This window comes from Otolemur garnettii, unplaced genomic scaffold (genome assembly GCF_000181295.1).
Source record: "Otolemur garnettii isolate 467f Iridium unplaced genomic scaffold, OtoGar3 scaffold00079, whole genome shotgun sequence".
Taxonomy (NCBI): domain Eukaryota; kingdom Metazoa; phylum Chordata; class Mammalia; order Primates; family Galagidae; genus Otolemur; species Otolemur garnettii.
In genome coordinates, this window is record NW_003852474.1 from 5,655,421 (window position 1) to 5,710,039 (window position 54,619).

Below are 54,619 nucleotides of genomic sequence, written 5' to 3' on the forward strand. Positions count from 1 at the left end.
TAATATTCCAGATACATGTATTTTTCTTTATCCACATTTTCTTTACCCATTCATCTGCTGATGGGCACCTAGGCTGGCACTTATAGTCCATGTCTTGGCTATTGAGGATAATGCTTCAGTGAACATGGGGGTGCAGCTGTCTCTTCAACACACTGAATTCAACTCCCTTGAGATGTACGCCCATGAGTGGAATTCCTGTGTCCCATTGCAGTTCTAATTTTAATTTTTCTAATGAAAGAAATACCCCTACGTTCCCCTAAGTGACCTTTTGTTTATCCCACAAATTGATTGCCTTAGACGCCATGTGAAACTTATGGCACTTTAGTATATGCCATGTCTTTGTCAAGGACTTCCACACATTTCCCGGATTTTTAAAAAACCATTTCATTTCCTTTGTCCTTGTCAAGCATCAGATAGCACTTTCCTTATTCTAGCATGTTCTGTAAACCCAATTTAAATTACCTCATGATTTTAGACTCTTATCATGCCCCTTCCTGACTTCTCTAAGTAAAAAAATCACCAGTTTTGATAAATTCTCCTTGCCTAGAAGCCCCTGAGTCTGGCCCTGCTTCTGATGTGCCCCAGGTCCCAGCCTGGTGACTTCCAAATGCAGCCAGAAGCCAAGCAGGCAGTTAGCAAGTCTAGACAGGAAACCTGGAGCCCCAAACCAACTTGCAGGATAAATGAATACTTGTCCAAGATATAAAACATGGGAGTGTACAGGGAAATCTCAGCCCTTACAAATGACTCTCAAGTCTTCCAGATAACAAAATGGCAAACTGATAAGCTTTCAAAAGCTCTGACAAAGTAATGAGTAGTAGTCAGGAAACCATAGCTGTCTTTCTCAAGAAGTATGTGTGATTATAGTTTTCTTTTAAAATGATTTCCAGAAAAGTCATCCATACTATTTTTATAAGATAAATACCAGGGCTGTAATCTATCCATTACAGCCCTGAAAAGAAACCCAGGAATCACTGTGGCTGTTTCCTGGTAGTGCCCCCCACACCGGACTGCCCCCCATTTTTATCAAAGGGCTGCACAGCAGGCTGCTGTCAGAAACAAACCCCCATCCTGTGTTTACACGACCTCGGCCAGAATTGGAACACTGCATGAACTTGGGGTTACCGCAGCTAAAAAGGAACATAATTAGGCTGAAGGAAGTTCTCAGCAGCACAGTGGTTGGGGTGGACACGTGTACCTCCTGTGGGATAAACATTAGATCAGAAGACAGAGAGGCAAGGCCACCGGCCATGGGTGTGCCCCTGGGCAGCTCCTTGCCTTCTCAGCCTCTGTTTTCTTCAGGGTCAGCAGGCTCCTCCTGGTGCCTGCTCTGCCGTGAGGCTCAGAAGATGAAGCCTTGTATTTTTGTTCAGACGAAGAGTTCTCAGGGGAGACACTCTGAAATGAGGAGGATTCTTCAGCCAGAAAACATCAAGGTGAGGAAGATATTAACCCACTGATGCTAGAGGTAGAATTTTTTTAGTTTTTTGAATGACTTTTGACAAGCTCCCACCATGCCAGTATCTGCAGCAATGACTAAATCTGTGCACCACATGATAATGTGTACCCTCAGGAGCAGACACCTGTGAAAAATCACACCTCAGTAGTGACCTTGAGCAGTAAGGTATAAATAATGCAAGGTTCCAATAACGGAATGTGAGGCGTAAGTCTGTTATTATCTTCGTAAAGTCCAGAGACATGTGGAGAATGAGTCCACCCTCCCCAGGACTCTCCAGAAGACACTATGCCCTCTTTCCCTGCAGACAGCCAGGCAGGGCAGCATGAGGAAGTTGCGTTAGCCAGGAGGAAGAGGATGGCAGCCTGGCCAAGGGCAGCCACTGACAGGGTCTCTAAGGGCTCTCCCTTTCCCTCCTGCAGCATTGACCTACCCATGAGCTCATGGGAGATAGAGGGGAGTATAACACAGCCAACCCCTGCATACACAGTACACACTAGTGAGTAAAAAGGAAGAAATAGGTCAGACAGTTAAAACTTCAAAATGAAGATAAAGTCTTAAAAATCCGAATTAGATTGTTCTAATAACCCAACATTATTGAAAAGTTATGAAAATAGACCAAAGAATTGTTAGGAAATCATAAGTCAGCTGTGGTTACTGGAAAAATAGGACCATGTCAAACCTTTGCCTCCAGAGAGGTAAGATATCTCACTAAGTTGGTTACACAATTAGTGACAGAAAATAAATATGTGACTACCTAATGATATAGCAGAGGTCACAGGGTGCCTGCAAAGGGAAGAAGCCATGCCCTCATCTGAACTGTCAGTCTCTTGATTCTTTGTGACAGGAGATGCCACCAATGTCTGCTGAAGCCTTGACAGGAACTCTGCAAACCTTCCCCTCACCTTCTCAGCACCTAACTGGGTCTCCTTGGACAGTGGACACTCCCCTAAGTCTTTGTCCTACTTTCTGCTTTATTTTCTCTCAGAAAACACACCTGTGTTTATTGCTTTACTTACCAACCCCATAGAAAGCCCCTCACAAGAGCTATTAGTTTCTACTGCTTTCAACACTGGTGTTTACAGATGGACTCTTAAGACTTGAGTCTACAACTTAAAATTCAGTGATAAGAATGGAGTATGTTTTTACCTAGTAGGAAAACTTCTTCTTCAGATGCTTGATTCAAAATTGTTTACACATTAACAGAGCAAAAGAAAGAAATTTCCAGACTTCTCAGTGGTTACTAAATGTGTCTATGTCAGAACTTAGTTCAAACCACTGGATTTCAACCTAATATTTTGGCCTAAATTTAAAGATGCTACATGGTCTGCTAAGAAGGGTAATACTGCAGTGATGAGAAGAACTAGAAGAAATAGAAAGTGGTGCCATGTTCCAGTTATCTACTGCTGAGTAACTACCCCAGGACTTGGAGGCCTAAAAGAACAAGTATGTTGTCTTACCTTTCAACTTTGTAGATCATAAATTTGGGCAAGGCTCAGCTAAGCGATTCATCTGTTCCATGTGGCACCAATAGAGGTGGCACTCAGCTGGGAGATGGTCTGGTCTGGAGGATCTCTTATACATCTGGCCTCTTCACAGGGACAGTTGGAATGTGGGGCTCAATGGAGAACTTCACCTGGAGCACTGACCTGGGGCCTCTCCAGCATGGCAGACTCAGAGCAGCTGGATACTGACAATGGTGCTCAGAACTCCAACAGTGAAGGTTCCATGCAAGAGACCAGGTTGGAGGCTGCAGGAATTCCTATGAGAAAACCTTGGAAGTCCCAGAAAGTCACTTCTGCCTTGGCTGTCAAGCAAGACACTAAGTCCAGCCCATATTTAGGGGAAAGGAATTTAGACTCCACTTTTGACAGAAGAATAGCAAAGAATTTGTGAGCATCTTTAATCTACCTCAGACCTTTCAAAACTGTATGACTGGATTAAATTCTCACAGGGCTAGTTTCCCTCATAGATCACATGATGTTATCTCTTGACTGCCCTCAGGGAAGTGACACCTCTTATTCAGGTTACTATAGCAGAATCAGAGATTAAGCATCACTTTTAGGGCTGGAAGGATTAATGACTGTTAGAAAAATATCATGTCAACATTGATATTAAAATCCATCAAAATTCATTACAGTTTTGACAATGTATATTTTAAATATATGATGAAGAGGACAGTGGAGTATGCTGATAAGAGTACGAGCTTTGCAGTTGCAACCCACCTCAGTTCAAATCCTCCCTGCTCTGTCATTTATTGGCCATGTAAATTTGGGCAAGGGATTGAAATTTTTTGATCTTCAGCTTTAAAATGAATATAACACCCATAGCAGGTGTCTCAGGGGCTCCTCATTCTGTTCCTTTAAGCAAAAAGTAGTGGGAGAACTGTGTCCTTTTCAGGAAGCTCTGGAGGAGGAGAGTTTACCGGCCTCAGCAGGTGACCTCCATTCAGATGTCTCCTTAATTCCTGACCCAGTCTCTGGACTCCCTTGCTTGTGCTCCCTGGAATTAACTCCCCAATAAGCTACCTGCATCAAGTCTTCATCTCAGAATCTACATTTGGAGGAAGCAAAACTAAGGGAATTCTTACCTTATAGGACTGGTACATAATCAACTCTCATTTGTTCTCTGCCATTTTCAGGCATGCTGCCTTTCCCCACACGTGGGCAACCCTTTCTAGCCCCGCCCAATGCTCAGTCTGTTCCTCCAGACCAGATGCCTCCTCCCTCCCTCCACGTGTGGAAACCGCACAAACCCTTACATGTCCTTTTCTGACCTCTGTGGGTGTGTGGAATCCTCTGATTATATCGACTGAGCACCAGGGCTTTCTCCCCCCTTACACTTTCCACAATTTTATATTTTTTATCTGGGTCATTACCTTATCTTTGTCTATCTTCTACATGAGATCTAAGTTCCCACAGGGCAGAAGACAGGTCTATTTTTCCTGGCTATGGAAAGAGAAATTAGTATTTGCTGAATAAGTGCATAAATGAAAAAATGAACAAGATGTAATGCATGCACTGGCCTCTTCCTCCTTCCTGTCCGCCTCCCACCAACTATCACATGTTTCTACTCTGAAAATCTTTTCTTCCCTTCTGTGTTATCACAGCGTGTTGTGGTAACTCACATTTACCATGTTTTTCTCTGTAGCGAAGTTCAGGTGTTTCTGTTTATTTGATTGTTTTTCTCTCTTCCTTCCTTCCTTCCTTCCTTTCATCTGCCCTCCCACCCTCCCTCCCTCTCAGTCTCTCCTTCTCTCTTTCATTCTTTCCTTCCTTCCTTCCTTTTTTTCTTTCTTTCTTTCCTTCTTTCTTGTCTTTCATAAGAATCCCAGCATAAAGGCATAAGCCACATACTCACCAGGAACTCAGGCACATCTGTGTTGACCCAGCCTGGACATTGTCTGACAGAGCTCCCTGGGGTTGTTGCACTACATGTAGACTGACATCTGGCCTTACCCCAGATCTACCCTTCCTGCTATTCCTCAACTTTCAAAATAATGTTTCCATTGAGGAAAGAAGTTGCTCCAAGAGAAGGAAAGGAAGGCCTGGGGACACCTGTCATGAGGCAAGGGACACTGCTTACCCAGCTGCCTTCCAGTCCAGCCCACAGAAACACTTTGCAAGGTTCCTAGGAAACAGGGGCTTTAATAGATGGACAGAGAAAGCCCTCTGAGAAGGCTGCACTGATACAAGGTAGAAACTGAGTGCATAACACTGTTAATGGGGCTTCCCGGAATGCCCTTCGGACTGTGGAAGCACATGTGGTAATTCTGGTCAGTGAGACATAAGCAGAAGCCTGCAGGAAGCTCTGGGAAGGGCTTCCAGATACAGGGAAAGACGTGGCTGATGTTTTCCTTTCCCCTTAGCCTGCCTGAAGCGTAGGCACTATGTATATCACTCTAACGGTCACCTGTGATCATGAGGAAAAGGCACAAACTGAAAGAGGCACTCCACTAACCCTGAACCCTGAGGCTGCTAAACCTCAGCACCTATGGTAACGTGAGAAAAATAAACTCCAATTGCTGTTTAAATGACTCTCCATTGGTTTCTCTGCTGCTTGCAGCCAAATGCATCCCTAATTGATCCAGATCTAGAGATAAAGAAGACTTGTAATTGCGTTTGTGTGGACTGGTGCATTGGTGGCACCACAAGCTGACCCAGCCAGGGAAAGCATGTACACCTGTGAATGTGTCATGCCCGCTCTTGTTCCAAGAGCTCCTGAGGAACCAGGAAACACTGCACAATCCTTTGCTGTGTTTCTCTCAAGCACAGCATCTCACTCGTGGTAGGTAGTTAATAGATCTTTTTTAAAAAGTCACCTGCTTTTAAGTAGAAAGAGATAAAAAAAATCTGCTTTGAACTATTAGAGAAAAATTGTGACTCCAGAACTACTGGTGTCATTGTTCTCAGTATCAACATGGTGGGGGCAGTGTCAAGGAGCTCAGGTTCCCCCCAACGCACCCCTACTCTGCCACCGAATGCTCTGAACTTAGGGGATTATGAGCCAGAGAAAGAAAGAGACACAAAAGGCAACCTCTTCATAAATTTTCTTTCTTCAAAGATTGTCATTTTGAGTGTGTTACAGGAAATTTTTATTTTAAAAAGTTAAACGAAGAAGAGGGAGGGGAAAAAACTAAAACTAAAAGCATGGGCCGGGCCATGAGAGTCTTATCAGAATCCCTTATTTCCAGGAGATGCCTGAAATCTACCCAACCCACTGGCTTTGAAGATAAGACTTCTACATCCCCCAAGGCTGGATACTGCTGAGTAAAAGCTGGCTCAGGTTCAAGTGTTTACCAAAAAATATATACTCAGCACTTGACATGATTTTGAAATAATTTAATCACAGGCTTGTATTTAGTCAGAGTTCAGCAAGTACCCTGAGCTCCCACGATGATATTCTTTAAGACTTTTATACAGGAAGCTCTGGACCTGGAGAACAGAAAACATTGAACACCATGCCAGCAATCACTTGGAAAGGTTATCCTCCCTGCTCACACAGGCTCTCAGGTGTCCCCTACTTCACTGGCAATCTGTTATGTCCAAAACTAAAGGGAGATTTGGAGGGCTCTTTCCAATGAGATAAAGGGGCTCAAGGCTGGAGGTGTAATCAACAGAGTCTGGTAGCATTTAATCTTAAAGAGAAAAAGAAAACTCTGATTTCTGAGCAGGAAGGAGTGATTCTTGAAACAGGACTCAAATCTTCTCTTTTGATTAGAGCAGCAGTTCTCAACTTGTGGGTTGCGACCCACAGGAACTATATTAAAGGGTTGCAGCATAGGAAGGTTGAGAACCACTGGATTAGAGGGGAAAACCTCCCTGTGAGCCCAGAGCATCCTTCCCACCATGGATACCATGCACCACCATATTCCATTCATCTACTCTTTGATATGTCTTTGACACTGGGAAATCTGTAGACCTGTGCTTTCCCAAAGAACACTGATAAGAGTCCACTCTCCATAGCCTATATCGATAAAACACTGTGGGACTTGGTGGGGAGCTTCCTAGGTGGACGTGGAAGTAGGGGACAGGGACTTTGCCTTGCTGGGTTTTGTTCACCAAGAATCCATTGAGTGTGTATACTAAGCATATGTCACCAGGGACAAAGTCAAAAGCATAATAAAGTTCCTACTCTCAAAAAACTCACAATCCATTAGGAAAAACAGGCAAGGTCATGGCAATTTCAGCCCTCAGAAGAATAAGTGTAGGAGTTAAGAATATAGCAAATAGAGCTAGATAATAAGAGTTCAAATCCTGCTTTTACCCCTTCCTATCTTGGTACCTGAGGTACTTAAGTCTTCCAAGCCTCCGTTTTTCCATATATAAATTAGAAGTATTATTAGCAGCTGTCTCATAGATTTGAGCAAAAGAATGAATAATATCTGAAAAATTACTTAGAAAGAGCCTGGCCTAATGGCTCAATAAATGACAAGTGTTCCAATGGGGGTGATCATCTGGTGCTCTGGAACCCTATGAGAGAGGTCTCTCCACCAGTTTAGAGGCTCAGAAAATGCTTCCCAGGAAAGACTTCAGCAGGAAGGAGGACTCAGCCAATTGAACAGGATGGGAAGGAGTTTCCCAGACTCAGGAAACTGTACATACCTTGACACAGAGAAAATGGAGACTCAAGAAGAAATGCATGTGGTCCCTAAGACTCATACTAGCTGAGGACTGAGAGGGAGGGATGCCTGGAGATCCTGCCAGAGAACTGAGCACTCATCCCCTCATTTGTAAATATCTGCTGAGAACCTACCATGTGCCAAGCACACTCTTCTCAAAGCTGTAAATTCAGCAATGAGCACACCAGCTACAACCACTGCCACCATGAAACTTCAGTAGACAGGATGAGCAAAGTAAATAAGCAGAGCGCAAAGGCCTCTATGTCTTCATTAAGGAGTTTGGACTCTGACTTGCAGGCAATAGGCAGCCATAAAACATTGGAAGCAGAGGAAGCAGCAATAAAATGTCACACAGTCAGGTTGGGCTTGAGAAACAGCACTTGGCTGCTTGTGGGAGGCTGGAGACAGGGGACCTGTGAGGACACTGTCATGTACTGGGCTAAGGAAATTGTGGAGCTGGACTAAATATAAACTCAAGCTGAAACTGCAGCCTCATCAAACAATCAGACTGGCACATATGAGAGCTGCATTTGGGTGCAGCCCTGAGAAATGCCCCTATCTTACACTTCATTCTTTGGTTTCTGGATTTTTCCACTCTGGCACCCTCCCTCCCCCCCTCAGGGATTAACTCCCTATAGAGTGTTCAAACTCCCAGGCAAGAATCTGATTAGTTCAGCTGGTCCCTTTCATCCTGGGAGTAGGGAAGGGGGTGGGGGAGTGGTGCTGTGGTCCTGGCAACTTCCCTTTGATGGGAAGTAAGTGAGGGGCAGAAGTTCGTAACCTTTCTACAGTTCCATGGCACCCATTCAGAGCCCATTCACAGCTATGAGCTTTCTACCTCAGAGCCTTCACTTTCTGCTCCATGATATCTTACTGGATGCTTTGAAGAGACAAAGATCAGTTAGACCTTGAACCTGCCCTCAAGTTCCTCATAGTCTGGTAGGATAGAAAAGAGGAAAATGTGATTAACCTCATAGAAAATAGAAAGCACTAGATGGTATAATAAAGGCCCAGATGAACTACTTGGAGAATTCAGGACTGGGAGAGATTATTCCAGTGCTTGGGAAAGGCATTTTAGCAGAGGAAGCCTTCAAACAGAGCCCTAAATTGGGAATAGTGTTTGAAGAGGAGGAAATAGCACAGGAGAAACAAGTTGCAGGAAGGCCAGTGGTGAGTGGGCAAGCTCCTCCTCTCACCCCTACCCTTTAGTCCATTTACACATGCAAGCATGCGTGCAGCCAGCATTAGCTGAATACCTACTGTGTACTAGGCTGTAAGGACCTCCTCTTTTCTGAACATCTTTTGAACAACTACAAGACTACTGTATTATAGTATAAATATCCTGTGGCAATCATAGGATGAGGCCACATCACAGAGAAAATGAAGATTTAGGCAGCAGCCTTCACAAGACCCTGGACCTAGGCCAGGTGCAGTGGTTCACACCTGTAACCCTAGGAACTGGGAAGCCAAGGTGGGTGAATCAGCTGAGCTCAGGAGTTCAAAATCACCCTGAGCAAGAGCAAGACCCCATCTCTAGTAAAAACAGGAAAAAAGTAGCCAGGCATTGTGACAGGTTATCTGTAGTCTCAGCTACTTGGGAGTCTGAGATAAGAGGATTTGCTTGAGCTCTGAGGTTGCTGTGAGCTGTGATGCCACAGCACTCTCCCCAGGATGACAGAGTGAGACTGTCTCAGAAAGAAAAAAAAAGACTCTGGACCTGCCCTCTGGGGCCTGGCGCCCATGGAGGTAGCCCAGTGGTACTCAACTATGACCACAGCCCAACTACCCCCTAAAGAACTGAACACAACAGTAACAATACAAGTTGTAGTACAATTGATAGAAATTACCAGAATTGTTTGTTTTGTGGGAGGTAACACTTGGTTCTTGCTCCTCCTTCATGAGGACACTCCAAACCCTCACTCTCAAGGGAGGAGGCATCAGGACCTTACCTTGAGTTTCACAAAGGAGCTGAGTTTGCAGGGGTTGGTCCCGGGCTCCTGTTCTTTCTCTTAGGGGCCAGGTCATGAACAGGAAGCAAGCAGCCGCAGGCTTCCCCGAATTCTCCAGGGCCAGTGCCCACATAGAGAAGCCTATACAGCCCCACATTGCCCAGACCTGGATGTGGGAGCCTGCCTGACTCTGGCATTCACAGCCAGGAAACTGTCTTCCGCACGCCCATGACACATCCTCCAACGTCCAACTGCAGGAATACAGGTAACACTCCAGCTACACACTCTGGTTACATTTCTGCCTACTCTTGCCCTTTCTCTGAATTGTTCAGAACTCAGCTGGGGAAGATGGGAGTGGTAAGGAGTGGAATCTGTGGGGCAAATATACCTGGAGTATGCAAACATCTGATGTGGCCTATGGCGTGGCTTCAAGCCAAGGTGGCTCTGGTGACCCTTTCCTTGGTGGCTTGTGGCAGCCTACACAGGGCCATTACACACCAGTTGTAGGCAGCTTGCAGTCTCTATCATGGTCTCCCCCATGGAACCTTCCTTCAGCAGCACCCACAGCTCATGGTTGGTTTGTCTGTTGATAAGCATATGGTTTAGCTCAAGACTCTTTGAAGTAGTATAGAGCTTAAACAGGGAGCCAGGCCAAGGGATGACAAAGGCAAAGACATGAGCTTTTGAAAACAGACTGATCCAGCCTGACCTTGAACTTCGTTAGCCATGGGTGGGCATGGAATAGTTCCAGGCAAAGCTGGATAAAACAGGATTAAGACTTTTTAACACAATAATGCTGCAGTCAAAGCACAAGGCCACTGAGTTCCTGCACTTCCCAGGGCACCAGAAGTTCTAAGTTCTATTTCTGTACTGTCTGTCCAGAGCCTGAATCAACAGAGCCAGGGCACCTACCCCAGATTCTATTTCCTCTCAGACCAAGGACAGCCACATGTGGAGGGGGGTGCATCTGAAATTGATGTGGCTTTTTGGCAAACTAAGAACCTTACCGTGTTCTTAGAGTGCCAAGAACTGCTGGGTGAGTTTCAATGTGATGCAGTTCTGATTAAGTGGGGCTGCAGGAGTCATTTATTGAAGGGCTGGAAACTGTATGTAAGTGGGGCAATAATAAAGGAAGGCATAGCAGAGAGGAGGCACAAAACGGGAGAGCCATCAGGACAACGCACAGTGTCCACCCCGGTGAGCTGTGGGACCAGTCACATAGAGTGGGATTATGCATTCCAGGGAGCGAGAGGGTGGGCAGGGATCTGCTGGCAGCCCACTGATTTTACAGATCCCACATGGAAAACCCACATGACCTGAAAATCTAGAGGAGTGTGCTAGGATGAGCAAATGAAAGAATGAACAGAAGAAGGAACAAAAGAATGAAGCTCTGGTACAGAAGGCAAAGGGCTCTGAGTACCAGCCCACAGGTGCCAAAAACAAAAGAGACCAGGCCAGGGGCTCAGCTCACACCACTCAGTAGGGTGCCCCGCAGACCCCTGGTGGAGACCCCAGCGGCCCAGCTCCCTAGACAGCAATTTTCAACCTATAGGTCGTGACCTATAGGAACTGTATTAAAGGGCCATGGCATTAGGAAGGTTGAGAACCACTGCCCTATGAGATGGCAGGCTGCCATGGCAGCTGAGACCAGCCTGTTCCACTGTTACACATTCACGCAAGATATATCCCCTCACTTTAGGTGGGAGGACCCTGCACAGTGTCTGGAACATCCAAAAGCCTAGGAAATAGCATATACTACAGAGCTCATGGTCCCAGAGCCGTCCTCACTGGGACCCAGAGGCGCAAGCAGTATGGTCACCTACTGAGGGTGATTTTGCAACTGGGGCAAGGGAAGTGGGGCAAGGGAAGAGCTTTTCCCTTGCAAAACGTTCAGAGGCCTAGAAAGTTGCATAGCAGGAGCCCATGGTTCCTGTGCACTGCTCACAAAGAAGCTGTCACCAGACAGAGGCTGAATCGTGGGCTCGGGATAGAAAGCGTGGTAAGTTCAGAATATTCCAGAACAGGAAGAAAGGCTTCCCAACAGAGCCTGCAGATCAGGTAGCTGCCCCAGAAGATTTACACTCTATTCAAGAAAGCACAGGGACCCAAATGCTGGGACAAGGTGACCAGGTGTGATTAAGGTCCTGCTGTCACTAACTCCTCCTGGAATAGTTGGCCAAAGAGAGTTTACATCCTCAGGCCACAGATTCTTGACTAACCACAGGGAATAGTGGTGAGAATCACATGGGACCTCGGATATTGGGCCACCCTGGGCCTCTAATCAGCTGATGACACCAGTGCTGCAGGACTGATGGCCACACGCAGAAGCCAGCAGCTCCATCACCACCATCTCCCCTTGTCCCCTCTGATACCCCCAGGGCTTTGCTATGGCCACTGTTAACACTCACTGCAGCTTCTAGAAGCAACATTTGCCTGGGAAATCTGTTCCAGGGACCAGGAAATGGCTTGCTTTAACTTTCAATGCTGGTAGTCGGGTCTGTGCTAACCTTATCTAACACCCAGGATGCTTTAAAAGGGGGCAGGTCAATGTCCAGTGCCCAGGAAGCCACACCCTTCTCTGCAGAAGGTGGGAAACAGCCCTCACAGTAGTCATCTCTCTGGACAGAGCACCCTCCCTACTGGGGCTGAGCAAGAAGGAACTGGAGGGAGAAACTCAGCCTGTAATTCCAGAATTGTTGAGGTTTGGTATGCCTCCTTTTTGGATATTACTGAGGCTACGTATATGTGGCTATATTTCTATGAGACACTAACATTTTACTGCTAATGCTTACAAAATTGTATGATGGTTGCTTTACTGTGCTTCATAAAGGATATTGGGTATTCTTGCAACAAAAAATTAAATAAAACTGGGAGCATATTTATTTTGTTGGCTCTTTACTTTTGGCCATTTAACTTTGTGCAGAACTTCTGATGAGCTATGGCAGACGGGGCTGGATGGGCCTGTATTAGCCACGTGTTTCTGATGTTCTGACAGCTGGAGGGGCTGTCCCTCCCAGGTTTGGCCAATTCCTAGAGATAGTAATGGACTTGCCCACACCTTACTTTCCAAATGCAAACCACCCCATCCAGAGCCCACGACCCAACCACCTGTACTCACACCCTCTACCACCTCGGGTGAGGGGCAGGTCACCATCAACCATCACCTGTCCCTACACCCCCGAGCCCACGGAAATTATTCAAACTAGCAGATCCTAAACCTGCCTACCCTGCCTCTCCCTCCTCTCACAGAAACCACCACAAAGTCTCTGGCCTACATCTTGCTTTCATGACCCCTACCTCTGACCTACCTGGAGCTTCCTCAAGTGCCCCCTGACTCCTGGAGTGTGGGGTGCCCTCTCCTGTTGGCATCTGTGGGTATAATTGCATCTTTTCAATGGCTGTTGTCTCCTCATCTATTGGCCTCACCACACTTGAATAATTAAACCTGCGTCTTATTGAAAACACATACAGTGAGATTAAGATGGAGTCTGTCAGGCTAGGCCAGAAGGGACACAGCTGGTCTGGTCAGTTCAGGTCCTGCCTGACCTTCACCCCCTGTCTCTTATTCTCACTGTTTTATAAATTTAGCTCCCACCCCAATGATACCTACCTTGAGTAGTTTAGGTAGATTGATTTAGAAGATTAACTTTTAAATTAGAATATTGTTTATGAGTCATGGGTTCTGCCGATTATCGTTTAAGATAAGGGTTAACATGGTCTTCACTTTGAACTTAAATGTATAAAACTGTAATGTTGGAAATGGAAGAACAGAATAGTCCTGGAGAGGTTACTCTTACCTTTCTCCAGAATCTTGGCCTTCTGACAAATAAAGTTCAGTGGACCTATCCCCGTCTCTGCATATCAGCTAACAGTGACAGCCAGACATCCTTATCCAGCAACATTTCTATTGGGAAATAATAAAATACAACAAGGGAGTTGTCAGCCTTGGACACAGAATGGTTTTGAAACAAATTTGATTCACAGATTGTTCCTCATCACCTCTGAGCTTTCTGAGGACCAGATCCACATTGCCCACCCACCACCCCCAGTGGGCCGAGAAAGGTCCAGAGAGCTCACCTGATCCACCAGGATCCCATGACAGGCTCCTCACCTCCATCCCCTGCACAGCAGCGCCCCAACTAGCCATAGACTGGTTGGGATGTTGTACAGGCTAAAAGAATAAAAACTGGGAAATACTGTACAGGACAGAGACGCTAAGGTCCCATTTCCGATTCCTCTTTCCTTTTGGAGGGGCCCTTATTAGAGTCGCTGTGGCCCCTTCACAGAATCCAGGGGTGTGTTCTGGTGGGCGTGGGGGAGGAACTGGACACACGCAGCTCAGCTCTTCTTCCCTCTTCATGGAAGCCAAGCTGCCTCCAGGAAAGCAAATATTTGCTCTGCTCCTGGCTTTAACCTTGACACAAACCAGCCCCCACTTGGAGCCAGCTGTTCTCCAGCTGTGTCAAGTCCTGGGGTTTGATATCAGGAAGCTCAATGTTACTGCACGTCTAAGCCACACTCCTTGGATGTAATACTTAAACTAGGGAGCCTCGGTGTCTCTCTAAAACGTGAGTTGCAGTACTTGCCTGAGAAAAATTTTTTGCGGATTCACTTGAGCAAAACCTGTAAAACTTTGCACATTGCAGGCACTTAAATGTAGGCTCTCCCTACCTTCATCTAAAGATTTCACACCGTAGCCACCCCCACCCCCAGCGGGCTGAATAGCTCCCTCCCCAGGGGGGCCTGGTAACTGCAAGCTGGGCCAGTTCTAAAGAACCAGTGGGCAGCTTTCTTGGAATTTCTCTGCAGGAGGTTTTGTTTTGCTCTGCTATGTCTGAAGAAGAATGAGGAAGTGGGTTTTGCATTTGTGACAGAGAAGGAGATGACACACTAGTGCCTGAGCCCTGGAGGAGAGGGGTTATGCCTTCCAGCCCTACTTTGGGGGGAGCTTCTGGGGAGTGCACTGCATGGAGGCTCCCAGCACTGAAACTACCAGAGGTTGCAGCCCAGGCTGGCAGCTGGATGGCTTGTCCACTGGATGGCCCTGGGCAGTGCCCTCTGTGGAGCAGTAGTGCTTTCCTAGAGCCCAGTGGCAGGAATGAGTAGCCCTGAAGGGTGGTGTGAACCACAGAAGCCAACGGGTGAAGACCAGAAGAACAGGAAAACAACCACAAAAGCATGAGGCACGTTTGTGTGTCCAAGTGAGCTACTGGCAGGTGATGGCCAAAACCGAGGAGAGTTTGAGAATGGAGGCAGGAGCAGGGAAACAGCTGAGTCCTGCTGATGGTACCCACTTGTTCACAACAAGCTGGGAAAACCAAAACACACACACTTGACTCATCCAGCAGTCACCTAATTACTGCGTGGGCTCTGCTAGGTGCAGGATGTACCAGCTGGCAGGATGCCCCTGCCCTGAACAGCTGACTGTACGTGTGCAGTCCCCCTCCCTAGCTTTAGAAGACCCCCTCACTGTTCCCGTACGCATTCAAAATGCTTGTAATGTCCATCAGATTTATTTTTTAGTGTGTAAATTATTTTCAGTGCCTGTTATTGCTGTCTGCTGTTATCCTCAGTAAGTTCTTGGGGAAGTGGCATTTTTTTAATGTAAGGCTTGTGTTTTTCCCATGGGCAGGGCATAGAAATGTGAGGTTTCCAAAGACTGTTTATGTTCCCCAAATTTTGTAGGGTTGGGGAAAAAAGATTCAACTTCAAAACATTAAAACAGTAAAATCAACATGAGATAGATAAGATCAACCAAATTAAGAAAAGAGGAAAACTTGTTTCATTGGTTGGTTTGTCTACATGTGTAATTTGGATTCAAGTGCACGAAATTACGTTAGTCACAATCCTTTTGGGTTCAAGACACATATTCTTCATGGTCCTTGAATAGCCTGTTTTTTAACCCATTTGTTGGCTAACAAATTAGTAATAATCCTCCACCCAACATGACATCTAAAACTGAATAAAACTTCTGTCTTCCTAACTCATTTATTTTAACCATAGATGTGTGTGTGCATAAATGTTCACACGAAAGAGAGAGAACATGTTTGGTTTCAGTTGTTTCTTACTTTATATATAAGGGCATCATGCTATAAAATGTTCCTGGCACTTATTTACTCAGTAATGTATTTCTAAGATTATCCATATTGTTGCATGTTATTTATTTATTGTAGTAGTTCCTTTTAACACATATAAGATCCCTGGTGCTATTTTACCACAGTTTATGTACCCATTCCCTCTTCTAGCGAGTAATTATTTTATACACGACTCACGTATCTCACTCTTTATTGCAGAAATTTTCCATCATACACAAAAGCAGAGAGAGTAGCGTAAGGAAACCCAGTTCAGCCATCAGCAGCCTCAGCAACGCTCAGCATATGGCTGATCTCATTTCATCTTTTCTCCCACCTAGCACTGGATAATTTTGAAGCAAATCTCAGATCTCACCCCCAAATCATTTCGTGTGTCTCTTAGAAAGATAAATGACTCTTTAAAAAAATGCGCCAATCCCAATATCATGCTTATTCCTTAATGTGAACAGAAAACCATCATTCAGAATTCCCCGGTCATTGTCTAATACTTTTCCTAACGGCATGACCCACAAGGTGAAGTCTAAAAAGCCATTGGCAGATAGTTCCCTTCTGGCTGCACTCAGCTTTTTTTCCTGGGTCATTGCTGAAGCTGCCAGAATCTGAAGGTAGGAAACTCAGAGACTGGAGAAGCCCCAAGAAGATAGACACACGGCTTCCAGGCCTGAAGACCTGGAAAAGGCAAAAGCGCCCAAAGCCGCGGTGTGCAGCCTCCTCGCCTAATCCGTCCACCTCAAAGCTCCTTTCCTCTCCTTCCAAGGGTAAAATCTCAACTAGGAGCTCAAAGGCCTCTGCCTGGCCTTTTAGCTCTTTTCCCTCCTTGGAAGCTTAGATTATAGGAAAGGAAGAGCAGAAGAGATGATAATAGGAAAATATAAAAGTGAGCTTCAGAAACTGCCCCAACCTCCTTGGTGTAAGCCAGGGGTCAGCAAACCTTTTGTATAAAGGACCAAATAGTTAATATTTTAGGCTTCACTGCCTCAACCTCTCAATTCTTTCTTCAAAGAGCAAAAGCAGCCAAGGACAATCCAAAAACAAACAGCTGCAGCTGTATAGTAACAAACTTTGTCTGCTCAAAGTGAGACAGAGCACAGACTGGACTGACTTCATCGGCTGAGTGTGTCGACATTTAGCCTAAACACAATCATTTTTATTTCTGTTTATTCCTGCTATGGTTTTGATTGCTAAATAGTTATTGGAGCTGAAATAAAAAAATATGCAATATAAACTACAGAAAATAGTTAAAGGTTACTGTTATTATCCCCAATTTTCAGATGAGAAAATGGATATACTATGAGATTAAAGGACTTGCACAAGATCATGGAGGCATTGCATGGAAGTGCTTGAACTTGAACCCCAAAAATCTGTCTTCAGAGTTTTTATTTTTAACTTTTCTCCTTGCCTAGATGCAAGCAGATTTAAATACTATTATAACCACAAACAATTGTACAAAAATATATAATTTTCCCTTAACATTGCAAATATACAAGTCTGACAAACTTGATCAGTGTATATAATTGGCAATTGACACATAAGTTTAACTAAATTATTTTATGTGTCTAATTATGATACGAGGTGATAGCAGATGCCATTCTTAAACCTTGAATAACTCTGTTATAGCTATTAATTCCTTGAACTTGCTTGACACAATTCCCTTCCAATCTTGCGTTTATAGGTGTGGTCTGTACCCCGTAAATGCATTAATGTATACATGATCTATGTGTTTATGACTTAATAAAATCAATAAATACAAATTTACACTTTTAAAATTTCAGTTTCAATAAACAAGACCCCCCCATATAAATAAATAAATAAATCTTGCTTTTATTATCTTATTGTACAGAAATTATAACATAATTAAAACTGTCCACCTTTACTCTTCCAGTTCTTCTTTTGGTAATAAACAAGGATGAGTTCATCCTATTTACATCTATTCTATAAATATCTATTAGATGCCTGATCTGAGGTATGGGGGATACAACAGGGACCAAAATACTCTCTCTGCCATCATGGATCTAATTTTTTTTTTTTTTTTGAGACAGAGTGTCACGCTGGGTAGAGTGCCATGGCATCACAGCTCACAGCAACCTCAAACTCTTGGGTTTAAGTGATTCTCTTCCTTCAACCTCCCAAGTAGCTGGGACTACAGGTGCCCACCACAATACCTGGCTATTTTTTTGGTTGCAGTTGTCATTGTTGTTTGGCAGGCCCAGGCTAGATTCAAACCCACCACCTCTGGTATATGTGGCTGGCGCCCTAGCCACCGAGCTACAGACACTGAGCCATCCTCATGGATCTTCTATTCAGATAAGAACACAGGTAGAAAATAAACAAGAAAATTTAAAATGGGCTCGGCGCCCATGGCTTAGGGAGTAGGGAGCCAGCCACCTACGCCAAAGGGGGCAGGTTAGAGCCCGGCCCAGGCCTGCTAAACAACAATGACAACTGCAACCAAAAAATAGCCAGGTGTTGTGGCAGGTACCTGTAGTCCCAGCTACTCGGGAATCTGAGGCAAGAGATTGCTTGAGCCCAAGAGTTTGAGGTTGCTGTGAGCTGTGACACCACAGCACTCTACAGAGGGCGACATAGTAAAACACTGTCTCAAAAAAAAAAAAAAAGGAAAAAGAAAAGAAAATATAAAATGGAGGATCAAGTGGTGATAAGGGGTGGTGAGACAAAAATGGTGAGGGCACAGAAGGAATGGAAGGGGGTGCTGTTGGAGACAGGCTTCTGGGAATACCGTGTTGGAACAGAGACCTGCATGAGGGAAGGCCTGAGACATGATGATTTTCCTGCCACCTGATTATTTTCTCATTGAACCCACTTACCTATCGGGAATTTTTTTGGTGTGTGATTCAAAAAAGGCTCCGGTTCTAGTTTTCCGGTTCGTATGCAATTGTCTCCATCCCCTTCCTTCTCTTTATTATCAGAAGTGTTATTACCAAGTTGGGTCTATTTCTGAGTTCACGAATACGTTTCTTTTCCTGACAGCCCACACTAGTTTAATCGTTATTTTTTGAATTTCCCGCCCCCAAAAGTCCACCAATCCTTGCCGATTCTTCTCCGTTACCATGTCTAAATAATCCTGTCAGTCTGAAAATGAAATTCCATTTTCCTAAAAGGCAAACCATGTCTTAACCATCTCTGTACCTACATCACCTCCCATAAAGTCTGGCCAGAATAGACTTTTGATACACTTTTGATAAATGAATGAATGAATTTCAAAACTTACATGTTTTCCACTCTCATTCAGGCCTACAGGAACCTCATTCCCTGAAATAGGTCACAGGTAGCAAAGAACTACGCACACACCTTCCTGGGCACATTCTCTCCTGTTACCAATTTTCAGGTAAAAAGCAGACCTTTAATCCTTTACTACAACCCACATAAACATAGCAGCTTTGTTTGAAAACTGAGGAAAGGAATAGAGTTTGTCAGAAAGGCCCAGCAACCCCTTAAGAAAGGACACACATAGGTTGGGTTTGAATTAGTGCATTCTGTTTATTTTACTTGGGATAGGATGGGAAGTCCTGATGGCAAGTCTTCAGCGTGGTTAGACCGTAGGCTTTCCCACTTCTGAGTTTGTACCGTTTGTGTATCCAAATTCCCCCCAACACCAAGATGACCAGCGAAAGGGGAGCCAGCACCATCCCCCAGGAAAACGTAGAGGGGGCTGTGGAGAGAACAGAGTAACATCGGGGTTGAACATTCTCTCAGTGCACAACAGGACAGCGTGTTCAGGGCAGGTGTACAGAGAAGAAAGGACTCAGAGTTTGTTTTTCTTGATAAACATGCATTGATTTCCAGAAAGTACGTCCCAAGATCAAGGATATTTGAGAATGACGCCTGTGGCATTAGAGAAACAAGCACGGCGAGACAAAACTATTAGAATGAAACATCACAGGGTAAGGGTGAGGTGCCAAGAATCTCACTTTGTTCCACCAGCAGGAGAGCGTGCTTTTAAGATGCCGCCTGTTTACATCTGAATTAACCAACTGTGACATGGCCAGGGAACAAGCTGCCCTTTTCCAATCAGCATGGCTGTCATGAGAATTAAATAGAGTAGCAAAGGAAAGAAAACAAACTTTGAATAAAGGAGCTTCAGGTGCCAAGATGATTGCTTGGCTGTAGCTATTTTATATTCTGTCCCTTGGTATCCCTGTGTTATGGAAATAGAGGAGAAGGCCACGAATAAAAAGTTAAAAGTTGAATGTGAGAGCGGAGTGTTATTAGACACATTGATGAGGCCAGAAGCCTACGTTTCTAAGCTATTATTTTTGATAGTCTGTTTAGACATCCAGCAATCGACACAATCTCAGCCTGTTTCTCCAGAAGATTCATACATCTTAAAATCCACAAGGATCGGAAATAAATGAAACTGTAGTTTCTAAGCAGCCACTGGAATATGCCTCTGAGTCCTACAAAAGGCTTTCAGCCTGGGGTTGGTCATGGCCAGCCTAATGTAGGACACGCAAGGGACAAGGCTCATGCTCTGGAAAATGTTAAAGCTCTGCTGTGTCAGGACCAGATAAACCACAGGTTCCTTTGGCCCAGTAACCTGACTCCCAGAGGTAAGGATTCTGCTTTGTGTGGGATCCCCTATTTCCAAATGTGTATGGGCACAGTCCCTCTCCCAGCTTGCACGTCTGGAAATGATCTGAAACGCCACTCCTTACATATATGCCCCGGTTCCCAAACTTCAAAGGAAAGGAGCTTGTTGAGCTGCAGGCTTTGGCCTCTCCAGGAGAATGTGACTGTGTGGATCTGGGGTGAGTCCAGGGATCTATATTTTTAACTGGTGGCTCAGATGGGTTAGATGCTGGGGTCGCTCAGAGCACAGCTGGAGAAAAGTGGTGTGGGGTGTCAGTCCCTGCCCCAAGTCAGCAGCTTTCCAATTTATAGTATATCTGCGGAAGCCGCCCCAGAAAACATGATAGCGTGGAGAAATTTGGGTTTATGTGATTGCTGCAAGACTGTCAGAGGCATCACTGAGACCAGCTGGGAGTCACCATGGCTTCCCTGCAATATTTTCTCAGGTTGTCAACAAGAGACTACATGAACTGTGCCTCCCTTTCCTGCCCAGCAATTTAAACATGGACTTGAAATCAATTTTGCCAAAAATGGCAATATGGGCATTTCTTTTCTTCTTTTATAAATGTCCTTAAATGGACACTATTGCCTTGCTCTTACTCCTGTTGCCTAATGACTTTGACCCTAAAGCTACCCCGACCCTGGATATCTCCCAGACCCCGGCTCTTGGACAGTAAAGTTCCTTAACTTCTGATAAAGAACAATCCACCCTCCTCTAGAGGCCGTGTGAGGACAGCTGACCCTGGTGACCCAAGGCTGAACCCCACGAGGACACAGGGTATACAAAACTTATTGCAGAACCATTTTATCTGTTTTCCAAAAATCAGCTTGCTACTTAAATTTTTCATTTGAGTATACTTTCCAAAATCCTACTCTCCACACTACCAAACACGAGTCTTTAAGAAGGGAGGTCTGCTCTTTGTGTTCCAACAGGCAACACAAAGAACTTCCTAAGGAATCATTTGGAGCACAAGGAGCTTCGTCCAGTGTCTGTAGAACATTCAACATATTTTTGTCTCGTTTAATATTCCCCCCAATACATACCTTCTTTGACTGTGGTGTGTAGCGTCTGAAAACTCAGGGTATTAAGGACAACACATTTAAAATCTGTGATCAAGTCCTCTCTTATGACTGGATCAAGAATCAGTGGCACTTCAATGTAGTTCTTACTGTTTTCAGAATATTCCCTGAATCAGAAAACATTCGCATCAATGTGATACATCGAATGCAAGCTTGTCTTTCACGACACAGACATCCCAACCTTCCCCATTAGAAGCATCCATGGTGCTTAAACTGATTTTAAGTTCATAAAGTTAGAAGTGCTTGCCACCGTACTTGTTTCGTATTTGAGAGTTTGTAGGTCTCTTCCCAAGGCCTGAACATTGCTGAAGATGTTGGACACTGTAACAGGACACTTGTTACAGTGAGAACTTACAGAAGCCACTCTGGTTTGAACAATGGAAAGATTTGTTTTCTGAGACCCTTGATGAACAAAGAACCAGTGGCGGGGACAGAAAACATTTGATTTGGGGAAACTTGACTCTTTTCACCAATATATCATTCACACACTGACGGTCAGGGAGTTTCCAGGACTGCAGCCCCCAGAGGTACCTCTTCTCGTCATTCCTATTGCTGATTCACTCTGGAAACTCAAGTCCAGATCAGAGGGCTGCCGGGGAACCGCTCTAGTCAGGATACCTACCATTTATAAGCTCAGAGGGAGCCCAAGACTCTTCACTACTACCTATTAGTAGGAATAAAAACATCACCGAGTGGATTCACTAGGACTATTTTTGTTTTGTTTACAGGGGAAAAATAAGCTCCTTTAAGGAAATGGATAGGGTGAGTGAGCTGACACAGGGCATTCAGTTATGGCCAAGTCTTTCACAACAAGGACTTGCAAGCACACGGTTATGCTAACCACACATAATTTTTATCCACTAAATTACATCCAGAAAGACCTTTGGGGACAAGTCTTTCCCTAAAAAAACACAAAAATTTGGCAAGCAAAAGTTCAAGCTAATTCAAAGTATCAAAACTGTAATTTAAAAAATACTTCATAATTTGAAATGTTGAATGGTTCCCATTTATGAGGTCTGATTTTTCTAGTTTCAGAGTAAGAAAACATTTTCTAGAGATGACTGTTATGAGAACTGAGTTCTCTCTCTTGTTATTAGACTTCCTTAGAGATTGTGGCAGCCTTGAGAAACAGCAGAAGTGCTATAGATACTGGAGCTGGGTCTCAGAGTCTTTTTATGGGTTTATAAAAAAATGTTTGGTAGGTTGCAGAGTGGAGAATGAAAATGTATTAACTCCAAAATATCTTTTTTTTAATTCTGCAAAAACCAGGAAATAAATGTTTAAATGCCTACAAAATGCAACAGAGTATCCACTTGTCAACTGCAACTCAGATCATATAAGTATAGAGAAAATTTGATTCTGCAGATAATTTTTAGCAAAACTCAATTTTTAATATTCTAAAACCATAACAGCTTAAAATGAAAAAGAAAAGTTACTTGCACTGTGATTGTGTGTGTCACCTTGCTAAGTTGGATATAACACCGTCTTCAAAAAGAAGAGTGAAGCCCGTGGCGGTCTCACAACAGAAAACCCTGGCCCACTTACTGTCGCATCCCCTCGGTCACGCGGCCTTCCGGGTAGGCACTTTCTATGTGGCTGTTGTTGGCCGTCCACCACAGCGAAGTGGTCCAGGGTGTGCCGGCTCCCAGAAACACCTTACACGGGATTGTCAGTCTTGACCCTGTATACACCAAGACCCAGAACGTCAACGAGAACCCAGCATCTCACACCCATCAGCAAACCCCAACCATGGAGCCCTCCCTATCTTCCCAAACACCCCTCACTGCCCATTTCTTTTCTTAGAAGGAAGTGTTGTTTTCTCCAATGATCCGTTCACAGAGAGCTTTAACATTGACCGGGTACCTCCAGTTCCTTCAACTAACTGGTCTTCAGTGACAGGCAAAACCCAGGAGCGCATGCAGTTAGATGGCTTCTGAATCCAAGGGTTGCCTTCCTCCCCAACTTAATCTAGTTGCCTCACAAAATCCAGATCAATATGCAGAATCTTTCTCTTTGCTGATTGCTGATCTCAGCTCTGAGAATTTATCCTGGGAACTCCTCGTTCCCAGGTGGCTGCCATTGGAGATTAACCCTTTAAGAATCGCTTGTACTTTCTATGGATGGCACGCTCTGCAGTTATGATGTGATGGTACTGGGTCCCCTTGCCTCAATCAGGGGAAGTTACTTTTCTTTTTAACTCAACAAAGAGGAGGAGAGGGAAAAATAGAAGCAATCCTTCCAGTTCATTTCTTCCTAATGGGTGATACACCTCCCTGTGATGTGTTTTTAAATGTCCCTGGCCCCACTGGGCTTAGAATGCCAGCTCTTCCTCAATCTATGCCACCCCTACAACCTCAAAGAGTTACCCTCAGCTATATAGCCCATTAAATCAGCATCATGTGACGCCAGCACCCACATAGAGCTTTCAGAGCTACTGACTGGGAAGCTCCACTCAGCTGGGAAGCACCAAGGTCCAGGGCACTGGGACTCCAGTCTGCACCAGCATAGCCAATGTCCCCACTCTCTGGGATTCCCAGGTGGTTGCTCCTAGAGCCAAGGCAGCCACATGGGGGCAACTCATGTGCCAGTCAGCAGTCCCAGCATCTGCACAAAAGCCCACCTCTCCTATGGCCTCTAAATAAAATTTGAACCCAACACCAAACAGAAGTAAAAAGCAAACAATTTGTTTAAAACCCTGTAGCCAGGGTTTCATAAATGTATCAGACCTTCAAAACCATTATACAGAAACACACAGAAGGGGGCAGGCTTCGCAGTCACACAGACGAGAGTCTGAACCCCAGCCTGACCCAGAAGGTAGCTCTTCACTGAGCCACCATGACCCCCTAAGTAGCTTTTTCTTATGGACAATGAGAGAAATAAAATTTTCCTACAGGGTCAGAATTGGAATTGAATTGGACATAGTAGACAATCAGTAAATGTCAATCCCACGCACGCCGCTAGCATAGAAGGCTATTAGCACAGCCCCTACACACGCCCTCACTGGCCACAAGAGTAGAGCACCCAGCAAGTGTGTGCTGGCTGGGGCAAACTGCACCACAGGGAGTGAAAGTGGAAAACCCCACTGATCATTTGCATCACACCACTCAGCTGGCTGACCAGCTATTCTGGCAACAAGATACTATCTGTGACCACTGCCAGCCTCACTTCACAAATGGAGTCTTAGAGAGATACTGAGATTATCGTAAGTGAATTATCTTAAATATACTAGAAGTGCTGGCTGTGTAAGAGACTCTTGCTCTTGTTAATCCCTCATCCAGTAAATAACTACTGCCAAAAGGTTCATATTTGCACATTTAGATGTTTGTAGGTTGGGTTTTTCTGGAGTAAAGGGTAGCTGTTTTCAAACAATGCATTCCTAACAACATCAGACAAAAGGACATGTTCCCTCGCATTTGTTTGTCCTGCCTGGCACACAAAGGTTCTAATCTAAGGCCTCCACCCAGACACACTGCACCCCAAGGGCCAGGCACAGTTGGCAGACACAAGGGTCCCAAGCCTCTGGTGTTGGGATGCCAGGCACCCACAGGTGTGGGAGTTGCAGGGTCTTGGCAGGCCTTACCCATTGAAGCTGATATGGTCTTGACAGGAGAAATAATCACAGGAACGGTCTCCTCTTCTTTTTCTGGGAAAGATGTAAGGAAAGGAGATGCATTAGGGAAGACTTCATTTGCCACTGAGGTTCAAGTCTATTGTTTGCCTAATTAGCTAAGTTATCCTTCCCAGTGTGGCTGGTCATTGTGAGAATCAGCCTTTGCTGGCAGAGGAAATAGGCTCTCCACAAAATTGAGCATCTTTGGCCAATGCCTTTCCCAGCAGAGAGATTACTGGAAGAGGCCGCAGCTAAATACACATTCCACTGGCAGAGGTCTTTGCTCTTTGCTCTGCAATAAACAATTAACCATTCCTCTCCCAGGCTTTCTGAACATCATCTTAATAGTCGTGTTTATGCCCATACCATAGAACTACTTGTCCCAAAATAGCTCTCCACCTCTCCCACGTGCCTGCCACAAGAAGATTCCCTTCTTCAAGAAAAAGCACAGGGGCTGGAGAACCACAGAGACACCAGGCTCAGGGCACAGGGTGATATGCAGGGCGGCTGCCCCCTAGCGTTCCTGCTCAGCGTTGCATGAACAGGACAGTAATGAGTCCATTAAAAGCACTGGCATGGCTCAGCCAACCACTCTGTCCGGCAACAAGGAGTTGGTATGAATGAATCTTCACAGGATTGTAAAAAAAGTGAGACCTAGACACCGTTCATGGAAGAACATAGTAAAACTGAATCTCTGGATTCTCTGTGACAGAAAAGTCTTTTCCCCTCCTAGACGCATTATGTACCCTTAATATGCTCCCAAAGCTCTCTGAAATCCCCTTGAAAGATTCCAATTCTGTTGGGTATTCAGTATATAAAATAACAAATTGTGGCATACTCTTTGGGACAGAGTCCAGGACTTCCACACTTGTCATGCCCCTTGTGCCTAGCTCACATCCCGCGTGCGGGAGGGATGGTGTAAACACTGAACTCAGGTGACATACTGGCCAGCATATTCACATTATCTTCCACAGGTAATTGATTTTAATCAAGGAGAACTCTATTTGAAACCCTGGTATGAAAGGTAACTAGACACACCCTAGGAATGACAAACATTTTTTAAAGGGATGTTTTCCACTGGATACACCAATGCGTAGCCTGCTAGTTGAAAAATCCAACAAAGTCCCAGTAAGCTAGAATGAGACTAAAAGTTACAGCAACCATGTGTTGTGGCCCTGTAGGTTCAGTCCTTCCACAGTGGACTTTCAAGGAAAGGGAACTTCCAAGGAAACCACGGTTTGGCCTTCTCTCGTGGTATGTTTTAGCCTTAGTCTTGGAACTCTATCCCCTGCCCAATTCATTCACGTTTCCTAGTAACAATCCCTTGATTTATATACCTTTCAAAGTATCACAGGAATGTCATAAGTTCCCAAAGCTTTAGGCAAGTTGATTTATCTGTTTTTCTTTGCCTTTCATTCAAAAGAATTCAAGGAATTGTGTGTGGACCGGAATTTGTTCTTTGCACGCTTGCTATGAACTAGGATAGAAAGACACCTTGATAGCAAGTACTTACCCTTGACACGCAGCTCAACAACCCTGGTGATATTGTATTGCCGGCTTTCGTGGGTAAACATCATGGTACAGATGTAATAGCCTGCATCCTCCACAGACACATCATGCACGTGTAAGCGAGTGGTCCCTCTCACACTTTTAAATTTCTTATTGTCTTGATCCAAAAGGACAGAATCCTTAAGGGAAGATTTTTTTAAGGCCACATTATATAATGCTATGTATCTCAGAAGCTATCTATCACATCATCATGATTAACCAATGTTAGATTTGCAACCCAAGAATTGGCCCAGAATTTATTTTGCCAAGTTTGTCCTTTGGGCATACTTCTGTTTTTTTTTATTTTTAGGGAAGGAATTTGTAAACACGTAAAACAAAGGATGTTGCTACATTTGTTTAACCACAATATTTAAAGCATATTTGTTTAAACTCAGTTGGAAAAAAGGAGAGTAACTGTCTTTGACAAAATAGGCCATTTAAAATGCAAATATGTTTATGGCCTGATTGATACCCAGAGGCTTGAGGACGTAGCTGGGAAGAGCACAATTTAAAAGCCAAGATAACTTCGGCAACAATGTTCAGAAAGGTGACACTACGGTGATTCTTTTAAAAATCCTTTCAATTTAATGAGTCAGTAAGCTAGAGAAAAATTTCTATGAGAAAACTAAATGGAGGAAATGAATCTACACTTTTTTATATGAACACAAGGTTTTATAGGTTCTTTGCGGCATACAGCCAACAGCCTTCCATTAAAAGGAAGAACTGAGTGGGATTTCACAAAGCATCCTAACGAGTACACAGTGTTCTCAGGAAGACGGCTTTCACGCTCGTGACAATCAAAAGCTCGATGTAGTCAAGTATAACCTTGACTCACTTCAGAGTCTTACTCTGAATAGGCACACAGACAAAATTGATAGAGCCACATGGTTCATAAGCATTCCTTTATAATATATTTAATTCAAAGGAGCAATTTCATTGTTCTGAGCATGAGTAGTCAAATAGGAAAAAGCAGATGAGGGCTCAGCACCACAGTTGTTCCAGTGGTGCACGGGCCTGGCCTCCAGCCTTAGAGTCTTCACTTCACGATCTGGCAGCTGTGTGACCTCAGGAACATCCTTTCTGTTTCTTTTCTGTCAAATAGGCATGTGAACAGTCCCTACCTCATGGGATTGCATGTTGGGGAGTTCAGAATAGAAACAGCCTATATGCAGTAATGCTTAGCAGTATTATCAAGGGATAAATATTTTTGAACTCCACCATGATCCCTGTCTACCCACATTTATTGAGCACCATTTATATGCCAAGCACTGAAGTAGGTGCTTCATACGTGTTATTCTGTTTAATTTTCAAAACAGTCCCAGGCAGTGAGAATCACCATAATTGCCATTTCACAGAGGAAACGGATTTGAGAGGTGAAGTCACTCTGCCTAGTCTGCACAACAGTGAGTGAAGGGACAGGTGTCAAACCCAGACCCATTCATGCCAGAGCTTACACTCTTTCCCCTACAATGAAACCCTTCATTTATCCTCTTTAACCAAAAGAGTGCCTGGGCCAGTTTGTTCATAGGATCTGGCTGCTTTCCTCTATTTTCAGAAAATCATTTTGGAATTTCAAATGTTAAATGGGTATCAAACATAGCTTGTTACAATACCAGTCAACTGGTCAGCCTGCTATTGATGAAAGAGTTAATTGCTATCAGTGATTAAACCCATAATTGTGCTTTTCAGTACCAATCTATGGTCTATATTGGGGTTGGCAAACTTTTCCCAGAAAGGGCCAGACAGGAAACACTTTAGGCCTTATAGGCTGCGTGGCCTCTGTCAGCTGTGCAGTGCAAAAGCAGCCACAGACAGCACATGAACAAAGGAGCACGGCTGAGTGCCAGGAAAACTTTATTTAATGACTCTGAAATTTGAATTTTGTTTCACACTGTGAAATAGTCTGCTTGTAATTTTTTTTTCAAATATTTAAATAAGCAGAAACTAACCTTAGCTTGTAAGCCATGTACATGTACAAAGACAGGAAGCAACTTGGTCTGGCCCAGGCCTCAGTTAGCCAACACTTGGTCTACTTAAGCCTAAGATCTGATTTCTCACTAACAGTGCCTATAACATCCAGTCCTATTTATTCAACCAAACAAGGGTGTGTTTACGTTTATCCCTTTCACCCCAAGGTTAACTGTCATGTGCTTTAAAGAAAAAAAAAAAACTTCTTTAATATGTGCATAAAATTGTTCTATAAACTAACATTTTTTTCAGTGTTTATATAGACAAATGACAGAGTAAAAAACTATTTTCTTCAGCTATATTTTAGTCTGGATTCATTTTACATTCTGTCTTCACAAATCACTATTTCAAGGACTTTTACCCAAATCACATATGGACTAACAGTACATATTAATCATGGCCCTTTAAAATTGTTTAAAATGTAGTCATCCCTCAATATCCTTGAGGGATTGGTTCCAGAACTGTTCCCACAACAGGTACCAACTGTTGAACAGGTGTTCAAGTCAATGATATGAAATGGCATAGTATTTGCATATAACCTACATGCTCATCTTCCCATAGAATCTTTGAATCATCTCTAGATTACTTATATTACCTAATACAATGTAAATGCTATTAAATACAGTCATTCATGACTTAACAGCAAAGATATATTCTGAGAAATTCATCCTTAGGTGATTTCATCATTGTGCCAACATCACAACATCACTTACACAAACGTAGGTGGTACAGCCTACTACATACCTAGGCTATATAGTCCAGGCTATTGCTCCTGGGCTGCCAACCTATACTGTACTGAATACTGCAGGCAATTGGAACACAATGGTAAGTATCCATATATCTAAAGATAGAAAAGGTAATGCATTGTGCTACATTACCAGCAGCCAGGTCACTAGGCAATAGGAATTTTTAACCTTCATTATAATCTTATGACACCATTGTCATATATAAATTCCATTGTTGACTGAAACATCATGATGTGGTACATAACTATTGTTATTACATTGTATTACTTTATTTGTATTATTTTTAATTTTGTGTTATTATTTTGTTTCTTTGTTTTTCAATATTTTTTATCTGAGGTTGGTTGAATCCAAGGTTGGTTGGATCCTCATATGCAAAACCCACAGATACAAATGGTGTGTGTATGTGTGTGGGTGTGAATGTATTGACTTCAGAAAATGGGTATTTTGTATCTTTCCTATGGCTAGTAAATTATATCTTAATGAAATGGCAGTTTTTAAGATGTACCTTGTACCATTGAATCTTCACTTCAGTTTTGTTACGGGTGAATTCACTCAGGTCAGGGCACACTAATGGTCCAGAAGTTGACAAGGTTAAAAATTGCGGGTATGAGATCAACGGCAGGGAGGCTTCTGTATTCTCAAAAACCCTGAGCTCAATGGACATTTCATCACAGTGAGAGGCATTTCTGATTTAAAAAGGAAAAAAAAAGGATAATAAATGTCAAGGCAAAGTAAAAGTAAAACTAAATGAAATTAAGAGTAATTTCCTCAACCCCATTAAAATCTATACCTGCATTTTCTTGATTAGTACAGATGGTTCCCAACTTAACAATGGTTCAATTTAGAACTTTTTGACTTTACAATGGTACAAAAGCAATGCACATTGAATATAAACCACAGTTCAGTATGTGTTCAATAAATTACATGAAATAGTCAACACCTTATTATAAAATAGGCTTTGAGTTAGATGATTTTGCCCAAATGTAGGCTAATGTAAGTGTTCTTCATTAAGGTAGGCCAGGCTAAGCTATGATTTTTGGTAGTTTAGGTTTAAGAAATGTATTTCTGTCTTAACAATATTTTCAAATTAGGATGGGCTTATCAGGACATAACCCCATTATAAGTCAAAGAGCATCTGCATTGCAGTACTTCTGTCCCTGATCCTTTTGAATTCTTGGGGAACAAAAAGTATCACATTCCAATTATTGTAAAGAAACAGTGACATGTCCCACATTTTTCATCTAAATCCTGCCATAAGCTGGTTTCCAACACCACTAAGAATACCCCACATCCTCTTCAAAAGGGTTTAAACCATTCAGTTCTGGTGTTCCTTGAACCCAACCCACCATGTTGAGCTCCCTAGTTCATGATCCAGTGAAACATATCCACATGGAAAGATTGTTTCCTAAAAACCACTGTTTCCATAAAAAGAAAATTTCTGCTCCCTCTCTTGGAAATGATTTATGAATTGAAGTCTACTTTAGAAAGTTGGTGTAAGATCTATAAAACATAGTTGCAACAGTACATGGAGAAATTAACTTGGGTAAGTCTATTTGGTTTTTTTTATATTACCCATTACTATTTTTGTTAACCTAATCATAATTTTTTGAGTACTATAACTCAACGAAGGACCTAGAATTGGAAAAACCTTGCAAAGGCAAAACCTAGTTGGAAACATGGGAAGAGTTGATGGAGAGAGAGAGTACAGTAATTAAAACTACCTTTTTAGGTCAAAAACATAAAAATATAATTATCTCTGCTAAGTTCCTGGTTACCTAAGACAGAAAACATTTCAACAGAGACAATGAGAATGTGTTTTACATATATGGCTAAAAATTACACCAAAAAATGTATAACAATTTACACCCAAAGAAGCAACAAAATGTGAAAAATATATGTAAAAGAAATATGACAAATGCTTACTACCTGAAAGTGAAAAGATTACAATTAATGATTTGATCAAATGAGTAATGATTATTTGAGTTAGATGATTTTGCCCAAATGTAAGCTAATGTAAGTATTCTGAGAACATTTAAGGTAGGCCAGGCTAAGCTATGATTTTTGGTCAAATTATTTGATCAAATAATTTAATTATTTATTAATTAAAATATATGAGGCCAATATCTGCATTATATATTGTATGTGGTTTGAGAAAAGGAAAAGTAGATGAATGAACATTTTATGCATAAAGAGATGCAGAAAGTTAATTCTCACTTTGAAAAGTGAATAATCACACTGCAAGTTGAATAAAGACAAATGAGCCTGAGCTTGAAGAACAGTGCACCTTGAAAAACAGTCATCACAGCAGCTAGGACAAGGCAGTGGACATACCAGGCCCTGTGCTAAGGACTTTACATTGATTCTCTAGACCTATGAGAGTTTCGTTGATTTTCCAGACTTATGAGGTAGCAAATCTTATATCATTTTCAAGTGAGAAAAATTAGCTACACAAAGATTAAGGAGGCTATACAGATACCAAGAGGTCAAACCAAGGTGTAAAGCAGGGCTCTGGGAAAACCCATAAATTAGGGCACCATCTCCAGAAACCCAGCTTATTAGACATATCGAGAGTTCCAAACCTGTTCACATTATTGATGTGGTAATTCCTCTTGAGCAAAACCCTCCATGAAAATAACTCAAAAGAAAGAGCAGGGTGAAGGGTAATTTGATCAGTACTTCCCCATGTAGCATGGCATTCCCATGACAAAGGGGTAGTAGTCATTAGTGCTGGTCACCAAATATGTCCTCTCCCCCTCCCACCAACCTGAACACATGGCGTATCATATGTTATCCTGGATTCCCTATGATGGGTGCAATTATATGATTCTAGTCACTGAATTGTGTGTGTGTTACTTCTACATCAAAGTTTTAGTTGCCATGAAAGACCCTTTAAAGCATAGAACCGGGAGGCCTCCGACGCCAGCTGGTAGAAGAAGCAAGCAGAGCCTTGGAAGGACTGAGGCAGCCACTGAAGAGGTGGGCCAGAAACGCTATTTCCCACTCAGGCCAGACTGCCCTAACACTTTCAGAAGAACTAACCAAGAAACTTTTAAAATCCCCAACACGAGAGCCAAAAACTTTATCCTTCAGGAAGCAGCAGGACATGTCAAGACTACTTAGTGGGGAAAGGGCCATCTTTTCAACAAATGGTGTTGGCAGAACTGGATATCTACATGCAGAAGAATGAAGATAAACATTTACCTAACACCATTAATAAAAATTAATTCAGAATGGATCAGTGTAACAACTAAAACCATAAAATTCTTAGAAGAAAACAGGGAAAGAAAACTTCACGATATTGAATTGGGCAATGATTTCCTGACACTGAAAGCAAAGGCAATAAAAGAAAAAATAGATAAATTGAAATTCACTAAAATTAAAACTTTCTGTGTATCAAAGGATACTGATCAATAGAGAGAGAATGTGCAACTCACTGAATGGGAGAAAATATTCACAAATCATATATCTGATAAGAGGTGAATAGAATACATAAAGAACTCCTAAAACTTGACAAAATGAAATCCAATTTTTTAAATGAACAAAGGACTTGAAAAGACATTTCTCCAAAGAAGATACACAAATGGCCAACAAGCACATGAAGGGTGCTCAACATTACTAATCATGAGATACCCCTTTATACCCTTAGGGTGCTTATTACCAAAAAAAAAAATGAAAGAAAGAAAGAAAACAAGTGTTGGTGAGGATATAGACTTTGAACCCTCATGCACGGTTGGTGAAAATGTAAAATGGTACAGTCCCTATGGAAAATGGTATGGAAGTTCCTCAAAAAAATTAAATATAGAATTACTATATGATCCAGTAATTCCTCTTTGGGGTAGATTGGACACAAAAGCATTGAAAGTAGGAACTAGGAACTCAAAGAAGTGTCCGTACATACTTGTTCATATTGGTATTATTCACAATAGCCAAAAGGAGACAAATAATCCAAGTGTCTATGATAAACAAAAAGTGGTGTATACATACAGGGGATTAATAATATCCAACCTTGAAAACAAAGGCCATTCAGACACATGCTACAACATGGATGAGCCTTAAAAACATTGTGCCGAGGGAAACAAGCCAGTCACAAAATGGCAAAAACTGTATGACTCCGCTAGTATGAGGTGCCCACAGAGACAAATGCACAGGGAGAGAATGTAGAAGAGTGGGTGCCAGGGGCTGGGGGAGGGGACAGGGAGTTGTTTATTCAGTGGGTGCACAGTTTCAGTCTGGAAAGACTAAAATGTCCTGGAGATGGATGGTGGGGATGATATGAATGTGTTTAATGTCACGGATTTGTACAGTTAAAAATGATTAGGGTGGTGAATTTTAAGCTATATGCATTTTACTACAATTAAAGGGATGGGGGAAGCAAGAGGACAAAGAAGACTGGACCCCAGGTCAGGAGACGAGGGTTCCAGTTTCAGCTCCACCACCTACCTCCAGGGGAACTTTCTAAGCAGCTTGGTTCCCTCACATCCATACAAAATTCTGTTCAGCGTTCTACATCTATTTCTGTGTCCCTGTCGTGTGGATTCAGCAGCACACACAATAGATCAAGCCCCTACCCACCCTCCTGGAGTTTGTGTTCTACTAGGTAAGGCAAACATGAAGCGCATAAACACATACAGATGTGTCAGATGGGAAAGCCCAAGCCAGTAAAGTGATAGCTGGGTAAGGAGAGAACAGGGCAGAGTTCTGTGTCTGCTAACGTGGTAGGGACCTCCTCTCCAAAGAGGTAGCATCTGAGCAAAGACCAAATGAAGGGAGGAGGGAGCCGTGAGAACATCTGGTTGGGGGCTTTCTCAAAAGAACATAATGTGGACTCTCCCCTGTCCCCTGGATTTTGAAACCCAGGCCACAAGAGTCTATCTGCAGGGAGCCCCCTCCCCCAGACCCACCCCAGAGCGGCTTACCTGGTAGTGCAGATGTAGGTGCCAGAGTCCCCCTGCAAGACTGGCAGAACCCAAAGGGTACCATCCTGGGCCCACATTCGTGTCTCTTCTCCCGGAACTGTGTGGGCAGAGTCATTCTTACGCCATGTCAGGTCAACATGGAGGCTGGCAGAGGCCCACAACCAATATGGCATCTGGGGGCACCTCAGGACCACAGGCTCCCCTTCCAGCCTGAATTCCTGCTTATAATGCTTGCCACGGAATCGGCAGTTTTCTGGGGCCACTGAAGGACAGAGACACCGTGGTCAGGCTTTGGGTCCAAAACCTGCCTAGGTCACAAACTCTCCCTGGACCCCAGACTGAGGATGGTCCTGGCAAGAAGACACGGAGCATATCTGAGGAAGATGTCATGTGCCCCAACAAAATGACCTGCACCCTAGAGACCCCTTAACCTCCCACACTTATTATGACTTTGAAATTCCCACATAACCGGGTTACTTTCAATTCCAGCTTACATTTTGTGTGGAGGGTTAAATTAGGTTCATATGATAACCAAAAAAAAGACATAAAAATTTGGCTATAGTTTTCACTTGTTGATTTTCTGTCATTAAAAATCTATCTGGGCAGAGTTCGGACAGAAAACCTTAGTTCTGGCAAGTCATGTGGTTAAAATTCAGAGGCACCTTCCATCAAGGGCAAACATGCCACTTCTTTGGGGTGTTCCTTGGTATGGGGGTCCCCACCCAGGGTACAGCAAAGAGGATGGACAAGAAGCCACAGCTGTCACTTACCACGGCATGAATACTAACATTTAGCATTTATTATTTTTTTTTTTTGAGACAGAGTCTCACTCTCTCACCCTGGCTAGAGTGCTGTGGCATCATCATAGCTCATAGCAATTTCAAACTCCTGGCTCAAGTGATCCTCCTGTCTCAGCCTTCTTAGGAGCTGAGACCACAGGCACCTGCCAGGACTCCCAGCTAATTTTGTATTTTTAGTAGAGATGAGGGTCTTGCTCTTGCTCAGGCTGTTCGCAAATGCCTGAGCCCAAGCAATCCACCTGCCCTGGCCTCCCAGAGTGCTAGGATTATAGGGGTGAGCCACCATGCCCAGCCACATGTAACTCTTTGATTTTCACAAAACCTCACTAGATAACAACTTTCCCCAGAGTAGCTGCAGGCAAACCCTTTCCAGCTGAAGGGTTTACTTCTTACCTGTGTGTGTCTCATGCTGAATGGCGAGGGCAGAAGCCCCCACCATCAACATGTACAAGCTGAACACCATTCCTGACAACCTCCGGGAGACACAGGAAGTGGAGATCTGAGGTCTAGCACCAAGACGCCTAGGAAAGGAGACAGAGGGTCAGCAGGGGCTGTGAAACCCCAAAGAGAGAATTCCTTAAAGATGGTCCTGAGGGGAGGGTCTGGGGGCTTCCTGGGATGACGAAAACCTCCTTGCCTAGATTTATTTTGTTGTTGTATTTCACAAGAAAACTCCATATTTTTGGATTTGCTTCTCTGTAGCTCTGTTCACCGAACACACCTAAAGTTAAATCCATGGAGCACCTACGGATACTCCTGGGCTAGGGGCCCTGTCGCCCAAGTGTCTGTCTGGCTCTTCAGAAGTGTATCGTGCAGTCCTGCCTCTGCTGAGATGCTCTGTCCTCAGCCATGGCCACCACACATCCCTCTCCTCCTTCCAGTCTGTGCCACCCTCTCCTGTGGTCTTCTCTCACCTCCCTGTGTCAATCTGCACCACCCTTCTCTCCCAATACGATCCCATATTTTCTAGCCCTGCTCTGTTGTTTTCTGTGACATTTAGCAACAGCCACGTCTCCCCTCTCTAGAATATGACTCCCAAGTCTGTAAAAACCCTATTTTGCTTTATTCACAATTCTAGCATCAATTCCTATGTGTTACATGAACAACCAATGAGTGAATGGCCCCCTAGAAGCCCAAAGAGCCTCATATTTCACTTGTCAGAGAACTTTTCCCATATTTCCTACAGATTAACTCTGATTTTACAAACAATTCTGACACATGCTGAGGGATGCCACATCCTGCTGACTGACTTGATCTGGAACATCCCAAGAATAAAAAGCAACATGAGATCCAGACAGGGACGAGCTTATGAAGTTCATGAAGCATTCCTCCCCCAAGACTCTCCCTACAACTAGACTGTCCGATGCCCTCGGTGTCTCCCTGTAATCCTTCTCACATTTCATAATTGTGCCTTGTATCAGCTAACCATTGCCACAGTGATGCTACTTAACAAACCACCCCAAGCTAAATGGTAGGAACCAAACTAAATAGTGTGAAATTTGTGTACAAGTCTGTGCCTCAGGCCAGCCCAAACGAGGCTGAGTTAGGCTTAGCTCCAAGCTACAGGTAGATCGGGAGTCTGTTGTGTGTATCTTTCATCCTCCTTGGAACAGTAAGCTTCCTGGGAGATGATCTTCTCATAGGATGGAGAAAAACACAAACAGTGCAGACAAAAGCAGGCCAGGGTGCTCTGAGAACCAGCTCAATCTCGTCTGCCCACATTCCATTGGCCACAGCAAGTCAGGTGGCCAAACCTGGCATGGGGAGCAGAGAGCAATTGTGCCCTCTGCCACGCCTTCTTCTTGTCTGACTCCCCACAGGTGGTGGCAGCCTTGAGGGCAGAGGCTTGAGGTCTTGCTCATGTCCCTCGTGGCCTACATAGTGCGCAGTCCCAGAAAGCACCAAGTATTTATAACTGAAAGTCTACCCAAGACAGAGTGGTGAGTGAACACGGGTAAAAATCAGAACCACCCTTTCCCTGAGTCATTCTCTGCTCCTGGAACAGACACTGTGAGTAACTCGCAGTGAGTCAGACACTGCCGGAACTCCAAGGGCTCAGAGTTGCAGTCTGAGCTCCCTCTTCTGGAGACCTGAGATCTTTCCCTTAGCTGAGTATCCAGCCAGGAGCTGCCTCCCCTGAGCTCTTTCTGTTTCTATATGGTCCTGTTCTCCACACGTTTCTGAAGCATAAGTACTTCCTGTAACCCCAGCAGGAAACGTTACATAAACATCCATCAAGTTTCTTTTTCCTCTGGGAACATACATTAGCTTGTCACATCCCCAGCTGGACTGGTGCAAGCCAGACTCACTAATTCTCCAGTGAGGACATGAAAGAAGTAGGAATTAAATATAGTTTATCACATCAAGTCGATATCACATTACTCAGAATAAGTGAGATCAAAGATGCTGGGGTAGGGTCTATTTTACTAGCAATAGCCACTGTGCCAAACAACATTCAATCTTCATTTTATCCCCATGATGTAATCAACATGCTGATTTTACAGGTGATATACAGTAGAACCTCTGTAAGTTGACCACCCCCAAAACTGTAACAAAGTGGTCAACACGAGGAACTAGGCCTGCTGTACTGATATATACATGTGGTATGTGTCTGGTCTATGAAAATTAGGTCAACTTAGGGAGGTGGTCAACTATGGGCATTCTACTACACTAGAAGAGGTCGAAGAGGTTCAGAGCAGCGGTTCTCAACCTGTGGGTCTCAACCCACAGGAACTGTATTAAAGGGTCGTGGAATTGGGAAGGTTGAGAACCACTGGGTTAAGAGGTTTAACCAAAATCTTACAGTTAGTAAGCCAGCACTAAAATTTAACCCTAGGACCAGTGATTCCAAGGCTCTTGTTCTTCAATGATATACTTTCTGTGACAGGTGATGCTAATTTCCTCTTCCAACAGACAAATCTGTTGTCTTAGCCTCTTGGATAATAGAAATCCAAATCAACTTGGTAAACATTCACCTCACGCAAAGACTTCATTACCCATTCTTTCCTGCAACTAGGAGTGAGCGGCCATGTAACAAAATGTTGGCTGGTGAATGTAAGTGGAAGCATTGGGTGATCCTCCTGGGAAGTCTCCTTAAAAGTCTCCACTACTTTTCCATCCCTCTGCTCACTGTGGATGTGGGGCTGGATCATGGCTGCCTTCTCGGACCCTGAAGCACAGACCACTCCCTGAAAGTGGTGAGGCAGAAAGAGGGGAGCGTGAGTCCTGGGGGCTTCCTGAAGCTGCTCACCAGCCTAAACGACCTTTTATATGTTCAGGCTTTCTACAACGCACAGCCAAACCCAAGCCCAGTATGTCAGCTTTGCAGAGTTTATAAGAGAAACTCAGGGTATAGAGGCCTGCCAGGTGCGGTCAGGTGTATGTTCTCATGGCCCTCCTTTTGTTACTCAACAGTTTCTGCAGGCTGACTCTAAAAGTCACTCTGAGTTCAAGGCATGAGTTGAAGTGCAACCTCCCCTCAGATGAACGTGGCCCCAAAGCTCATGTTCTCTCAGTTTCAGACTGAGCTTTGAAAGGCATGAAAGTTTGGAACCGGGTTTAAAATGACTGACACCAGAAAGTCGGGCATCGGGCTATGTCCAGTCAGGGGCAGTTGCTAGCTGAGGCTTCACAGAGCTACGGAGCCGAACAGTCAGAGGAATCTAGTTGGATCTCTCTTCCTGTGACGGTGGAAGCAAGTGAGTTTGAAGTTAACCCTCCTTTACAAATCACATAGCTGGTCAGGTGCAAAGTGGAGAAGTGTTTCAACAAGATCCCTGTTCTAGTGGAATTAAATCCTGAAACATCATTCCTAAGTAATTGCCACCCATGGTTCACCCCCACCCCTACCCAGGCAAGAGAACCATCCTGGTTTCTGTCCCTGGACTTGGGTAAAACAGCTGCCTTGCTGTGACTTCTCCGGGAAGTGGCTTCAGACAAGCAAACCACAAACACATAGTAGTGACAGTTTTCAATAACCAAAACCTCAGATAAAGGCTGGAACCCAAATTGCTGTAGCGTGGGAAACAGTAAGTCTTTGGCAGGCCCAGAAGGAAAAAAAAATTAGTTTTTCAGAGGTTTGCAGCAAAACACTCTTCTCCTGCCCTACTTTCTTCAAATGTGTTTTTAAATCTCACATGACTTGACATTTCTGCTGAAATCTGAGTTGACCTCTTCCTGGAAGAATGAAATTTCAAGGGCGCCTCTTTCCAAGTTTGTGAGTTAGAATGCTATCCTTATTTTTTGTTGTTGTTCTTGTGGCCAAATAACTATGTTTCACAACACTGAACGTACTGACACAGAAGGATAGGATGAAAAGCAGGACCAGACATAAGAAAAATGGGTGAATATTAGAAGGAAAGGAAAAGAATATAGGAAGATAGAAAGAGCTGATGGCACAGGTCTGAGCTGGACAGGGGCACACGGGTGGCACAGAGAGTCCCCAGCAGCATGCAGAGGTCCAGGTAATGGATGACCTACCTTGACCCCCAGGCATCTCCTTCCTGGCCCCTGGCTTCTGTTCATAGGCAACACATCTAGCCTAAGAGTAGGTAAGTGTTTGCTCCACCATAAAATTTAATTTAAAAAAATAACAAACATAATGAAAAGATGAAAGAATAGTATGACAAAGGTATAAGTTCAGTGATTTTTAACACTTTGCTCCATTTACTTTATTCTCCCTCTTATTCTCTCTCCTGGCACACACACAGCACACATAGTACATACACGTTTTCTCTTGAACACCAGAAAGTCACAGTTATCATTCAACTTTGCCCCTAAATACTGCAGAATACACACAGGAATATACTTTTGAATAGATCAAGAATAAGTAAGTAAATGATAGCTGCAGAAATAAATCTTCAAGCATGTAAAAGGAACGGATGTTTTGGTGGCACCTTTGGCTCAAAGGAGTAAGGCACCAGCCCCATATGCCAGAGGTGGCAGGTTCAAACCCAGCCTCAGCCAAAAAAAAGGAATGGATGTTTTATTCTATAGTGTATCCGAATATAGCTGTGTTGAATTCACCCAGATTAAACTTTATTTCAAACCTTACCTCGTTCCTGGAAGTTTTTAGGCAACTGTCCCATCTCTGAGTCAAGTGGCACAGTCATCCCAAGAACAAAAACAAGGTGATGTGTATTGACTGTTCATAAAGTCACTTAGCTGTCAGGCCTTACACACACCACCTAGTCACCTCTAGTGTGTAAAATCAATCCCTAAGAACCCATGTTGCATAAACCTTTCAAAATCCCTGAGTAAATATTAATAAATGTTTACATCAAAATTAAGCTTGGAAACTTTTTTTCATTGAAAAGTGAAGCAATAAAAAGGGTATTTTATTTCTCATCACTATACAATGAGGAAAAAAAGTATTTTTTAACTGAGTCTTGGAAAACTTCAGTGTTTTAAGAGATTGAGGAGAGAGCCTTTTGGGTTCAGATGCAGATACGTTTATGATCAGGTTTGAGGCAACCGCTGCTGTGTACTGGCTCAAACTCAGAACTTCTGATAGGTTGTCCACAAATTCTCTTCATTCTATAGGAGAAAGAAAAGCTAGCTTTTCCCCACAGAGTTACGGGAAGGAAGCCTGAGAGCAGCACAGCAGGACGGCTTCTGCATAGCCATGTCAGAATAACAGTGGAGGTGTCCTTGACACTGGTCTCCTGCCCCTGGTGGGGCCTGGGGGTACGGAATCACTTTCTGGAGACGTATGTTTGGCAGAATGGGTGCCAGGCCCCACTGGGCTGAATCTCGGAGGGCCAAATATGCAGAGGCTGCCACAGGCAGCTCCACCAAGGGCCACATGTATTTTACTTCTTGCTGACAAACATCCCTTCTTGCTAAAATAACCCTTTGCCTGTCAAACCTTCTGAACTTGATCCACTTCTCTCCCAATAAACAGTAACCAAGAGATACTTCTTTAGGCAGTCAACCCAACTCCAGTTCTCCCTCATTCAAATCTGCCATTCGCACATTCTCTTCCAGGTGAGTCTGGATCAGTCAGGGCCCCAGCAGGCTGGACTATAAACCAAAGCTTCCTTCACCTTCTTCGCACATCAGGCCCTCCACCAAGCTGACACCCACCACAACCACTCCTCCAGCCTAGAATAGTCTCCATCCTTCTCCAAAATTACCAATGAAGAAGCTCTACCCTGGAGGCCCTGGGAACCTACAGGGTATATCCACCGGGATTCAAATTCTCTTGGCCTGATATTGGTGTAATAGGAATTTGCCACTCTATACAACCCCAGAGGACAAAATGTGTGAGCCTTGTAGAGTGCAGCATCCCCTTTTAAGCACAGAGCAACAGAAATAGACTCAGATACATTTAGTCCTTGCCCAAGTCCACCGAGCTAATGGAACAATGAAACAGGATATAAACCAGAGTCTGCACAATCCTTGGTCTTGGTGCTTATTCACTGCTCTGTAGAGGCATCAAAACCTGAAGGTACAGGGGGCTCCAGAAGCCATTAACTTCATTTGTCCACCCAAACAGTCTCTCCAAACCCACTGTCCCCAGAAGAAGGACAAGCTTACCCATCACGAGATGGGCACTTCCAGTCTTGTCACTCCAAAACCTAAGTTGGTCTTTCTCGAAACTTCATTCAGTGCTCAGATTCCACCCTCTAGGGCAGTGCATAAGTCCGCCTGCGTCTTCCAGTAGCACTGAGGATTAGGGAGTCTATACAAAAGGGCACAGTAGAAAGGATATAGACAGGGCAAATGGGGACCCTACCTTCCTGCCTACTGGAGAGGTTACATTACCTGTGTGAAGCTCAAGGCCCACACCTGTAAAATGGACATACCCTGGTGGGCAACACAGGGGATTCAGTGGCATGAGGTGTGTAAAGAGTTCAGCAGTGCTGCAGAGAGAAAGTGCTCAACATTCCACATGAGCAGACCCAGCTTACCTGGGAGAGAGCACACCTGAGAGACAGGTCAGAGCTTCCACTGTCTACATTCCACCTAATTCTTCCTAAAGGTCCACTCTGCAGCCCAACCTGAGAACTCGCAGTTATTGTAATCAGTAGCTTTGCCAACACTACTTTATGAGAACTGTGCACAACTTTACCTAATAGAATCAAAAGCCCAAGTGCATAAATCCACATGATAGAAATGTGTTTAACATATAAATACTCAATCTTAAATACATACAAGGAGACACACATACAAATTCAAGGTCTGCCAGGGATTGTAAGGCTTCAGATGTCTCAGACAGAATAACACCAGCATCTCTAAGCACATGGCATGGGAGGTTGAAACAAGCCTCCGTCTCTTACTCTGCCATAACTAGCTATGTAATCTTAGGCAACCCCAAATTCATGTAATCAATCTGAGTCACAATTTCTCCATCTTTAAGACAAAAACCTTAGGCCACCCAGAGCTGCCAGGTCCCTCATAGGAGTAAAACCCTTGGATGCTAAGTTGATCTGGATTTGAGCTTAGGCCTCCATCCTGGGTATAACTTCTAAAGCATCACGTGAAAGGGCTTAATCAGACAACCACTGAACAGACTCAACTCACTTCCCAAAAGTACCAAGTATACTGTGTTTCCCCCAAAATAAGCCCTAGCAGGATTTCTATGCATTTATTAAATATAAGCCCTACTCTAATAATAAGACCTAGTGATGGGCATAGCTATGCAGCATATCTGCATAGCCATGCCATGCATTCGGTGTGGAGAGACATCCCCTGAAAATAAGCCCAAGTGTGCCTTCTTGAGAAAAAATAAATATAAGATAGTGTCTTATTTTCAGGGAAACACGGTTGCAAAGGCAAAGCCAAGACTCAGGACTTCTGAGTTCTCCTGGGCTTTGGGGTTATAATTCTGTCAGGCTACCCACTGGGTAAGGTTAATGAGTAACCAAAGTCTCTATGAACATTGAGACAGAGGGCTGGTTGTCAGAGGACACACACCCTTTAAGCCAAACATTGCTTTCAACCTCTTGTTATCTAAATGTAGGAAACATCTCAAATATTTGAATAATCAGTCACCCAGAAACTTGTCCATCTAAAATATGACAAAGACAGAAGAAACAAGGACAGAAAGGGCTGAATAGCTGAAAGGTAGCCAGTAGTATGCTGGTAAAAAGACATGTACTATACTCACAAAAGAAGTTTCGAAGCCTTCTTTCAGGAGTTCTTTCTCTTGATTTATATGAATGTGGCTAGTTTTTCAGAGTAGTCGATTGTGTTTTCCAAAGATGACCATAACAACATCTCTCATCCCACATGGTCTTCCAGAATGTGACCATGCCACTCTGCCTTCAAGAGGTGGAGTCCAACTCATCTCCTTTGAATGTGGGCTGGCCTATAACTTGCATATAGCCAACAGAATGCAGTAGTGATGGTATGTGAGCTCTGAAGCTAGGTCAGAAAAATCCATGGAGCTCCTGCCTGATTTCCATAGGATGTTCACGCTATGGAAAGCCTGCCGCCATGTAAACAGACCACTTTGTGAGAAAGGCCACATGTAGAGGGTAGAGCCCCAGCTTCCCACGAATCTCCTCAAAGGTGCCAGCCATGTGAAGAAGGCCATCTTAGACTCTCCAAATGAGTCCATTCACCAGCGGGACACCACTGTGTGAACTCAGCCCAACAAGATGGAGCAGAAGAATCTCCTAGCTAAGCCCTTCTCAAATTCATAATGTACAGGTGTGTTACAATAAAATGGTTGTCATTATAAGTTTGGGGGTGGTTTTTCATGCAGCAGTAGGTGGACAGAATGCTCAATCAAAAACAGATTCAAGATAGCAAATTAGGAAGAGGAGGAGGGCTGGTAGAAGAAAACACACACTGAAAAAAAGTGGTGCCAAATTGCCCAGTATCAGAGGAAACAGAAAAACCATTAAGACAGATGCAAGAACCAAAGGGTGCAGCAATCTGGGGTCTTTGGGAGCAGACACAAACAGTCCTTTCCACATTACTGTGCCAGCTGAGGGTATCAGGATGTGGCAGCACAAAGTAGTTGAAGTTCCTACTGATTTCCCTGAATCATGAAGAACAGTTTAAATTTTGCTGAAAACCCTCTTTCTCTGGCATAGAACAGTACATAACATATGCAATGAAGATACTATTTTAATTACCTCCTAATGTGTTTCCCTTCTTGCTATTCTGGATTCTTCTACCACTATGGCCCCAGAAAAGGGGAAGGTCAAAGACCTTCTCAGAAAGAAGGGAAGGAAGTGGATGTGACATAGAGTTCCTTCCTCGTAGGAAAGGGAAGTAGCAGAAAAGACCCTTTGGGCTCCAGGGCAAAAGCAGTAAGTGCAAGACAAATGGGCAAACAGTGGAGCTTTTTACTCTGGGTTCTGACAACGAAGGAACAAAAGGTAGGAGACAGGAAAGCTAGAAGCAAAGGAGCTTTTGCTCTTTTACAAAATTGAGTCTTCCAGGGCAGTATCTGCTGTGGGATCTTAGGTGTGCCACGAACATGTTTAAAGATCATTAATTAAATTATTTTTGAAAGAAATCCAAAGCACAGTTAGTATATTCTTTTACTCTTTTTTTTTTATCAACATACTTGAAGTGTGCCATAAAAGTTCAACTATAGGTTCCAGGATGCTGTGAGATAAAAATAATGTTGAAAAACCCTACTCTAGGGGAATCCCACCTTGGTGAGATAAGGGGCACCAGGGAAGAATGAAAATAATGATATGTCCTGAGAGGTCGAAGGGATGCTAGGTCAGTTCCCCACAACCTCAGTTCTTCACTGATGGGAGAAATCCAGACCTCCCACTTCCAGTGGGGTGGGAGGTGAGAAGAGATCTGGGCTGACATGGGGTTGCTGTGATGAAGGACAAGGTGATAGACAGAGGCCACAGGCTGCCTGGTCACTAAGGAGCTGTGTGGTCCAGTGTGGGGAAATTGCCTTACCTGTTGGTATATAACCACATTGTTGGGGCCCTGAGCTCGCCATGCTCTGCTACCTTGGCATTCCTGTCACAGCCCAGCAACAGCCCAGCAACAGCCCAGCAACAGATGCGGTAGCATCTGCTCTTTTGGATTGGTGCATGCACCATAGTGGTTCCTAAACATTTTTGGTATTCCCTGGAAAGTCTAAGCCAGGGAAGGAACAAGGTGATGGCCAAGATGCAGAGGAGCCATGGAGCCAGACAGATGGGCCTAAGCCAGCCAAATCCTTGGCTCCAGCTTCCCAGAGGCACCAGGGCTCAGGTTTTCCCAGCCACAGACCCCAACAATAGATTCAGCGGGACACAGAAGCCAGTGCAGAGCCCAGGTCAGCATGTGTGGATCAGCCGCCCTCTCTGCCATCCCCCTATTCTCAGGCTCCTTCCTGGATAGAGGGAGGTGTCTCATGAGAAAGATGAGTGTCTGCTCCAAAGAAACCAAATGAACCAAGAGAGGCAGATTTGAGTCAAGGGAAACGTAGATGACATGTAGTGGGAGATTTAATTCTCATTCCCTAGTGAAGAGGGTCCTCCAGAGCAAATGAGATTGTTACTAAAAATAAGTACATCAATTTACAATGAATATAAATTTTCACCAAGATATATATATGTATATATATAAATAATTCCTTCCAAATACATATATATGAAATGATTCCTTCCAAATGGCTAAGATGTCAAAACAAACAGGATTTTTTTATTAAGACAGGGTCTCGGCTTGGCGCCTATGGCTCAAGTGGCTAAGGCGCCAGTCACATACACCTAAGGTGGCGGGTTCGAATCCAGCCCAGACCCACCAAACAACAATAATGGCAGTCAGGCATTATTGGTCCGGCAACCAAAAAATAGCCGGGTGTTGTGGCGGGCGCCTGTGGTCCCAGCTACTTGAGAGGCTGAGGCAGGAGACTCGCTTGAGCCCAGGAGTTGGAGGTTGCTGTGAGCAGTGAAGCCACAGCACTCTACCCAGGGGGACAGCTTGAGGCTCTGTCTCAAAAAAAAAAGACAGGGTCTCAATCTGTCACCTATGCTAGAGTGAAGTGACATCATCATAGCTCATTGCAATTCCCAAACCCTGGCTCCAGCGATCCTCATGCCTCAGCCTCTTAAGTAGCTGGGACTACAGGCACCTGCTACAACACCTGGCTATTTTTTCTATTTTTTGTAGAGACAAGGTCTCAAACTTGCTCAAGCTGGTCTCAAACTCCTGGCCTCAAACTCCTGCCTCAGCCTCCCAGAGCCCTAAGGTAACAGGTGTGAGCCATAACGCCCCATCAAAATTTTCTTTTTATGCTTTGAAAGATGACTTTCTACTCTCTGGAAAATGTGCCATCTAGAATGGCTTGTCCTCTGAGGGTCACCAGGGGCAGTAGCTATCCTGAACCCGTGTGCACAAGAAAAGACAAAAATCAACAACAATAAAAAAAAGACTGAAAAACCCAAATGATTTTTATCTACATTATATGGGAAAATCCCTCAACCCTCACCACAAAAAAACCAGCTCTTTAACCTGAAGACAGCCCATATTTATCGGGTTTTCCCCCCTAAAACCAGAATGTCCCTCCAGGAAACTCTCAGCTCTCCTTCGGGCCGTGGGCAAGGGTTTCTTTCTCACTCCCAGCCCCTCTGGCTTCTCTCCACAGGCAGGTGCTTGGTCCTGGTGGTGTGCACACTCCACAGAGCTTGGTGATCCTTTTTCTCCCACTCCGACTGACCTAGCTAAGCAACAGTATATGGAAGATACACTTGTGTCCACCCATATTCACTCCCCTGTGGCCATGAAGTCCAGCATGACTAGGAAGGACCTTGTGTCCCCAGGTTGTGCATTTCCTTGCTCTGGTCTGTACCACGGTGAGGCGGAGCCCTGGGCTGCCAGCATGGCACAGTCGAGCCATCGTGCAGAGACGGAGGTCCACTGCCATCTACGATCGGCTCACTTGCTCCTGCTGTATCTGTTTCTCCTTCTGATAAATAGAAATAACCCCCTGCCCCCAGCACTGGTGTCAGAACAACATGAGCTCCACTGATGGTCTCTGTAAATTCTGTTTTGAAAATGGCCTGGGGTCCTCAGGGGGCTGAAATGAGTCATGACAATCTGACAGTTACCAATGACAGCCATGCAGCATGAACACGAAATAAACCTGTGTTGTATTAGGCTACCAAGGGGTGTTAACTTATTGTTACAGTATACCTGGGCCTACCATGTCCAATAACAAGGACTAGGACCTTTTTTATTGCTGTGTAACAAACCTCCACAAACTCAGTTGCTTAAAACAACCTCATCTGGTAACCCACGTTGCTGTAGCTCAGATGCCTGGGCTCGGCTTAGATGGAATATCTGCTCAGGGTTCCACAGACTGAAATTGAGGTGTCCGTTGGACCGTGCTCCTTCCTGGAGTTCCCGATCCTGTTCCAAGCTCACATGACAGTTGTGATTGTAGGCCTGGGGTCTCCCCTGTCTTGCTGAATGAGCCCTCTCTCAGCGACAGACACCACCCATGTTCTCCCGCCCTATGGCCTCTCCATAGCATGACGGTTGTTTCTTCAAGGCCAACAGAACCTTGTCTGCTGCTGCTTCAAATCTCTCTGACCACTTGACTCACCTGATTATGTCAGGCCCACCCTGTGTGGTTGGTCTTCCTTTTCCTTAACTTCCAGTCAACTGGGAGGCAACCTCAAGTACATCTGCAAAATTCCTTCACCTTTGCCATATAAAGTAACCTGATCATGGGAGTCATAGTCCATCAATTCAAATATCTCACAGGGAGGGGATTATATAAGAGCGTGAATCAGTGAGAGTCATCATAGAATTCTGCCTAACCCAGACATTTAAAATATTCTGATGAATATTAGCTTTAGAAATGTAGGATCCACCCAAAACTTTACCTTAACTTCTTCCTTGCCCCCACATAAGAAGACCTCTTCCTGAGTTTTCTCAAAGTGTGGTGGTCTATGGACCAGCAGCATAAACATCACTTGTGAGAAATGTAGACTCTTAAGTCACACCTCAGACCTCAGGAATCAGTGTCTTATTAACAAGACTCCTGTTGTAATTGAGATCCCAAATGGCTCATGTCCTGAGACAGCTCCCTCATAGGCTTGTCACTGGGTGTGATATCTGCTTTCTTCCTGAGGAAGTGGTTCTCCAACTGTGGTCCCCAGACCAGTAGCATCAGCATCACCTGGGAGCTGATTAGAAATACAGATTCTCAGGTCCCTGAATGATACCCTGAATCAGAAAATCTGGGTAGCCCCAGCAATCTGTGTTTTAATAAGTCCACCAGCTGGCTGGGCACAGTGGCTCATGCCTGAATCCTAGCACTCTGGGAGGTGGAGGCAGGTGGATTGCTTGAGCTCAGGAGTAAGAGACCAGCCTGAGCAAGAGCAAGACCACATCTCTACTAAAAATAGAAAAATTAGCTGGGTGTAGTGGCTCACACACACCTGTAGTTCCAGCTACTCAGGAGGCTAAGGCTAAAGGATCTCTTGAGCACAAGAGTTTCGGGTTGCTGCAAGCTCTGACGCTACAGCACTCTACCCAGGGCTATAGAGTGAGACTCTGTCTCAAAAGTAATACTACTACTACTACTAGTAAGTCCAGCAGATGATTCCGATGCAGGCTCAAGTTTGAGGACCACTGTCCAAAGGCAGCGTCATGTGGAAAGCAGTGAGGATAGCATAAAAAGGCAATCTGAACTTCATGTCATGTTGTTGCCAGGGGCCCACTAAGCTCTCCTGGTGGTGGGGAGGAGGGGTCAGGGTTTCTGGATCTTCTGCATCACTCAGCTCGAGCTGTCAAACAGTTGGGCATTGCAGGTTGGGGGTGGGAGCAAGGATGTTGAGGGAAGGCCAGTGGGCAGAATAGGAAGAGGGCTCCCAGGCCAGCAGACCTTCTTAAGCAGAGACTGTCCTCCCAGCTCCCCCAAACCATTAAGCTAAGCTTCCTTCTTGCCTTTTAGATTAAGCAAAGAAACAAAGAAAAAAATGGAAAAGAAAACTACAATTAACATGAATAAGATTTTAACTGAGGTTTGAAGGAAGGTGCACGTCTGTGACGTGGGAAAGGCAGGTGAGCTGGGGGAAAGGGTTCCCGCTGGTGTGGGGAGGGGAGAGCTGGAATCATAGGCTGGGGAAGAGTGAGTCTGGTGGGAGAAAGATGGAGCCCCTCCCACTGCAGACACAGTGCTGCGGGGTTGGGAAGGTCAGGATGCCCAGTTGTCTCCATTTATTTATACAAGAGAAAACCCAGAGAGATAAAGTCTTGACTAAGATCACACCATCGTAGAGGCAGAGTCGGGGTCCTGGGGCTCAGAGAAGAGGAAAGGCTCCAAAAGGAAATAGGATTCAAGAGAGGCAGCTTCCAAGAGTAAGAGCAAACATCTATGGAGCACCCTCTTGGTCTCAGTCTCTGCTCTAAGTGCTTCACATTATTCGGATTCATGACGGTGATGGTCACCACCACCAAGACTGCTATTTGCAGATGGGGAAAGTGAGCTGTGTGACATCACATGGCCAGTGGCAAAGCTGGACTTTGAGCTCAGGCCAGTCAGCCCCACATTGCAGCCCTGACTGTGCCCTGCTCTCTCCCACAGACACCACCAGCCTGACCGCTCAGCCAACACCGAGAGCTCAGACGCCAGAGAACCTGTGCTTACATCTAAACCAACCAACCAGTCTCCCCTGGAAAATCCCAAGGAAGGAAGCCTCCGCCTTCAGGGAGCATACATCTCACAAGTGCAGCCTCCCATGAGGTGGAAACTGTTCTGTGACAATCAGTTTCCTCCTGTCAGATTCCACAGCACTTTTTCCTGTCACCTAGAACCACAAAAGTTCTCAGAAACCCTATGATCTAGCCCTTCTGGGTTACAGATAAAGAAATGAAGCTCAGGGAGGTCAAGGGATGCTCAAGGTCAACCTTCACACAGGCGAAGGAAGTCACAGATCAGGAAGGTCATGCAGGCGAGGTCTGGACTCAGCAGAGAGCCCAGAGTCAGAAATGGACTCAGGTGTCCGGACTCCCGGAGAGCACTCGTTCTCTCTCTCTCTCTCTCTCTCTCTCTGTCTCTCCCTGAGCCTCTTACCTGCAGCTCTGCATTCCTTCACCTTGTTGCTTCTTGCAGGGGGAAGGCTGCCAGGTCAGACTTTCACCTTCAGTGGAAGCTTAGCTGCCCGGACAGGGATTTATAACCTCCTTAGGAACAAAGATTTCCTAACTGTCTGTGTCACTGACTCCTGATGGGTGGTGGTGGACACACCTTTTTCTTCCTTACAGGGGAGCACCCCCGGCTGCAGGATCGGGTACGTGATCACTCAGATGGGGAAGTGGCCAAGGAAACTCTGCGTAAGTTTCCCTATTTTTTTGTGACTCGCTAAAAAATTACGTACTTCCAGCTGAGAGGTGGTTTTAAAGTGATATATATTTTACCCAACTATGGCCCCATGAAAGAGAAAAAGAGGCCCTTGGTCTTTAGCCAAGGGGAGAATTTGTTTCTCTCCCCTCCCCCAAGGAATCCTTCTCAGATCTGAGAAAGGTCAAGTTTATGTTTTAGTTGAAGTTGATTTTTTTCAGAATCCTAGAAGATTTTTAATTGTTAAGCAAGGAGTTGATTTTCCAATTCTTTGTTACATTTTGTGGAGTTCACCTAACTGAATAGTTTGTATTTTGAAAGTGGAAAGCCAGCACTGAGTCATTCCTATACAAAAAAAAAGATGTTTCCTAAACCCCTCAGACAGGCCCCGGGTACTGCTGGCTGCTCCACTTTCCCTCCCACATCGTCTCCATAGAATTAGAGAGAGGTCAAACCAGGGTACTGCTCAGAGCCCCTAGATCCCCTGCAAGCCTCACAAGTGACAGGACCACTTCCATCCTGCCTGTCACCACCTCTCCCCTCCCTGAATCTAATCCACACTGGCCTCCCTGGACAGGATTCAAACACCTGAGGACATCAAGTGGGAGGGGGCAAGGACTAGGCCACGGGCTCCCCAGAAGGTCAGGGCTGGGGCTTAGATACCCCAACCCTCACCCTATGTGGGGGACTGTATCACATAGTTTAGGCAGAGGTGTAATTTGGAATTCCCCTGCTGGTGGAGGGAATACAAGGACACTTTCCAAAATGTACCTGAAAATCCATGTTATTAATCTTAGTGACACTTCCTGCCTGACTTATTCAGCTCTGTATGTTCTTTCACAGGTGAAAAGGCAGATAGAAAAACTTGTAGAGAAAGATTAGGAATTTCAGACCCAGAATAAACAGCTCACAGTCCGAAGGACCTTAGAAAACTCAACATAATAAAAATCAGAGAAGAATACAATGTTTGAGCTAGATGAAAACTCAGAGATGACCAAATCCATCCTCAAGTTTAAAGAAGAGAAAATCCAGGTCTGGGCCTTTAGAGGTCCACAGCTGAGTAAGCTGCACTCATTTCACAGCGTACGTCACTTCACGATGGTAGTGTTCTCACGGAAACAGCGAACACCTCCCCCAAATTGGAGTTTGTTGGGCTAAGTGTAAATGTCACACTGTATCCCTGTTTGTTCTTTTTCTAAGAACCAGTAGAAGGTGGAATATTTGGTTCTTTTTTATTTCAGATTCGTATGGGAGATATATCATTTTACATAATAAGACTGAAGAGTGAGCTATAAATTTGGGGTCAAGCCTAATCAGTTTAAAGAGCAAGAATTCACCCCAGCAGGAAGATCTCACCAAATGCCATCATCATGCCAGCACAAAGAACGTGCCGGTAATCAAGTTCCTTCTTTCCACAATAGCTCTGTGTTCAACCAAACACCTCATGCCCAGATGACCTTCCTTGGTTGGGATCCTTCTCACTGAACAACAGGGGCGGCCCACAGCTTAATATAGCCACAGAGAGGAAGCAAAATCACAAAAGCTGCCTTTGGCTGTGCTGAAATGTAACTGCGGATCTTGTGATCTACAAAGAGGAATTTACACAACTTCACTTCTATCTATGGAAAAACTCGATCACAGAGTCACAAGAATTGCCTGAACAGTCTTTTCAAGAACAAATGCTCAGACCCAACATTCACCCAAGAGTAAGTGGCCAGGCCTATGGTCAGACTCATGGCTACTTTTCCTGTACCCCGTCCTCTGTTCATGGCCCACACTGTGCTGTTCCCACCATCATCTGCACACTGGGCTCCATTTCTCCACCAACTGATGGGAAATGGACAAAGTACAGAACGTGCTGAAGCATCTCGAAACCCTCTGAGGTTTGGAGTGAAAGTTACCTAGGATGTTGATTGCAAGAACTGAAGCAACAGGAGGCCTTTCTGTTCTGGTTCAGAGATTAACAGGGCTCTGAAAGCCCTTATGGCAAAGTTTGACCCCCTTTCCTTCCTCATAATATACAAAGCAGAGGGTAGGGACAGGTGAGAAGGGAACTTGGGGAGAGGAGGAGGACATATGTTGACTTCTATGACATATATTATAGCAGGCATAAATTGTCCCTAGTTTTATGGGACAGCCTCAATTCTAAATACTCTGTCATATCATCCCTGTACATTTCCTCATTCTTATCAGATCAAAGTTCCATCATTTTGAGTCAAGAAAATATGGTCAACAAAACCATAGGATAAATTTAGTAATTAAACCCCACAAAAATAAAAACTCTAAGGCCTGCCCTGGTCAACTGAACAATAGCAGAAAAAACTCTCTGTCTTGGTCCCTTTTGCCATAGAAGGCAACACGGTTCACAGTGTCCAGGGATTGAGACATGGACATCGTTGGGCTCTGTTATTCAGCCTACTGCAAGTTGCTCCCTCCAGTCCTCCTGGTGTATGTATGCTTTACAAGTCTACATGGAAGCCATTTAAAAATGGCGCTGCATTAATACGGATTCAAACACTCTAATTCCTTCCACATCTAAAGCTCAAGTTGTCTAGAAAGCATAGACAAAGTATGCATAGAGCCTTCACATCCACAGGAGAGATTTTCTTTTGCTCTTCTTTTAGGAGAAGATCCCATCTTCATGGCAGAAAGCCTTTTTTGTTCCAGGCTTTCCTTTTGCCTCCTTCTCCCACATTGGGTTTCTCATCCACTGAGAAAGGATGAGACTTCCAGGAGGCCACTACTCATAGGAGAGCGGGAGAGTGAAGCACTCTGGGCACTGCATACTCAATGGGGTCTGGTGCCCTTGGAGGGAGAGAAACTGGAAGTGGGACCAGGATGCAGCTGTCCTCTCATCCATGCTCTGAGCCTTGTGGGCACTAACAGCCATGTCCACTTGCCCTCCAATCATCCAAGTCAAATCAAGTCCCCAGTGCCCAGGGAACTCGCCTTCCCTGCTGTCCTATCTACATGGCCAAGCTCTCCCTCCACCCTACTCTGACCTGCCTCCCGTGCAGGAGGTGGAAGCCCCAGCTTCTGTGGCCTCACCCATCTTTTTCTGGGCCTGTCCCAGAAAGAAACCCTAGAAGCCAACCCCACAGAGCTCTGACAGGCCACTCTCTGGGGTGGACCCACAGTCTCTGACTACAACCAGAAGGGAAGATGACTTCCTCATGACAAAAATTAGATTTTCATTATCTGTTGGTGAGCAATACAATGATCATTCATCCTGCTATTAACTGTGCTGCAGAGAACCAGCTTGAGTGTCCCCTCCCACCCCCACCACCCAGGAGAGGTTTTCTTGCCAAAAGTCCCAATCACTTTTTGATCTGGTCCAAACCAACAAGAGCAGACTCCAAGTCATAATGAGCTCACAGACATAATCAAGTCCATCTCTGTTACGCACCTGCCAGGAAGATGCTGCCACCCACAGTGGCTGAGGGGATGCTGGTCCCACCACGGGTCAGAGTGAAGCTTCAGGCCGAAGCTCATCACCCCGCAAGCGGACACTGGAGATATTCCCACCAGGCTCAGCGGGAAGAGATGGTGGGATGACTTTGGATAACTGCCAGGACCTAACGCCAGAACTGACCCTCAGCCCATTCTCCTCCTGCTCTTCCCTCTTCTCAGTCCCCCATGCCCACCAACCCCACTAGGTATTCCACTCAACAGCCCATGGCTCCTGGCAGCTCTTGTTACAAGGAAAACTTACAAATAGATGGTTAATTGAATTGACTTTAGGCTCACAATAGAGGTGGTACAAAAAATAAATAAAGACGAGGTCTCTTCTCCAAACTCTGATGTGTGTAGGTGCACGAGTGTGGTTAGGGGTATGCACGTGTTTGCTTTCATGAACTGCTACCCTTCATTCTAGCTTCCCCCAGAGCCATGCCCAGCCCTCCCCCAGGGCTCCTAAGCAACAAAGACTCTAATAGCTACACCTAGTGGGGCCTCCAGCAGGTGAAACTGGAGTGTATTAGAAGCTTTCAGTGTATTCAAAATTAAAGACCCAGGCCCAAACACAGCCACAGGCACTAGACTTGATTCTGAAAGTTTACGTTGAGAAGATAAATGCTTTAGGACTGAAACAAGCCTCATAGGCAAAACTCACTTGGAGGCGAAACCTCAAAGTCCAGTCTCAGCCTTTGTGACTGTGTCATCTTTGGTCAAACTGCCTTTCTGACCACTCTCACTGACCCACTCCCAGCCACCCATTGTATCATATTCCCAGCTTCTGTATTACCTTCCAGCTTCTGGGCAATTCTTTCCTTGACTCATGAGACTTCCTCTGCTGTCCAAAGTCTCTCAGCAACATATAAGACACTTTGCTTGGTTCAGCTGATGTCGGAGCCCCCTTGCTTCTGAAAAGCCCTGACGGTGCTTGAGTGACCCTGCAGAATCCAAACATACCCACTGCCTTCTTTGCATGTTATAGAAAATAATAGCTTCCTGCAAACCCCACCTGTGTGCCCTGATGTGCTAGCCTGGCC

General features: G+C 44.5%; 1 protein-coding gene and 2 long non-coding RNA genes across 5 annotated transcripts in view; all 3 read right to left on the reverse strand.

The window, feature by feature from the left end:
- LOC111726769 overlaps window positions 1-4,664 on the reverse strand; it is an 8,724-nt gene extending 4,060 nt beyond the window's left edge. The window contains exon 1 of the long non-coding RNA XR_002774468.1: window positions 2,917-4,664. This is a non-coding gene — a long non-coding RNA (uncharacterized LOC111726769). The remainder of the gene's footprint in view (window positions 1-2,916) is intronic.
- A 4,583-nt stretch (window positions 4,665-9,247) lies between these two features.
- On the reverse strand, window positions 9,248-13,881 carry LOC111726768. Its single transcript, XR_002774467.1, has 3 exons — window positions 13,604-13,881; window positions 13,324-13,430; window positions 9,248-10,109 (listed from the first exon to the last, which is right to left on the reverse strand). It is a non-coding gene; the product is annotated as an uncharacterized LOC111726768 (long non-coding RNA).
- Window positions 13,882-19,091: 5,210 nt separating this feature from the next.
- Window positions 19,092-50,013, reverse strand: IL1R2 (interleukin 1 receptor type 2). Of its 3 annotated transcripts, none has more exons than XM_012807921.2 (9): window positions 49,863-49,976; window positions 35,267-35,394; window positions 34,074-34,335; window positions 29,663-29,843; window positions 26,409-26,583; window positions 24,866-24,928; window positions 22,831-22,966; window positions 21,250-21,392; window positions 19,092-19,288 (listed from the first exon to the last, which is right to left on the reverse strand). In XM_012807921.2, the coding sequence occupies exons 1-9, from the start codon at window positions 49,874-49,876 to the stop codon at window positions 19,122-19,124; spliced, it is 1,269 nt and encodes a 422-aa protein (XP_012663375.1). In that variant the 5' UTR covers window positions 49,877-49,976; the 3' UTR covers window positions 19,092-19,121. The 3 variants fall into 3 exon arrangements, with proteins under 3 accessions (XP_012663375.1, XP_023371561.1, XP_023371562.1); XM_023515793.1 differs by lacking the exon at window positions 49,863-49,976 and adding an exon at window positions 42,984-43,059; XM_023515794.1 differs by lacking the exon at window positions 21,250-21,392 and having other exon boundaries at window positions 49,863-50,013.
- Window positions 50,014-54,619: the final 4,606 nt, after the last annotated feature.

Excerpts from the sequence above, each read along its gene's own strand:
- IL1R2 (XM_012807921.2), bottom strand. Across the intron at positions 24,929-26,408 it reads TGTTGAGCTGCGTGTCAAGG|AAAAAGAAGAGGAGACCGTT; the intron begins GTAAGTACTTGC and ends CATCTTTCCCAG. Across the intron at positions 22,967-24,865 it reads GACCATATCAGCTTCAATGG|GGTCAAGACTGACAATCCCG; the intron begins GTAAGGCCTGCC and ends TGGTGTATACAG.